Source organism: Chiloscyllium punctatum, chromosome 1, assembly GCF_047496795.1.
Source record: "Chiloscyllium punctatum isolate Juve2018m chromosome 1, sChiPun1.3, whole genome shotgun sequence".
Taxonomy (NCBI): domain Eukaryota; kingdom Metazoa; phylum Chordata; class Chondrichthyes; order Orectolobiformes; family Hemiscylliidae; genus Chiloscyllium; species Chiloscyllium punctatum.
In genome coordinates, this window is record NC_092739.1 from 118,208,103 (window position 1) to 118,280,191 (window position 72,089).

Consider the following 72,089-nt stretch of genomic DNA (forward strand, 5'->3'; position numbering starts at 1 on the left):
ATGGGGAGTGGGCAGGAAAGTGGATTTGTGGCTGAGATGACCATACTAAATGGTGTAGCAGTCTTGATGGACTGAATTGTCTATTTCTTCCTAGTTCTTACATCCTATTATTCTAACCTGCTCATTAACTATTCTACTTCAACAGGTGAAGGTGATGAACTGCAGCATCTCCATTGCATGCCTCATAGCTGGCACTCGTGCGACCAAATCCACCCTTTCATTGAGCTCAACTTTACTCTCCTGACAGCGGGTTTCAGAGAGGAATGAATGTTTCATATTAAAATAAATTAATGCTGTGGGGCATTGGTCAAGAGCATGATCTTGCTCCCTCACCTGACCTTGGAGGTGGTGTGAGGCTTCCTGGGAGCAGTGATCCAATGCCCTATGAAATCCAGCCTATGGGAATGCCACACAAAACCTTCGCTGATTTTGGATGCAACACCAATTACTTGCCACAGGGCATAATGTATCACTCAATACACAGTGACCCTCCAAACAAACAGCCCTTTGTCATCTAAAAGTGGATTATCTGTCACTTATTATTTTGCCAAACTAGAGAAACCAGAATGAATAGAACAACCTTCTTCAACATAAACATAGCAATTATACTTGAAAAATATCTAATAGTATCTCAATTCTGAGTGACAAACAAACATTCCTATACCACAGCATGAAATATTAATATGTTGATGCTGGAAATGTATTTTTAGGATGTTTTATGATGTTTGCCTCACACATGCCTCGAGTTCTTGCAACAATATCATTTTAACGCTGCATCATTAAATACGACAAGGCTAGAAGTCTCTTAATTTATTTGGAAACCCTGGCACTGTTTTATTCTGCAGCTTGCAGAATGCACTTTCATATTTTTCATCAATCTTTTATTTTTTCCGCATCATTCTGCTCCAGATGTGAGAGCCATGAAGAGTCAGTGCTGCAGAATCATCAAGGACTTCCAGAGTGAGTGCTGATCAGTGGTCTGGCCAGCTTCCCTGCAGCAAGATACATATATAATAGGAGGCTGTATTAAATGAAAACTTACAAAAAGCAATTTGCACATATTAGTAGGAAAACAACATTATAAACACAATTTTCAACTTCCAATTTAGATTATTAAATGCAAAAATATTTTCATTCAAAGGATAACAGTGTTGCGCATTGCTTGCAACATCTGAATATCTTTAACTATTAGAGAACTGAATTATCATTGCAGTTTTCATTCTTGTATCAATATACCTGCAAGACCAGTCCAGTGAAAGCTTCCCATTTCCTTTATTTGTGGTATGGCAGACTAAAAGACCCTTATTCACCACTGAATTTACTTAAGGTGTACTTCCCACCATGTTGGAGATTTCCAGTAAAAAATGGTGAAATTCTGCCTCCCCAACCCCAGCCACAAAGTCAATATTGAAAGATTTCCTCATACGGTTCATGATTAACCACAAATTCTGCTCTCCATCCACCAAACACCCCAAACCCCATCCTACTGACTTTCACCAAATCCTGCCCAAGTGATCTAATGATCCCCACAAAAGTACTTGCTTTCTTGGCCCTTCTCCATGTTGACTGCATCAGGACCTGCTGCAGTTCTGGTAGTGGTCACCACATAGAGCGATGTTATTAGATTAGATTAGATTACTTACAGTGTGGAAACAGGCCCTTCGGCCCAACAAGTCCACACCGACCCGCTGAAGCGCAACCCACCCATACCCCTACATCTACCCCTTACCTAACACTACGGGCAATTTAGCATGGCCAATTCACCTGACCTGCACATCTTTGGACTTATAGAACTGAAGAACCATTGATTATCCAATAGGTCTCAGAGGTGGAAATTCTGCCCTTAACAGTGCAGCAGTTCTGAATGTAGGTTGTTAATCATCTGATTGATATTGAGAATTCTATCAGTGCTTCGGAAAAATGGCTTCAGCAGATTTGCTCAAAACCCATTTGGATGGTGGACTGGTCCATTAAAACACAGGTGACATTATTTGTAATAAATTAACCCGATTTGTTGACTACAAATTGGATTACAACTGTATCATAATAGTTTGGTGACTGTTTTGTGTCTAACTCTACCACATATTTTGGCAGATTAACCACTATATTGGTGTTCAAAATGCAAGGGTATTCTTTGCAATGATATAATTAAGTGATATAAATTGTCATATTCCAGGGTGCTAGATCATTCACAGGCTGCTTTGGACCTTAGTTTATATTTTTTTGGGGCTCTATTTTCTGGCCATTCATATTCATCTGTCTTTCTTTTGTGGCCATTTAATTCCTTTTCTTAACTCAGTAATTTCCTTTTCTGTCCACAACATTATTAGAACCAGAACCCCACTGGTCCTCACCTACCACCCCACCAACCTCCAGATACATTGTATCATCCTTCGTCATTTCCGCCACCTCCAAACAGACCCCACCACCAGGGATATATTTCCCTCCCCTCCCCTATCAGCGTTCCAGAAAGACCACTCCCTCCGCGACTCCCTCGTCAGGTCCACACCCCCCACCAACCCAACCTCCACTCCCAGCACCTTCCCCTGCAACCGCTAGAAACACAAAACTTGTGCCCACACCTTCCCCCTCACTTCCCTCCAAGGCCCCAAGGGATCATTCCATATCCGTTACAAATTCACCTGCACCACCACACACATCATTTACTGCATCCGCTGCACACGATGTGGCGTCCTCTAAATTGGGGAGACAGGCCGCCTACTTGCAGAACGTTTCAGAGAACACCTCTGGGACACCCGCACTAAATCAACCCAACCGCTCTGTGGCTGGACACTTTAACTCCCCCTCCCACTATGCCAAGGACATGCAGGTCCTTGGCCTCCTCCATCACCAGACCACGGCAACACGACACCTGGAGAAAGAGCACCTCATCTTCCGCCTAGGAACCCCCCAACCACAAAGGATGAATGCAGGTTTCTCCAGCTTCCTCATTTCCCCTCCCTCCACCTTATCTCAGTCCCAACCCTCGGACTCAGCACCGCCTTCTTGACCTGCAATCTTCCTCCCGACCTCTCCGCCCCTACCCCCTCTCCGGCCTATCACCCTCACCTTAACCTCCTTCCACCTATCGCATTCCCAATGCCCCTCCCCCAAGTCCCTCCTCCCTACCTTTTATCTTAGCCTGCTTGGCACACCCTCCTCATTTTTGAAGAAGGGCTTAAGACCGGAACGTCGATTCTCCTGCTCCTTGGATGCTGCCTGACTTGCTGCGCTTTTCCAGCAACACATTTTTCAGCTCTGATCTCCAGCATCTGCAGTCCTCAATTTCTCCCACAACATTATTATATCAAGAAAAGAGAGATCAAGTGGAGTGACCAAAATCTCACGAAGTACGGGAAGTTTGTAGGTTTTTAAAGGAAGCAAGAAAGCTGGTGAAATGGATGAAGGGCATGGTCAGGTGAATGAAGACACTACAGAAAGAGAAATAGAGAGTTTTTAAAAGATATAGGATGGAAAGGTAAAGCTGGGATATAACAAACAAAGAAATAGAGTAGGCTATTCAGCTCCTTGTGCATGTGCTATCATTCATTTAGATCACAATTGATTTGCCCCTTAACTCCTTTCCTTGTTGTGTGTCCTTTGTAAATATAAGCTGCACTTACTTAACAAAAGTCAAGCAATCATAGTCTTGAAAATGCTTATGGAATTAACATTTGTGACCTTGAAAGAGCCATTTCTAGGCTTACACTTTCCTCAGTGAATAGTGTGTTTCTTCTGAAATAGTCCCGCTTTAATTTTAAGATTATGCCTTCTTATATTGTCTTCTTCCATAAGCAGAATTAACTTTTCTGTATGTGCACTTTTCAGCTCTTGAATCATTCAAACTAAAATTATCTGAAAAATTCTTCAATCTCGTGTGTTCAAAATGAATTCATGTCAAATAACTGCAAACTGATAACTTGACCCTTTAATCAATCTTGGTATAATTCTGATGGATTTATGTTGTTCTGTTTCTGAGATAAGAAAAGATCATAGAATCCCTAGAGTAATGGAAGCAGGCCATTCAGCCCATCAGGTCCACACTAACCCTCTGAAGGGCATATCATCCAGACCTATTCCCCTACATTATCCCTGAAACCCTACATTTCCTATGGCTAATCTACTTAGCCTGCACACCTTTAGACTGTGGGAGGAAACTGGAGTACCAAGACAAAACCCACTCAGACACAAGACAATGGGCAAACTCCACACAGACAGTCGCTTGAGGGTGGAATTGAACTGGGTCCCTGGTATTATGAGGCAGCAGTGCTGACCACTGAGCCACCATGCCATCCCTAGATATATTATTTTCAGATATATGCAGAAAATACTGGATCATGCAAAAGGTCAGGCAACATTATGCAGAGAGAAAGAGAGTTGAATTTTAGTTTGATGACCTGTCCTTTTTTTTAGGATTTAGTGTCCCAAACTAAATGCAGTATTCCAGGTGGGAATCTGGCAAAGATGCTGTATAACTGAAGCATCACTTCCTCATTTTTTGCATTTCATTAGCCCTTTTGATTACTGTTTCTTTCTAACATTAGCTTTTAGAGATTTGTACATGGCCACTTCAATCCCTATGCAACTCCCCAGTGCTTAATCATTTGTCATTAAGAAAATATTCTGATCAGTCTTGCTCAGAATCAATTGTTTACACTTATCTACAATGAATTGCATCAGTTATGGCCATCTGCTACAGTTTGTAGTATCCTGTTCCCATTCAGGCATTGTGTGTCCTAAATAAATCTTATTTCCAACTCCATATCCTTTCTCACAAATCACTAACATTTATGATGTACAAAGTTAAAAATCACACAACACCTGATGAAGGAGCGTCGCTCTGAAAGCTAGTGTGCTTCCAATTAAACCTGTTGGACTATAACCTGGTGTTGTGTGATTTTTAACTTTGTACACCCCAGTCCAACACCAGCATCTCCAATTTATGATGTAAAGCAGCACATAACTTCATGGAATGCCATTTGTCAACTCAAGAACAAAATTTTAAACTGCGACCTGCCAATTTATCTGCCAATTAATTCCCAACTAATTACCAACCAATGTTGCAAGCTCTGTCCAATTCTTCACATTCTCATTTTTGCTGTTACCTCTTCAATGAAACGTTATCAAAACCTTCCTGGAAGCCCATATCAGCAATACATCCATAAACACTTTCCTCTCTTCAATGGGAATTATAAGGAAACATTTAAATAAGAGAATGAAAAGGTTTAACTTCAGGCATCCTTACCTTGTCTTACCTGGCCTTTGTGCATTTTGTCCCCTCAACAGAGCTTAAAGGCTCACAGCAGCACTGACTTACTTTGCTGATATGCGCAACGCAAAGCTGGGCAGATTGGCACAGCTGTCATCATTGATCAGTCAAGGAGATGAACATCTTGCTGTATGGGACTGTGCTATGTCAATGTTACACTTTTGCCATACGCCAGCAGATTACCTTGTAAACGTCCTGCATGTGCTTCAATCAAATGACCATGCCTCAAAATCTACTGGGAGTATTCTTTAACTTAATTGAGACATTATTGGCATAATGGTCAAGGGCAGCATCCAAAACAGTCCAGGAGATTGGGCATTATCTGTTGGCCGCTTTGGTTTATCCGGGGTCAGTGGGTCTGTATGGATTCCATTGGATTCTGAAGAAAAGTCATATATTGACTCAAAAAGTTAACTCTTTCTCTCTCCACAGATGTTGTCAGACCTACTGAGTTTCTCCAGTATTTTCTGTTTTTGCCTTTCAAAGAAGGTTACTGGGAGAAAGGGGCTACATTAAGCAACCATGACTGATCACTCAGTTATGTAACCCCATGGTTGAAGCTAAGTGTAGATGCAATGATGTGTATTCTTTGATCAGAGCTAACATGCAGCAGTCAATAGTTCTGCTGATGATGAGGGTGAATGTTTGGATCACTCAGGGATCTCCTTGCAGGACACACCAAAGGAGTGACCCACGTAGTTCGAGCATACAGAGCTCTGCACAACTAAAGCAGGGAAAGAGGGGATGCCATGGGCTCTGAAGAACTGGGATAATAGTAGCAGGCTTCCATGGAGGAAGATGAGAGCATTGATCAGGAGGAACATTGTCTTCAGTGCAGCAGCACCAAGCGCAATGAGCCAGGCAAGAGTGGGTGCCCAGTTCTAATCAATGTGAACTGGATGTTGTGATGATGCATTGACTTCCAACTTGGTCCTGCTCGAAAGGCAAGCAGTCCTTGCTTGTTCCCAAAGCAAATGAAGAGGTTGTTTGTTTTTTCTCTTTAGTTTTACTGTCATTGCATAAAAGTGATAGATTTCAACTGCTGTCCAGCAAATGATGCTCCCACATTGAACAGTGAGACAGTGCTCAGTTACACTGGGCAATGGAAAAAAAACACTTCCTTGGAGATATTTCTACCGTGGGATGATGCTAACAGTATGAAATCTGTATTGTTTGAATCATAAGTAGGTAAATATATTTTTGAACATACACTTGCGTTTGCAATGGTGTGCCCTCTATGTGCCCTCAGAAGATTTTTTTTGGTTCTGTCCCACCACAGGCACTGTGAAGGGCAGCTCTTCAGTGGCAGTTCTTGACTGGGTACAAGGCTTGGCTTTAAAAATGGCCAGGAAGGGCTTCTACCTCTGGTGGATGGAAACACTTCATGAGCTGTGTGACGCAGAGGCAGCATGCATAGCATGAGCTGAGGTGTAGAGAATAGTCTGAGAAAAACCATTAGGACTCACAGAGAGAAACCCTCTATAAAACTCACTAAAATTAACACTTAGCCAATTTCTATCAAAATTCAGCTAGAGCTGTGAAATGAAGTGATTCTTTATCTTTCTTTCCCAAACTTCCTCAGTTCAAACATGTTAAGGACGAGCTTGACAGATTTCCCTGAAAATGGAATAGCTGGATGTATCCTGGTGAATTTTATTAATGATCATGGCAGGATACATGGAATTTAGGCAGGTACCGTTATCTCCAGAATTTCATTTTAGGAATCATCAAAATGCAAGAAGCAGGGAATATTGGTATTGATGCTCAGAATGGAAATCTTCTGACCATTTTCAAAGACGCCCCTTGGAAAAGAGTAGACTCCAACCATTTTCCTTACCATTGAATTATAGAATTTCCACAATGTGTTAAGAGGTCATTCAGGCTATTGAGTCTTACCCAACTTTTTGAAGAGCATCTCACCCAGACCCAGCCTCCCAACCATAGTCCAGGGACCCTGCATTAACCATCACTAACCCACCTAACTTACACGCCTTTGGACTTAAGAAAATACTAGCCTTTGAGCTCAGGCAAGGTTTCCAGACTTCTTGATTAGACAGTTCCAGTTCCTACCTTATCAAATGTTTGTTCTGCAGGATGGCACTATCATACTAAATGTTCTAAGACAAAGTGAGTAAAGCTTTCTCTGGAAAAAAATTGTAACCTATATCTTATCCAGATCAAAGCCTAGTTTGCAGCCTTCTAAGTCACTCTTTCTCAGTGTGGACTAGAAATGCATCAGACAATTTAAAAGATTGTTTTTAACCCCCTTTTGACTATAACATCTGAAATTTGTTCACTGGCATTTCTTCAAATAATTTAACAAGATGAAAAAGATACTCCGTATGATGGACTAGCAAAACAATAACAGCTATATATTAGAAATTTATGAACAAAATACCTGCTGAAATTGTAGAATTTTCTTCCATTTAATACATAATTATAATAGAAACTTGGAGCACAGATAGGTCATAAAGTCCCTCAAGCCATGCTCCAAGTTTTGGCAAATCAAAAGACAGAAAATTGAAGTCTTTGAAATTAGTTTTAATTCAGTTATTGTGAAATGCATTTTACTGCCCTATATTGTATATGTTACTTTACTACATTGATCATTTTCTAACCAGATTCCCTGACTTTGACTTGCATATCCCTCAATTTATCAATTTACATTTTCTGCTGCTTTAACTTGAATGAATAAGAAGTGTCATGGCTATACACTATCAAGAAATAAATGTGATGTCAAAATGTTATTTGCAAGAGTTTAAATATAGTACAGATAAATCTAATTCCATATTAAATGGATGATATGAACTGGAGTGAATTAGAGAAAAAAAAATTGCTGGACCATTCAGTAATAAAAGTGTAGTTCTATAATTGAGTCATCATGGGCGATGGAGGGTATTGCAGATTCCATTTAAGATTGGGTGCAATGTTCTGAATAATGGAATTACTCATTTTGGTTTTCAGTTTTATTGATCTCACATGTATTACATAAATATAATTTTAAACCCTCCAAAGTTTCTGCAGATTTCAACACCCAATCATGTAATGCATAACTTAATAGAGCAACTTATGAAGTTTATTCTGAAATATAACACTTCAACAAGAAAAAAATAGTTTGTCTTCTTCAAGCTCAGTCAAAGCTCATGAAAGGTAATGGGATTACTCATTGATATAATGTGTGAAACAAATTACTACAAAGAATAGCAAGAATAAAATGATAATGATTTGAATTTGATTTATTGTAGTCACATATTCCTAAGTGTAGTGAAAATCTTTGGATGCAAGCAGTACAGGTAGATCATAGTAAGCAAGGTCATACTGAATATAGAGTGCTTGGATAGAGTAAGGCATACAGGATACACTGCACAGGAGGTGCACGAAGAAAGGCCAACATTAACAAGATCAATATTATTTGAAGTTAGAGAGCCAATTCAGCAGTCTAACAATAGTGGGGAAAAAGCTGCTCTTGAACCTGTTGGTGCATGTGTTCAAGCTTCTGTATCTTCTGCCTAGCAGAAGGGGTTTAGGAGAGCATTACTGGGGTGGGAGGAGTCTTTACTGGTATTGACAGCCTTTCCATGGCAGAGAAAAGTGTAAATGGAACCCATGGATGAGAGGCTGGCTTCCATGCTGGTCTGGGCTGTGAACTTGTGTAGCTTCTTATGGTCCTGGGTAGAGCAGTTTCCATACCAGGCCATTATGCATGCTTTCAATGGTGCATCTGTATAAGTTGGTGAGGGTCCTTATGGCTGAATATGCTAAGCTGCCTGATGAAGAATAGGCTTTGTTCCACCTTCTTGATCGTTGCATCTTCGTAGGAAGTCCAGGATGGGCTGTTGGTTATCATCACTTCTTGGAACTTGACACTCTTAACCCTCTGAACCGTCCTTCAGTTTATGTAGATGGGGCTGTGTTCTCCAAATTTCTATCTGAAATCAATGATTAGTTCTTTTGTTTTGCAAACATTGAGAGAAGGACAAGCATCAACTTTTCAGAGCAACTAGTGATGGGTAACGCTTTGATAGCTGCATCCAGATACCAAGCATAAATGGAAAATCTTTCCAAACAAACATTTTCAATAATCTTATGTTGATCTGTTAAATACTTCTTCACATTTGTGCACAGTTTTTGCATTCTTCCTCAGAGAAGAATAATCCTTAAGTGCTTGATTTTCAGTAAAGTTATAACATTGCCATAAATCCTGAGATTATTTATTTTGTTTCTCTGACTTGAGTTACTCTCACAAATCAAGATTTCTAGAACTTTTAACAAATTCCCAATATATGATCTACAAGGTGCAATTTATGTCATTCTTTAGTTTCATTATTACTTGATTGAAATAGAGGTAAAACATAATCTCAGAATATTTATATTTTCTTCTTACATTTAGCCATATGAGTATATTTAAAATTAGTTTACATAAAATACCAATGTATAAGGGGAATTATTTTAACAAATTATCTGGGACATTAATTCAGGAGAAGGTTATCCTTTCACAGGATGTGGGCATCACTGATTAAGTGACTATTTGTTGCCAAACCATGATTGGCCATCAAGAGATAATGGTGAACCAAAACAGAAGTTGCTGGTGACCCTTAGTAGGTCTGGCAGCAGCTGTGGGAAGAAAACTGTGTTCTGATGAACCGGAGTCACCAGATTTAAAATGTTAACTCTACTTTCTTCCTACAGATGCTGCCAGACTTGGTGAGTTTTGCTCACAATTTCTGTTTTTGTTTTAGATTGCCAGTATCTGCAGTTTTATTATAGGAGAGGATGGTGAATTGCCTTCTTAAATCGCTGAAGCCTGGGAGATTGTAAACCCATAATGCTGTTCAGATGGGAGTTCCAAGAGTGTGGTTTGATGACAATGAAGGAGCAGAGGGACAGTACATGAGTTTCTTAGGAAGATGTCCTTGGCCCAACCATCTTCAGCTGCTTCATCAATGACCTTCGCTCCATCAGAAGTGGGAATGTTTGCTAATGTTTGCACTATGTTCAGCACCACTTGTGATTATGCAAATGCTGAAGCAGTCTATGCCCAAATGCAGCAGGATCTGGACAATATCCAGGTTTGGCTGACAAGTGGCAAGGAGCATTCACAACATACTAAGATCAGGCAATGACCATCTCCAATGAGGGAGAATTTAACAACTGCCTCTTGACATTTGGTGGGATGATCATCACTGAATACCTAATAACCAATATCCTGGTGGTTACCACAGCCCATAAACTCAACAGGACTAGTCACATGTGCACTGTCGCTATAAGAGCAGGTAAGAGGCTGTCCACCATCTACAAGGCACAAGTTAGGAGCGCACACAGCTAACTTCAAAACATGCTAACAAAATGTAGTTGGAAATGATACTCAGTTTTCAAAGTTGAGGAATATGACCCTGAATACAATACTAATAAGAAAAAAAATACTCTTTTTGGATTTGAATATCTATATAAATCTTTATAATAATATATAGTTTTTAAAAACTAGCTATGAAGTTCTGGGTCTTGCAGTTGAACAGCATTGTGTGTGTGTCTTACATCTTGCAATTGTTCAAGAAAGTGGCTCAGCACTGCATTTCCAAGGGCAATTAGGGATAGACAATAAATACTGCTTTTCCCAGAATATAAGCAATTAAAAGAAAATTGATAATTCTTCAAGCTACATTCCATTACCTTAATTAGAAATTTTGACAACTTCTCAGTTGGAAAAGCATGACAGAATCATGGGCCAACAGGTACAAAAATTACATTAGAATGGAACATAATGCTCATCATCAAGGAGATCTAGTTGCCTATATACTTCACTAGCTATAGCCTGATAAAAACAGAGAGAAACTAATGTATTGAATAGGCTGGTGAGATTATTAACCTGTTCAGATAACTGTGTCATTCTTCTTCCCTTTCCTTTCCAGTTAACCTCCCATCACTACACAATGTAGAGCTGAGAAACCAAGGTACTTCACTTTGCAAACATTATAATGGGAATTGTCAGCAGTCTTTACTTAACCCATCTATCGGTACGCATTACTGATCAGCACAGAATTACTTTTCTTTCAGTTTGAGCCCTCTTCAAGGTAACTTGGTCCAGGCTTACCACACATCAGTGAAGAAAGTTTATGTTGCGATACTAGCCATTGTCCGAATTCAAATATAGGCCAGAATATTAGTGTTGTGAATCCTGGGCTGTCTCAACATAATATTATTCTGAAGTAACACATACAGCTTATGCTTATTATTTCAAAAATAAATATAATTGGAAGTTTACTGTCAAGAAAGTGCAATGGATTATGTGAAATTCCAAAAATGCCAAACCTTGCTTGCTGCATTTAATTGGATTATTCAAACCATGACCTTGTTAGATTTACACAGAGTCGCCTGCTTTCTTATGCGCGACAATATATTAATATGTGCAGATAAAATGGGGCTGCACCGGACATGGAGTGCAAATCTGTTCTCTTAATAAAATTCTGATACAGCAGAAAGCACAATAGTGAGAATAAACAATTTATTATCTCAACAGGACTTCTATACTGCAAATCCAGACATGTGTGTTTGCTTTAGCAATTATATCTGTCAGATTGCAGGTTCATTGTAAACTGAAATACCTTGGATTCAATTCAAGTCCAAGTATTGGGTTCACAATGTAATTTCTATAATCCAAAGAAACTGTTTAACCTCCTCTTCTTCACCGTAATGCCATCTCTTCTTTTAATATCTGACACAAAGGTGATTGTGTGGGTCTCAAAGGGGAAATGATTAAAGCTAGGCTGAAATCAAAACCATAGTTGTATGAGTGTAGATGCTCAGGTGAAAACAAATATTAATGCCAAACACATTCCTTTCTCAGTATGTTTTCTTAATTGAGAAATTAAATGCTGCACACAGCCAATGCCAAAAAATAGGCAGTGAGAGTGGGCATAGAACACAAATGCAGGCAGAGGCAGTTGGAGATGAGCAAGGACATGGAGGTGAACTACCACAAGCAGACTTGGTGAAAGACTCAGCCTGGGTAATGCTCAATAAATAAGCATTAAAGGTAAAAATGCAACTCAAAACTGCAGTTAAAAACATCCTGCACTGCTTGGAACCCAGTTAATTGGTAAAAATTAACAGCTTGGTCACTTTACTTAGTAAAATATATGGAAAATGTGAATAATTGAATACTTTGTCATTCATTCATGGGGTGTGAGAATCACAAGTTAGGCACACATTTAGTGTAATTTCAACATTTAGGGTAATGCTGTTCCAGATAGGAACATTATTCAACTTCTTCGCGACATGCAACGTGGATTCTTGATTGTTGTGACATGTCTCGCCTAAGAAGGGGTGAAAAGAACAAGTTATGAAAATATTCAGCCTGATGAGTATGCTAAAATTCACAAATAATGCTGTGCTCTTTGTGAATATGACAAATATCTTTTCAACGGGCAGTTGGTATAATTTCCAAATAACCTCTACAGAAGAACAACCTTACAGTATATTGTCAGTGTGATGTCAATGAGGTCAGTAAATCTAATAATATAAACATACATTGGTCAATTTCAAATTGCGTCACTGATTCCTTACCTTTATTCACTTCACTCTTGTTTCTTCCATATTAACATTATGAATAAGACACAAAATAAAATTCAGTTCATAACATCTTGCTCCAGGTTTGGTAAGTTTTTTTTTAAACTGCAACTGCTGAAATACTCTTCTTCTTTTAAGAACTGACAATCTTTCAGTAATTCTTCATACAATCGTGGAGATGTACAGCAGAGAAACAGTCCAACTCATCCTTGTCGACCAGATATCCTAATTGAATCTAGTCCCATTTGCCAGCACTTGACCCATATCCCTATAAACCCTTCCTATTCATATGCCCATTCAGATGCCTTGAGATGTTGCAAATGTACCAGCCTCCACCACTTCCTCTGGCAGCTCATTGCATACACGCACCACCCTCTGTGTGAAAAGGTTGTCCCTTCAGACCCTTTAAAATGTTTCCACTCCCAATAAACCTATGCTCTCTAGTTCTGGACTTGCCTAGTCCAGGGAAAATACCTTGTGTATTTATCCTATCCATGCCTCTCATGATTTTATAAGCCTCTATACGGTCACCCCTCAGCCTCTGACGCTCCAGGGAAAATAGCCCCAGCCTGTTCAGCCTATTCTCACTATAGCTCAAATACTCCAACCCTGGCAATGTCCTTGTAAATCTTTTCTGAACTCTTTCAAGTTTTCCAACCTCCTTCCAGTAGGAGGGAGACCAGAATTGCAACAATATTCCAAAAGTGGCCTAACTAATGTCCTCTACAGCTGCAATATGACCTCACAACTCCTATAAAAAATGTGCTGACCAATAAAAGAAAGCATACCAAACACCTTCTTCACAATCCTATCTGCCTGCAACTCCACTTTCAAGGAGCTATTAACCTGCACTCCAAGGTCTCTTTGTTCAGCAACACTCCCTAGGACCTTACCATTAAGTGTATAAGCCCTGCTCCGATTTGCCTTTCCAAAATGCAGCATCTCACACTTATCTAAATTAAACTCCTTCTGCCACTCCTCAGCCCATTGGCCCATCTGATCAAGGTGCTGTTGTAATCTGAGGTAACCTTCTTTGCTGTCCACCACACCTCCAATTTTGGTGTCATCTGCAAACTTACTAACTTTACCTCCTATGTCCACATTTATATAATTCTTCTACTTACTTGTTTTGTCATTCTTCCTTTCCAAAAACATATTATTGAATTTGCTTCTTTTTTTTTGTTTTATGCTCAGCCTCAAAAAGTACTGAAGACAACTTATTCCATGCTGGAGACAGTAACAAAGTGTTAATGTCACTGGTCTTGAAATCCAGAGGCTCAAGCTAATATTCTGGAGATTTGGTAAAATCCCATCATAGATAGCCTAAAGGTGACTTTATAACAATTGATGATTGTTGGAAAAACATCTGGTTCACTAATGTCCTTTTGGTAAAGTAATCTTCCATCATTATCTGGTGGCTTACATGTGACTCGCGACCCACAGCACTCTGGCCAAATCTTAACTGATTAATTAGGTATGGACAATAAATGCCAGCAATGCTCACGTACCATGAACAACCATTTAAAATAAAAAGACAGTAACTACTTCATAAAAAAAAGATTGCTCCCCATTCATTGTAATGATCTGAATTGATGTCAGACTTTTGCTTTATCATAACCATTAAAATGTAATTATCATACATATATGATTAAAGTATTAATTCTCTTTTATTGTGCATGCAGGTTCTAACTCTGTTTAGGTTCCAAGTGTAATACTTTGGAATCATTAAGTTTTCTGCAAGAGATCTTTGTTTACAACCTGAGCACTGTATGTTCCCTCAAGACACTGAAGGAGCATTTGTTCCCTTCTAGTTCTTTCTACGTGCTTGTGACACTGACACCATCATTACATCGTTATATATAATTGTCAATGTACATGGTGCTGATATTAATTCCAACACTCCACAATTTGTCTCATTGGTAAGCAACTTAGAGCAAACATTAGGATTTGGAGATGCTTTATCTATATCGTTTTATTTGTTGATGATGTTATGCGAGTATTTAGAATATTTAATTGCATCCTTGTTGTAGAGCACTTTATGAGAATTGATGAGCCAATATTTTAATTTCAATTACTTCTCATATTAAAAAAAATCAATTTTTAACATTTCTGTACATTTAAAAAAATATTATTTATCGAGATCTAACTGCTATTACACAGAACAAAATATCTATTTATAGAAATGTTGAATTTTTTCAGACAACACTTCCCAGTTTGTCTCTTTTACTGCACATTATTGTTATGACACACTTGCTACTGTTTCCTATTGAATCACAGCAACATAATACTGAAAATCACCAGATTGTTGAATGATGGATTAATTGGCTGAAATAGCCAACCCCGACTGCTATTTGATTCAAAAGCAGGAAGTACTGGAGAAACTTAGGGCAGCATCAGTGGAGCAAAAACAGAGTTAACTTTTCACGTTTTTCCAGAAATTTCTGTTTTTCTTTAAGATTTCCAGCATCCGCAGTTCTTTGTTTTATTTTGCTGTTCAGTTCAGTGTCACATCACTGCTACCTAGCTCCTATTTCTTATGTTCCTATGTTTACTGTTTAGCACCAGTCTAAGGACCAATGCTGCAACACCGATGATGGGAAACATTACCCTTAGCAGTGATGAATCTAACTGCACTAGAAACACAGTTGTTTTCAATTCATTGTGAGCTGCTCAGTGCTTATTTTCAAGATTTTATTTTGAAAAATATGACTGAAGTGAAAGAAGGCTATTCCTCAGACTTTCTTGAGAATAACATTTTTACTGGGAGAATGTGAGGACTGCAAATGCTGGTGATCAAAATTGAAAAGTGTGGTGCTGGAAAAGCACAGCTGGTCAGGCAACATCTGAGGAGCAGGAAAGTTGACATTTTGAGCATGAGCTCTTCATCAGGAAGGTGGAGAACTCATGCTCGGAATGTCGACTCTCCTCTTCCTCAGATGCTGCCTTACTGGCAGTGCTTTTCCAGAATAGCATTTTTACCAATGACTCTGAAGCACGTTAAGCTCATTTAAGTTCCTTTGCATAGTACCACATCATCATTTACACGATTCGGTTATTTAATCACTTATATACATGTTCATAAGGCGCAAGTCAACAGGGTTGGAAAATTACTTTAGCCTGTTGCAGCTAGTGACAATGAAGAACATACCCAGATTCAGCACTACCTTGGTACACAATTAGGAATAGCCAATAAATAATAACCTTGCCAGCACCAATCCTACCCCTTTATAGAATAAGGAAACAATATTAAGTACTCCAGCATAGTACTGACTTCAGCTCAAGCCTTTTAAGAGCTGCAGTGACTAATGATAATCCATGATTGCTATTTTTTGACCATTAAGAATTATAGAGAATCACAGTATAGTGCATAATTGGTTATGCAACAAAATGTTCTATTCATTGTTTTCTATTTTAAGTACATTGCATAGTTTTAGATATATTTCTACTTTGTGAAAATGGCTTTTGGAAATCAAAAGACTTTCACTCTTGCATCAACAAGTTACTACTGAAGTACTGAGCAATGATAACTGAGTATGGGTCAACTGAACAATCAACCACCCTCTGACATTCAGGTTTGCCAATGTCACTGGTGATATTTGTAACTGTTTGTCAGCCTTATTACTCCATTACAAGTTTTTCTTTCATATCTATAACCTCTCCACTATAGTTGTGCTTTGTTACCATACAGAACTCTACACATATGTTCAAATGCTGCTGAGATCAGTTAGTTTTACAGAGTAGAAATAGCCTTTTAGTGGTCCTGAGAAGATAGTATTGGTAGAATATAGAGCAAGGAAAGAAAAGGAAAACATTTGTGGATAAGAGAAAAAAAGCCTTCTCAGGAACCTGTCCCTGCAAAGACACAAAATCATTTAAAGGCACTAAGTTAAATCAAGGAACTAGAAAAAAAACAGATGAATGAAAGTTCTCTTCAACAAAAGCATAAAATGGCCAACATCAAACCAACAGTCCATTTTAAACCATGTCCAATTTTCTTTTCCATTGCCTCCAAGCAGGGTAGGAAGCAGGTGGCCTATTTATTATAATCTGTTTTGCACTATTACAAAGATCATTTTCACTCTTGTAGGGATTTTCAGGCATTAAGAGACTTTTCATGTCTATGTTGCACATTTGGAATAATTTCCTGTTGCTTTCTGATGCTGATCCTATCTTCATGAAGCTGAGAAAAATCCATATCCAGTATTTAAAGATTTTCTTGCCTCTCAACCCCTCAACCCCTCTAAATCCCACCCACTTCTTGTGTTGTTTTCCCAGGAAACTTTAAGGCAGCCCATTAATTGCATGTACACACAGTTAAATTCAGAATCCTGGATTAAAGTCAGCTAATGAGCAGCTTACATATTTGAATTGCTGATCCGCCTCTCCCACAGGGGCTCCCATGTGTGGCAGAACACAGTCATTTTGAAGGTGGAAGTCAACAGCTCCTGACTGGCTTCCTGAAACGGCAGCAGTTTCAGCTGTTTTAACCTAAGCACCTAGCCAGAAACTCTGACATATTAAAATTCTCTCTATGAATTGTCATGCCCAACTGATCAGTAAAATTAGTCCTCAGTTTAAGGTCTCATTCAACAGATAGTTTTCTCAAGGATCAGTTCCTGAGTACCTCAGGAGTTGCATTTCTGATTGGAACCAACACTTAAAGAATAAATTATGTATTCCACACCTTTACTCTTTTATTAACGTTTCTGCACATGGACATACATTTTACCAATGCAATCTTGTAAGCAATTTTACACTTGATTTTACTGTAATAGTTTCTCCAGCTAAGCTGCCACTTGATGATTTGCATTCCTATTGCTTTGTCTGGGGAGGTATGTTTTGGTTGGGTTGTCTCTTGAAACCATGTTACTGTCGCTGCAACCAGAGTTAAAAAGCTGGCTTTTCAATCTTCAAAATAATATACTTTTTTTTAGAAGACTGCAACATAGTAATAAGGTATGATGTTGACATTATTTGATTTTGACATTTATGGAACTACATCTTCAGTGAACCAAGAGAAAGGGATTCTGCCTCACTAACAGCAAGAAAGCAAAGAAGTATGGTCTTAAATGAAAGGTGAAACATTTGATTCACAGCCTGCTGAGAATTCTGTAATGTTACATCTAGTGTGTTCATTTACCCTGATTTGGACATTTTTTTCCGGACATGCTGATATCGTGCTTATTTCTGATTTTAAAATAGTAAATTTTAAATAGCAGTACATATTAAAATTTCATTCAGCACAAAATAAATCCATTCAGCCCATCTTATCCATGCCAGATCAATTCACTGAGTCTCAATCCCATGGCTAATCCTCACAGCCATTTTGTTTCAGATAATTGTCTCATTCAGATAATTGTCTCAAATAACCTTGCCTCCACCAAACCTTTCGTATGTGTTTTACAAATTTTATTAACCCATTTAGTGGTGGAATGACATAGATTGAGTTTCCGGGTGTTCAAACAACTTTGAAAAGTTTGTGTTTTTCTAGACTTCTCATGAGAAAATGTGCTTAATCTAATTGATAGAACACAGAAATATGATGTAACTATTTCCATAATATATGCTTACTTCATTTACATGATGTAGGGCATCACTGGCCAGGACAGTATTTGTGTCCCTAACTGTTCAAAGGCAGTTAGCAGTCAAACAGTTTGCGGAAGATTTGGAGTCACATGTGGACCAGATCAATTAAGGAAAACAGATTTCTTTCCTCAAAGGACATTTGTGAATCACCAACAGGGCAGTTCCTTATTCTTGATGCTACTGAATTCAAATTTCACCATCGGCTCATTCAAATTTAAATGCATGCCCCGAGCATGCTGGTCTGTGGGTCTAGATTGCTAGTCCAGCGACATTGCCACAATACCACAATACCCTTTGAACTTGTGTGATGAAAGATGAACAGTTGGACTTTTATTTATTATTCTACATTGCAGCAAATAATGGCAAATTTATTTGTAACTCCATAGTTTGCAGGTTATATTTAATAGTAATTTTTCTGTGCATTTATTTTACAAATGGGTGGTTGCCTCACCGGCCTAATTTTGGAAGTATCACTGAGGATAACAGACAAAATAGGGAACAGGGATAAGGAAATGAGGGAAGGCTGAAATGTTGACAGTAACCAAAGAAATGGTTACCTTCCAATGGGCAAGAAAGAGATGGGGTAGGGGTTAAATGTATGCTTGTAACTGCAAGGGGTATAGTGATCAAAGTAGGGAAATTGGAAACAAATTCTTCTGACATAGTAGCATTGATAGAAATGTGGGTCAAAACAGAACAGGACTGGATATTTAACATCATAAGTTATAAGGCTTTTGGTGGAAATAAGATAGGTAATAGTGGAGGATGTGTAGCAATCTAGGTCAAAGAGAGTACACAGTTCCTGAATTGGAATCTGTATGGTTGGAGGTGAGAAACAGGAAGGAAGTGGTGACCTTATTCTAGACCTCCAAATAGTGGGGAGGAAGTAGAAGAAAGTATTTGCTGGCAGATTATGAAAATCTGCAGGACAAGAAGAGTTGTGATAGTTTATCATTTCAATTAACTTTCAATTATTAATTAGACTGGGACAAAGCTAGAATGAGGGGCACAGAAGAGGAGGAATTCCTGCACTGAGTGCAGAAGAACATTCTGGAGCAGTAATTTCCAGTCCTAACCAGGGAAGGGGCTGTGCTGGGTCTGGTCCTAAGAAATGATACAGGCCAAGTAGAGGATATCAGAGTGGGGGTGCATTTGGGAAATAGATATCAGAATACAATAAGGTTCAATATTTAAGTTGTAAAAGGACTTAAGTAAAGCATTCTGATACCAGACTGGAAAAGGAGAGATTTTAGGGCTCTTAAAATTGAACTGGAGCCAGTTGATTCAAAACACATTTTGCTAGATAAAATAATGGATGACAAGTGGGAAATTTTCAAAAGAGAGATAAATAGGATTCAAGTTAGGTACATAACCAGTAGAAATGAATCAAGAGTACTCAGAGCTAGTGTACCATGGATACAGATGAGAAAATAAAGCAGAGGAAGGAGGCTTATGATACATATTAGAATATTAATAGCATTAGAAATCAGGAAGAACTTCTCAAATGCAAGAGGAGAGTTAAGGTTTGAATAAGTAAGGCTAAGAGGAAGAATGAGGAAAGGATGGTAGGTCATAATAAAACAAATAGCGAAATGTTCGTCAAAGGTATTAATACCAATAAAAATTACTGAAGGATAGAGTGGGGCCCATAAAGAACAAACAAGATAAGCTATAAAAAAAACTGAAAGAACAACAGATGTATAAATCTGAAACAATAACAGAAATTGCTGGGAAAGCTCAGCAGGTCTGGCAGCTTCTGTGGAGAGAAATCACAGTTAACATTTTGGGTCTGGTCACCCTCCCTCAGAACCAAAAACACAGTTCTGAGGAAGGAATAGGATAAGCTGTTCACTGAAGCATAAGGCATGGCAGAGTACTAAATGATTACTTCTGTCTTTACGTAAATTAGGAAATAGTGGTTCCCACACTAAATGTCACTCTCTGAAGTAAATTGTTTCTTTCACTTAGCAGAGTCTTGTGTCCAGCACTGGTGTTCTGGATGTCATTTCATCCTCCCTCCCAGGTTCAGGAAGGTGACATTTAATCTGGTGTGGAGTTTTCTCCCCATTAGCAACTCTGCTAGCACTACTCCTGCAGTTGCGTGTGGGGTGAACCTGTCATTTAATCGGGACTGAGACAGTTTTGTATCGAGTGAAGCTGTAGGCTGTCTCTTTAAGCCGTCTTCAAAGTTTGGACTGCTCTTTCTGCCAAACCATTGGTTAATGGATGGCATGGAGCTATCCTTATACGTCAAATACAATAAGGACAGCTCCATACCATCCATTAACCAATGGTTTGGCAGAACTACTCAAATTTCCTGCTGGCAAATGATGATCCATCATCTGTATCTAACACTTCCAGGACTCTGTGTATTGCAAAAGATGTGAGAAGTTTTTCTATCATCATCCCTGTATTTGATGAAAGAACTCGATACAAATCCAGTCAGTTTGGGTGGGCATCCACAATGACTAAGAACATTGAGCCTATGAAAAGAATGGCATAGTTGATGTGTAACCTAGCCCAAGGTTTACCTGGCCATTCTCATGAATGTGGGGGAACTGTTGTTGGCAATTCTTGTCCTTGGCACTCTCGGCCAATTTGGCTATTTCTGCATCCAATTCTGGCCACCAGACATAACTTAGAGTCATAGATTCCCACCTGATGAAGGAGTGGTGCTCTGAAAGCTAGTGCTTCCAATTAAACCTCTTGGACTATAACCTGGTGTTGTGTGATTTTTAACTAGAGTCATAGAGTTGTACAGCAAGGTCTAACTTGTTCGTGCTGACCAGAGAAAGAAAGGACTACCATGCAATGGCCAGGCACACCATGACATAAATATAACACAACCAGCATGTGCTAACTGCCTGTGCAGCAAACACAGCAGCTAGCTTTCATTTCAGTGAAAGTGGGGGCCACTGTTGGTCAGGGAATTCTGGTTCCATCAGTCAGAGTTAGACAGTCCAGCAGCTTGTGCATGGTTAGAGGTCTGAGGGTTCATAAGATTGATATTAGGTGAAGGTCCAACAGGGCGGTCAGAGTGGGGAAGGACTATGGGGGCATCGATGTCAAAAGGGGTAGGGGGGTCAAGGCTGGCAGAAGGGAAGCAGAGGCATGTGCTGAGTGGAAGACAAGGACAGTGGCAGGAAACTCAAACCGCATGAGGGAGTAGATGGAACAGCCTCAGAGTGCTTGGTGGGCTGTGGAAGATGGAATCATTGGCAGTGAACCTTACTGTGGCCTTTGCAGAGGGAGAGTAAAGGAGTAGAGAGGGCATCAATAAGGTGTAATGTTAAGGTTCAAGGGCAGGAAGAAAAGTTGAATGTATCTTCAATGTGGAAGGCCCCACATGTGGCAATGGGAGGAAATATGCTGTCAGGTTAGTGCGAGGTAAAAAATGTCATGGAGGTTCAGTGTTACCTAGCGACCAAGTGGGTGTTGGTGCTGACGGTGTCTACAACAAGCTCCATACCATGCTGTCACTTGGAACTGAAAAATGTCCGGAAAATATTTTCAGTGGACAGAGTCAGTATCAGTTTAAAATACAGTAACCATGTCTGTTGAACAATGGGACATTGAAAAGGTAAATATATGATGTATGCATTGTCAAGCTCCAATAACATTTCTTTTCCAAAACTATTTTCATCCATTTGCAATGCATGCAGAGTGAATGTTCTCACAGTTCAAATGATAATCAAATGAGTTTTGTGCTTGCAAACATGACATGGTTAGCAGCAGTTACTGAAAAAAAGGAAGCAAATGTTAAGAAAAGTATGTCCCATCACTTTTGAAAATTCCAAAGGTGCTTTAGAAGGAAGGGAACATGGCTTCATCATGCATCATGTACATATCCACTTGGATTTTACTGAATACAATGAAAAGTTGAATGATTAATGTGGGTCTGAGATGTGAAGGGAGTTGGAGCACAATAGACATTCCTTTTTTGATGTAATAAGTTGGTGACTCAGCTAGTGTGGAACCTTCACCACGTTGGTGCATTTGATGTAACTGGGACTGAGTGGAGGAGGTGATAGGGCATCCGAAGATATGCTTTCAAAGCTTGGAGTTGTGTGAAGAGAGCCTTCAGTATAATGTGGACAGGGTGTTCTGTGTCATACTGGAGTGTTATGATTTAAACAATTGAAGCAGGCACAGGGACATGTGAGAAATCCTGAGGCTTTGTGACAATGGGATCAACCTTCCAGGGAAGTGGGAGAGACAGAGAAGCTCTCCCTTTGCATGACAGAGCTCAGTTGCATCAGGTGCTGCATCAGGCAGGACCCTGATCAAGATCCAGTTCCAGTAAATGAGAGCTGGCTACAGCAGATCATCATGCAATGGTATTTTTACCAATACATGGCTGTGGGTCAAACTGTAGAATGTATCCAACTTGTTTGTGTTCCCTTTTGCTGGCTGCAAATAAAAGCTCATGTTTGAATTGTCTAATTGTTTGCCTTTATGGAATCATCCGCTACCATAGAATAATAAGTTGTGGGGTCTCCAATGGGCACTGGCTACAGAGTAGTGGTGAATTACAGAAGGCCTGAAGATGGGATGCACCTAAGAATGGGTAAAATATGTGGCCTGCTGGCTAAAGAACAATGAAGCTGAGAGAATGGGGTTGTATGTATGAGCAAGGGTCAGCCATGCTGATTATGGATGTGTGCAGTGTGGTTTTGTAATTAATGTGACATTACATTGCCAGTGAGGGTCAATGCCAGATTGCTAAAGCTTATCTGGGTGCAAAGTGATGAGTTGTTCTGGGAACAGCACATGATAAGGTGGGGCTAGCATTAGCCAAGAGGGATACCACAGAGGCAAGGTAGGTCGTTAACAAGAAGAGTCTGGTAAGAGACAGAGAGAGAGCTTGCTAGACCTCATGTCGAGATATCCTCCAAAAACTTCGATGCAACTGACATCCAGCCAAAAAAAAACAATTAAGGTTCAGCCTTCAGATGCTGCTCCCATTAAATTTCTCATCAAAGGAAATCTCCAGGATGTTCATGGAGCTGAATTCTTCTACGATTGAACGTCAAAGGGAATGATTCTCTCAGGTTAGAGACAGTCATGTCTGACAGTTGCATGTCACAAATTTTATTTTCCCTTTATTAGCCAGAGCTTGAATTTTACAAAGGTCTTTCAGCATGTACGCTGCATGGACTGTTTCATTATTTAGGGAATTAGGGAAACTGAGCACCGTGCAATCCTAACCAAACATTCCCACTTCTGTCCTTATGATGGAGAAAAGGTAATTGAAAAAGCTGAAGATGGTTGGGTCTAAGACTCTGTCCTGAGAAAATCTAGCTCTGATATCCTATCAGCAACGCTGCAGTAATGTTTCCTAAAGTTAGGGATCAGGATTGCTGCTTATTTAAATATAAATTAATAACATGTGGTTGGATATACTGGTATAATTTCAAAGTTTGCCAATGACTTGAAACTAATGAAATGTAGAAACATAAAAATATATAGGTGGATTGGCCATAGTAAATTGCTTATAGAGTCCAGGGATGTGTAGGTTAGGTGGATTAGCCATTGAGAATGCAGGGTTATAGGAATAGTGTAGGGGTGAGTCTGGGAAGGTCGATGTGGACTTGAAGGGTTGAATGGCCTGCTTTCTCCACTGTAGGGATTCGATGATTTTATAAACAATTGGTGGAAAGTAACGGAAGTGAGGAGGAAATAATTTGCACTAACACACAGTTGGAATTTAACAAGAAGGAGCATGTAAAGATATACTTTGGTAAAAAGAATGAAAATGGCAATGTAAACTAAAAAGAACATTTTTACAATTTGAAGGTGGCAAGGCATGTTGAGAATGCTTTTGACATGCTATTTTGAGTCCTTCATTTTATGGCTAGGCTAGAGGCAAACTATACTAACTATTAAAATTATGTTGAACCTTGACAAAATAATATTGTGACCTCACCTAATAGTGAGTGTCCTGTACATTTTTATGCTACACACTTTAGAAAGGTTTCAATGCCCGAAAGACAATGCAAATGAGATTAACTAGACTGGTGCCAAGAATGAAGGGCATTGTTAAGTGGAATTATGGGCGATTCTTTAGCTGTTCTCCTTAGAGCGAAGAATGTTCAGAGAAAGTTTGATAGATGTGCTCAACGTCATGAATAAGTAAGGAGCAAAAGCATCTTGTGGCAGTTTGGTTATTAACTGAAATTCCAGACTTAAGGTGATTGGTAAAAGAACAGGAGGTGACCTGAGGAAACATGTTTTACACAGCAAGTTTTAGTGATCTGGATCATTGCTTGAAAGAATGCTGGAAGCAGATTCACTCATGACTTCCAAAGGGAATTAGATACGTTTTAACAGGAAAACATTTGCAGGGCAATGGGCATGTCACAGGGGAACCTAAGTAATTGGATAGTTCTACCATAGAACTAACAAGGGCATGATTAGCCAAATAGCCTCTTCTGTGTTATATGTTTCTATGATTCTGTGAACTTATGATCTAACTGATACTGGGATGACTTGGGTGAAGAGTTTGGCCTTGTAAATTGTAGCAGTCAATCGTGGATGCAATGTCTGCTGTTTTTTGCCATTTCTGGATAGGAAATTGTACAGTTGTGTTCCTGCAGTTTCTAATAAATCACTCGTTCCAACAGTAACATGAGGCTTCAATCAGTTTTGCCTTTCTGTTCAGTATGATGAAAGAGGTGGAAGTCATTGGATCTACAGGCAACTCAGTGTTTTGGCAGAGAAATTGACTTTACAGGCAGTCAGAATGCAGCTGAAAAACAGTGGCTCAAAATTGAATATGGAGAAGGCATCTTGGCGTCCTATTAATGTGCAAGGCTCACCTGATGCCACATTCTTGAGGCACTGTAAATAGTTGAACAGTCTGTCTACTGAAACAAGAGCAAGCATGCTCTACTGGGCAAATTGTGCTCTGAATTGATTGTTGGATACTGGTCTGCATGGGCAGATACATGAGGGGTGCTGTGTGATTCTGGATCTATTTAATTAGTGCCCACATCTTGAACAACCTTATCAGCAGTCCTTAAAAAAAAGGTATCGCTGAAAAATTATGGGTTATAGCCAATTTGCTACCTATACCACATATTCCTTTCTATTTAGTTTTATCGCAATTTTTCAGCTAATAATTGTAACCTCAGATGCCTCTTTAAGGCCAGAAGATGGAATTTATGTCCCTTCCTGAGTTCAATCAACAACTTATTGTCCAAATTAATTGAAATCCAAACTAGCTTTCATTTCTCTGTATATTGGATATGATTGTTCATTTTTTCATTTTTTGAAAAATGCCTCCTTAACTGATATCTCAAGCATTGCCAGGTCATATGGCACAGATGTTTAATTCAACATTAAGAAAGCTTTTGATAATATGTAAGCCAATAGATTACTTGGGTTTTGGCTTAAGTATGGGTCAAGCATTGGTTTGGAACTGGTGGCTTTCTTGCTGGAAGTGAGTTTCTATAATGGAAGTGCTTTTGTGAGGAGACCAGTACTGTTCAAAGCCTCTGTTGGCAGCTCCTCGGAAACGATAAGGAACAAGGAGATGAACGCTTCTGAAATTTGTACCCTTTTGTCATATTTCAATTCACCATATTGGCAGAATTGAGAGATTGAGCTTTTCGATGCGGTTTTGTTTCCCTATTTATTTAACTGACTTGCTTTGATAAAATGTCCATTATACAATTTTCACCTTGTGCTGTCACATGAGATTTATACCTGGATTATATTGAATAAAGGATTTTTTATTGCACTTTTACCAAGCAACCATAAATAACAAAATAAAAACTAGTACATTGGAAGCCTGTTATGAACAGTAAGATTGTTTCAACAAAACATTACACATCACAGTGGAGTTTTATTATATCAGAAGCAGGGTAAAAGAAAAGTACTGAAAAGATGTGATTGTACTGTGCTAACTGATTGGCAAAGATTTGGAAATGTTCAATATTAAAAATTTCTCATTGCTGCCAGTCTGAGTGGGTCTCATATTTCCTAAATGAAATTATCTATACTGCTCTGTGAGTGTAAATTATCCATACTGCATTGTGAGTGTAACTTCTGGGAACATGGGGACCAGCACCATTGGCTCTCAATAAATCTGATTCAAATTACTTCTGTGCGAACTCAGGAACTTAACCAACCTACCATAGTCCCAAAGTTTTGAAGTAGAGAAACTGCTACTCCAATTTCAGAGAGAGAGGAAGAAAATTATTTGTTTTGATTTAAACCTGCTGCAAATGTAGGAAATGCCAAGGAATGTTAAATCCCTCACATTTGATTTTCACAAACATCTTCACAGCAAGATTCTACATATGTATTAATTTGATCTCGATATTTGCTTTCCCGATGAGGGATAAATGAGAAACATTTTCAGTGATACGAAATATTTGTTCACGTCTGCAAATGGAAAAATAAGCACATTGGTATCTGAAATGATTGATTCCCCACACCGTTCCCCCCCCAACCCCTGCGACCCCCACCCGCCCAAAACTATTGTGGGATCATGATATATGATTAAACTACATCTGTTCAATATAACACAGCGCACTAACTTGGTACTGTCCAATCATTTGAATTCTTCCTGCACGCAACCAACACTGACCATACCGTTTGTTGGTTACATGTATCAGCTGGGGGCCCAAAATGTTGAATGTGGCTTGAAGCTGATCTACAATTCTTAAAGGGGAGGTGTACTGTGGTTAGAACAGTTGCTGACAGCTGTGCTCTTTGTTCTGAGGAAAGGTCACCAACCTGAAATGTTAACTCTGGGTCTCTCTCCAGAGATATTGTCTTTTCTGTTTGTATTTCAGATTTCCAGGATCTATGATATTTGCTTTGTTTTTGAAGGAGTGAAACTGACCTTGTAAACAGTGAAAAATAGCACAGATTTTTGGATGCTGTGTTGGAGTTCTGGTGTAGGAATTGAAACGATAGAAATGTCTGATATCTGTGGAAGGCCAGGAAGCCAGACAAATTTGTGCTGAAAAGGCAGTGGCACCAAAGAAGTGTGGAGGTCAATGCAAGGATTGCAAGCCTTAAAATCTACATGCAGTGCCACAAGAAGTTCAATAACTTCACACAAGTGGTCAAGTCTTTGACTGTCACATCAGATTAACTGTACCACCAGCCACAGACACCACTCAATTCAACACCATTCATCCATCAACAATATGTATCAATCAGGATAAGACCATAAAATCATAAGGAATAGCAGCAGGAGTAGGCTGTTCAGCCTCTCAAGCCTGCTTCACTATTCAATAGGATCATGGTTGATCCAATATTCCACACAAACAATTTCTTGCCCATTCCCCAAAACCCTTAATTCCCTGTTGATCAAAAATCAATCTATCTCAGCCTTAATTATATAGGAGGAATCGGCTCTCTATCAAGAACTTCCAAAGATTTAGAACCCTTTGATAGAAGAAATTGCTGTTCATCTCAGTCTGAAATTGGCACCTGTATTTTGAGGTCCTCTGGTCCCAGACTCTCCCTTGTGCGGAGGCATCCTCTCAGTATTTACTATGTAGAGCCCCTGAAGAATCCTAGTTGTTTCCATAAGATCACCTCTCAATCTGCTATGTTCCAATGCTGGAGTCCCAAACCTGCTTAACTTTTGCTCATAAGACAATTCCTCCATGCTGGGATCATTTTAGTGAACTTTCTCTGGACTGAGAAAAATGAAATAATATATTTCCTTAAATAAGAATGCATACCTATCCATATGCTTTGCCTCATCCTTACACACTTAGTACTGCTGTAGGCCTCACACACGCACAACTGCCAGCCATTCCGCCATGTTAGCTACATCAGTCAGATTGTTTACATCATAATGACTGACACATTTCACACTATGCAGCACAATTGAAGAAGACAGGAACTAAATACAAGTTGCCAAGTGCACCTGTGAGGCGATAATGCTGGCCAGGATGTGCAAGGCCAACCAGAAAGCCAATGACACCAGTCAATGTCAAAAAGATTAAAAGTATCCAGGACTTGATTGGCACAGGATTCAGGGCTCATCCTTTCCAGCACAGAACAGGACCCAACTATAAAGCAGTGTCTATAAATTCAGTAATGGCTGAATTTGCAACTTGAATTGCAGCAAAAGCAGCAACAAGCTAATGTTTTTGAGTTGCAGGAGAAGTTCAGACAAAGATCATCATGGTTGTGGATGACAAGCCTGAATGTTCCGATAAGCAGTCATTAGGAGGACTGAGAGGACAGTCATCCTCCTGGCTTACAAATGAAAACTGATGTGTGAGACCCACTACAGAAGTAATGCAGTTTTGGCCTGAGGCTTCGACTGGACTGCTTTGAGTCGATGGACTCATATTCAGGGACTCAGTGGCCAAACTAAATATGAATGTCACTACCATTACTGACTTCATCAGTAAGTATGTAGAAATGAATATGAATGTCCCCACCCAGAAACCATGGATGAATTTGGAGATACATTCCTACTGAAGTCCAGGTTCTAGGTGTGCAAGGCAGACAACCCTGACCCTCTACAGGAAATCCAGGTTATAACATCTACAAGGTCATCAGAGACACCAAAGGGCAAAACCAAACTAAGCTTGAGACTTCGACCAACCACATGGACACTCATTGTTTGTGGCAAGACTTACATGACATAACGGGCTGCGAGATGAAGTCGAACAGAATCATGGAAAACAGTACATCCCTACCCGATGACCTCAATGCATTCTACGTTTATTTTGAAAAAAAGGCTGATGAAATGATCTCACCTATCCTGACAGCCTCCGGTGCACCTGTACCCATAGTCAACACAGCAGATGTTGGATTGGCCTTCTTTAGAGTAAACCCACGGAAAGTGACTGGCCCAGATGGAACCCCTTGCCAAGTACTCAGATTCTATGGACCAGCTGATGGGAACATTCACAGACATCTTCAACTTCTCCTCACTACAATGTGAGGCCTCCACCTGCTTCATCCCGGTGCCAAAGAAAAATCATGCAGCTTAACACAATGACTACCACCAGTGGCTCTCATCTCTGTAATTTGAAATGCTTCAAGAGGTTGGTCATGGCTAACATCAACTCCAGCCTACTGGATTACCTTGATTCCTTGCGATTCACCTACTGGTGCAACAGGTAGATGCCAATTCCCTGACCCTTAGCTGATCCCTGGAACATCGGATAACAAGGATGCTTTCATAAGGCTCCTACTTATTGACTACAATTCCACCTTCAACAGCATAATTCCAAACAAACTCACCTCCAAGCTCCAAGTCCTCAGTCTCAGCACCTCCTCGTGTAATTGGATCTTCAACTTCCTGACCCATCAACTGCAATCAGTAAGAGTATGTCCCTATCCTTCTTTCTACCTATGTCATTGGTAACCACATGGACCATGACTTGGGACTGGTTACCCTCTCCCTTCAGGACCTCAAAGACACGATCCGACACATCACACCTGGGAGGCAACACACCAACTGTGAGTCTCGTTCGTTCCCAATAAATCTTTGTCTGATCCTCTAACTATTGAGTCCCCAGTGACTAACATGCTCCTTCTTTCCCTCCTTCCCTTCTGTGCAACAGGAACAGGCTCTGTGCCAGAGACCTGGGCCCCACTGCATGTCCCTGGTAAGTCATTCCCCAACAGTATCCAAAGTGGTATGCTTGTTTTTCAGGGGAACAATCACAGGGGATCCCTCCACTGACTGTTTTTTCCCCTTTGAACAGTTACCCAGCTTTCTTTGTCCCTGTAACTCTTATCTATCAACAGCCTCTGCATCCTGAATATGATCCAGTTCCCTAACATGGTCTTGGAGGAGCGATAGTTGGGTGCACTTCCTGCAGATGTACTTGGATGGGACACTAATGGCATCCCTTACCTCAAACATCATGCAGGAGGAACATTGCTCTGCCTGCATTGCCATACCTGCTCGTTCGTTTATCAGAAAGTAAAATAAAAGAGAAGCTTACCTGATGTGTCCCCGGTGTTTAAGGTTTAAGGAGGTGGTTGGGTGGGAGGCCGTACAAGGGTCAGCTCTCGGGTTTAGAAAACACTCATTTACATAGCTGGACTGAAATAAAAAAGTCCCTCCTTTCCCAGAAACCTCTGCTCTCTGATTCAGATGTAAAAGCTCAGATCAGTGACTCACCAACAGGCCCTGGTCCAAGCTCCTCCCCTTCGAGCTGCTGCTGCTGCCGACAAACAGAAAAAAAGAGAGTTGATGTTTCAGGCATAAGCCCTTCATCAGTAATGTGGGGGGGAAAGGAGGCTGAGAGATAAATAGGAGGGTATAGAGGGTCGGTGTGGACTTGTTGGACCGAATGGCCTGTTTCCACACTGAAGGGAATCTAATCAAATCTAATCTAAAAAAAAACACCTCCTCCACCATAATCCTCAACACTGATGCCCTTCAAGGTTGTGTACTCAGCCCCCCCCCCCCCACTACACTCCTTATGCACTGTGCAACTGCATTCCACCCCAACCTCTTTTATAAGTTTGCTGATGACACTACTGTTGTAAGTCAGATCTCAAATAACAACGAGACAGAGAATAAGAAAGAGACTGTATCGTGGCATGAGGTAAAGACAACAATCTCTCCATCAATATCAGCAAAATGATGAAGCTGGTCATTGACTTCAGGCAATGGAGTGGAGGGTGCACCCCTAGCTGTATAAATGGTGCAGAGGTGGAGATGATCGAGGACATCAAGTTCCTGGGAGTGATGATCACCAACAACCTGACCTGTTCCACCTACATTGACACGGCAGTAAAGAAAGCTCAAAAACGTCTCTACTTCCTCAGGAAGTGAAGGACATTGGGCGTATCCACAAACACTCTTAACAATTTTTATGGATGTACCATAGAAAGCATCCTACCTAGGTGTATCACAGTGTCATCCATCAACTGCTCTTACTGAGACAGCAAGAAACTACAGAGTCGTGAACACAGCCCAGTTCATTACACAAACCAGCCTTCCATTCATTGACTCCATCTATAAACTTCCTGCTGCCTTGGGAAAACAACCAACATTATCAAAGACCCATGCCATCTTAGTTATACTCTCTTCTGCCCTCTTACATCTGGCAGAAGATAGAAACGTTTGAACACACGTACAAAGAGATTCAAGAACAGCTTCTTCCCTCATGCTGAATGGACCTCTGAAATGCTGGTTCTGATCTCTCTGTCTCTCCACCTTCTCTGTGGCTCTAACACCATACTCTACACCCTGTTCTGCAATCCTGATGCACTTTGAATGGTACAATCTGCCTGTAGAGCATGCAAACCAATACTTTTCACAGTATCTCAGTACATGTAACCATTATCAATCAAACCAAATCATTGGAACGGCACAGGCTGAATAGTCATGTTAGACCCAAACAGAATCCCAAATGCAACCTAATTCCAGATGTGGCAGACTTTGTGGGAGTTGCCAAAGAAATTGAAGATTCTTATAGACAATTTCCTGCATCTAGAACTCACTGAAACAGTCCACTAAAGATGGAGAGCTCAGAGGGTACCACTGTGGTTAAGTTAATGGTTACCCAGGGAAGGGTAGATGATTAAACATCTACTTTAACTCCTGGATAAAGCTGACCATCTCCAAATTACCACCCACTCCAACGTGCATGTCCAACGACACCTTACATCCCCAAACCCCTGACAACCACCACAACTTGACCACAACCAAACTCCTCATCCTGTCTCCGTCCTGAATCCCCAGACACCACCCCACTGCTGGCCTTATCTCCCTGTGGATCTGGCACTGTCCCCTTGCCGTCCTAACATCCTCCCATCTCCCCTTCCTCTCCTGATGCTGGACCTGGCATGTACCCGTTGATATTGCTGACACACAATCCATCCCTGACCCTGGCCTCAACAATCCCCAAACCTGACACCCGTTCCTATTAGCTTGTCATTTTCCCCTGTCACCCAGAGCATGCAGCCACCCCCTTCTTCACCAATCTTCACCCACCATCAGACCCGACACAATAAGCCAACCAACTTCAGTCTGAACTCCATCACTTATGTAGCACCCAAACCCAACCTGCACCCTACTTACCTAGTACTTTACCAACCTGACACACTACCTTCCTGGCACCTTCGACCCAAAAAACAACTTCCACTGAACCTCACATCTACCTTACATACTTATCCTTTCATAGCTGCTGTCAAAATGGTTAAGTGTGCTGCTGAATAGTTAAATCACCGAATCTGACTGTAGCAAAAGGGGACATGGCTTGATTTGCCATGACAATCCTGCACTACAAGAGAACTTTTGATTCCAGGTATGGTTCAAATTTCTGAAGAAACGGGGACCGGAATTCCCAAATAGATAACAGAGCTCAGTACAAACAGAAAAAATAGAAGTGTAGTGGCAGTCTGATTCTGATTCCCGGTCCTCAGTATTTCTAGGTGACAATGTCTATAGATATCACGGGAGTACCCGCTGTCCTCCAACAAATTACTGAGATTGCTGAGCTGTCAGCCAAGGTGAATGACAGTAGCTTACAAAAGCAGAACCTATTCTTCTCTCTCAGGATGTCAATGTTCATTCATCCATTCCTCCAGGTCTAAGAGTTTGCTTGCTATTGGCTATCAGTCAACCAGCCAAACTGCTGCCTTTCTTACTCAGAAGGTGAAATCTGTAGTTAAGCATTCCAGATTCAGAGGCATTCAAATCATTCTTTAATGCCATATAATTCTGCCATTCATATCACTTGCTGTCATAGTTTCTGTTACTTTGCCTGTTCCATTATGCCTCCATTTGGCTTTTCACCATCAATCCTTTTGTCATTCAACCTCTCTATTGCTGACCTTCCCTTTTGACCTTTATCCAACAGCCTCCCACCACCAGGCCTTTCACACACTTAGGAGCTTTCTAATTTCTTACTTTTCTGATAAAAGAATATCAGTCTGAATGGAAGTGAAGGGGAGGTGATGGCCAGTAGTATCATTGCTCATCTGTTAATCCAGAGGCCCAGGTAATGTTCCGGGGGCCTGTGTTTGAATCCTGCCAGGGCAGATGGTAGAACTTGAATTGAATAAATATCTGGAATTAAGAGTCTGATGATGACCATGAGTCGATTGTCAGGAAAAACCCATCTGGTTTACTAATGTCTTTTAGGGAAGGAAACTGCCATCCTTACCTGGTCTGGTTGACATGTGACTCCAGACCCACAGCAATGTGGTTGACCCTTAACTGCCCTCTGGCCAATAAGGAATGGGCAGTAAATGGTGGAGAAGCCAGAGAAGCCTTCAACCTATGAAAGAATAAAAAAAAACTGCTTCTCACTTTAAAGATGCTGCCTAACTTGAAGAGCATTTCCAGCACTTTCTGTTATTATTTCAGGTTTACAGCATCTGGAGATTTTTTTAAAATCTAAGAATGAAGTATGGTTAGCTGTGCTTGAATGGAAAGCCTCTGAGACCTTACTCACTTATGTAAGCAACATTAGGCAGCAAACTGTGAGATGTTGTCATTATCTCCAGCTCCAGCCGGGAAGGAATCAGATGCATAAATATTCATTGCAGCGGTCACCTTCACACCCACAAGCAAAACAGTGCTTGACCGGCTCTCAGGTTGCAGCTACAAGCTTGGGCCACCTACAAACTTTGTACAAAGATGGGCTACACAAATTCATTGTTTTGACTGCAAGCAGCTGGGTCACTATGCCGGTGGTTGCCATTGTAAGCAGGAGAGAGAGGGGAGAGCCCTATGCAGAATGATGGAGAAAGATAGAGGTATGGGCCTGGGGAGAGGTGAGGCTGAGTAAATGTTGAAGGGGAGGCATCCGGTGGTGGCAGTAACAACGCCACAAAGAGGTGGAAGCAGCTCAAGGTCTCCTGGTGAGCAAGGAGCAGGTCCCAGGTTTAATCTTTCCAGTCCAGACCCACAGGCTGAACTGAGACTTCAAAGCTGTGGCTAGGCCTGGGTGCCTGACAGCGGAGGATCCTGCAGCAGCTGTAATGGCGAGGTCAGCCCAACATGATCTCATGGTGGCCATGGCGTTGGGACGTGCGAGATGGCACCGGACAGTGGCGACTCTTTGCTCCAGCCTCTCCAACGCGGTGAAGCACAGATACAGCAGGACCTTCAGTTTAGCAGTAGGGGCTCGAGGATCAGGGTTCAGGAGCTGAGCTAGAAGTGGGAGCTGTTCCAAACACCACCTTACTTTATTGAGATATGACTATAGGATTAACTTCACTGTTTTATTTTCCTGGCTTTATATTCTGTGTTTTGTTTTTTCTGTGTTTTCAGATAATGCCAGAGAATGGCAACACCAAACAAAATTTTCACTGTATTTGTCATAAATACATGTGAAAATAAATTAAATCAAATCAAATAAAAGCAAATGCCTGACAAGGAGAGTTACACCTGCTTTCCAACTTCTCCTCCTGTACAAATAGTCCTTGATAAGTCGAACAGCATCTTGAGAGAATGGAGGCAGTAGTAGTCACTGTCTCAGTGACCCAAAGTCTTAGGCTAACAACTCAGAGTTTGTTATGATTCCTATCAGCCTCCCAGGGAGCTATGGTAGTTGCTCCAGTATGATGATTGTAGGAGACAAGTTATCCATATTGTTGATGGTATTAGCATTTAATGTTAGTTAAATCCAGCTCTCTGCCACAGTTCTGAAGAGTCATAACAGAGTTGAACGTTAAGTGTTTTTCTTTCCCTACTCAGACCGTCTAAGTTTCTCCAGCATTCTGTGTGTACTGATGTTAGGTGCAGTTCAGAGAAGGTACACTAGGTTGGAACTGAGTATGGAAGGGTTTCCTAATGAAGAGAGGTTGAATAAGTTGGGCTTGTACTCATGAGAGTTTAGAAGAATGAGAGGGGACCTTATTGATACATTTACAATTCTTTGGGGCTCGACAGGATTGATGCAGAAGGATTGTTTCTGTATCTTTTTTCTTTATTACTTATGGGACATAGGCATTGTTGACTGGCTAGCGTTTATTGTCCATTCCTATTTACCCTTGAGAAGGTGGTAGTGAGCTGCCTTCTTCAAGTGCTGCTGTACATAGACACAAATTGCCATTCTAAGGGAATTCCTAGACTTTGACGCAGTGACAGTGAAGGAACAGTAATATATTTCCAAGTTAAGATGGGAATGACTTGGAGGGAAACTTGTGGTGGTGATGTTCCCTTACACGTGCTACCTTTCTCCTTCTGGATGGCAGGGGTTTGGGATTTGGAAGGTGCTGTCTAAGAAACTTTGGTGAACTCTGCAGTACATTGTTAAGGTGTTACTGATTGTCAGGGATGGAGGGAGTGGATGTGTGTGGGAATGGTACCTTGTGAGATAGTTTAGTACCAGGTGGCATAAGCTGAGAATAAGCAGTTGCCTATTTAAGACAGAGATGGGCAGTTTTGCTTTCTCTGAGAGGCGGATAAATCTGTGTTATCCTTTACTGCAGACAGTGTCAAGGCTAGTTCATTAAATATATTCAAGGCTGAGATGGACAGATTTCTAACATGAAGGGAATCAAGGATTGTGCAGATAAGACAGGAATTTGGAGTTGAGAATGATCAGATCAGCCATGATGTCATCAAATGGCAGAGCATATTCAATGGGCTAACTGACCTACTTCTGCTTCAATGGCTCATGGTCTTATGGTCTAATAGTGCGCAAGATGTATATATCCAGATCTGGACTGACTGTGACATGACTAATGTCAAGACAACATAAAATGGAAAAATGCTTGCTCATTTGAAAAACTGCTTTTGCTTTTAATCACTTTTAGTCAGTTCCTAGTTCCCATATCCAGACATAACATCATAGTACAGGGAATACTTATATACATTTGAAATCTTTTAGTCTGGTCATCAAATCCTACCATTATTCATAAACCTCAAACGAATGCTAGAGAGGACCAGTAACTCAGAAAAATATCTGGTTAAATTGGCCTAGCAGAACAAAGAATTAGAGGAAGAAATTTAATTGCAAGGATAGTGCACCTGGTATAATCTAGTCCTAATTTCAGTCAACCCGCAGCTAGGAAATTAGCTTTATGTGTAGCAGCAATGCAAATTTGATATAAACAGCTCAAACAATGTTAATACTTTTGGTATGCAATCTGCATTATAGTGAACCATATTTGTACTTTAGAAATAGCTAGTTCAAAAATAGTTCTAAGAATTCTATAGGCCATTTCCTTCTCAAAGAGTGAATGTTTGAAATTGGGTCCTGTTAAAACTCAATTTTCCTAATACTTCCTTTTCCTTTATAAAATTGTCAATTAGATCATATTTCAATCTTTGAAATTCAAAGGAATTTGACCAAATTTATGCATGCCGTCCTCATATTATGTTTTATTTATTCTTTCATGGGATTGCGGCTGTCCAAGCCATCATCTATTGGCTAAATCTAACTGTCCAATCGATAGTGGCGGTTAGCTGCCTTTTTCAGAGTCATCATTGCAGTTCATCATGGATAGGTACACCCTAAATTTTGTAAGGAAAACAGTTCCAGAATTTTCACGCAGCAGCAGTGATGAATGGGGATATATTTCCAAGACAGGATGATGTATGATTGGTGGGGAATTTGCAGGTTCCCTTCCCTTCCATTTGCTACCCTTGTCCTTCTAGGTCATGGGTTTAGAAAGCACGATTGAATGAACAGTGGTGAGTTTCTGTGATGCAACATGGAACTGTACATTAGAGGTGGAGGGAGTGAATGTTGAAGGTGTTAGATCGGGTGCCAGTCAAATTGCCTGCTTTGTGCTAGATGGTATTGAATTGCTTGTGTGCTCAAAGTTTGTGAAAAGATTTATAGCTCGAGTGCTCGTTGTTGTGGTTCAGTTCGCCGAGCTGGGAATTTGTGTTACAGATGTTTCATCCCCTGTCTAGGTGACATCTTCAGTGCTAGGGAACCTCCTGTGAAGTGCTTCTGTGATGTTTCCTCTGGCATTTATGGTGGTTTGTCTCTGCCGCTTCCGGTTGTCAGTTCCAGCTGTCCGCTGCAGTGGCCGGTATATTGGGTCCAGGTCGATGCGCTTATTGATTGAATCTGTGGCTGAGTGCCATGCCTCTAGGAATTCCCTGGCTGTTCTCTGTTTGGCTTGACCTATGATAGTAGTGTTGTCCCAGTCGAACTCATGTTGCTTGTCAACCTCGTGTGTGCCTTCTAGTTGGTGCTCATGGATGCGGACCGTTAGCTGTCTTCCTGTTTGTCCTATGTAGTGTTTGTGCAGTCCTTGCATGGGATTTTGTACACTACATTGGTTTTGCTCATGCTGGATATAGGGTCCTTTGTTCCGGTGAGTTGTTGTCTGAGAGTGGCTGTTGGTTTGTGTGCTGTTATGAGTCCTTTGGTCATAGTAGTCTGGCTGTCAGTTCAGAAATGTTCTTGATGTATGGTAATGTGGCTAGTCCTTTGGGTTATGGCATGTCCTCATTCCGTTGTCTTTCCCTTAGGCATCTCTTGATGAAATTGCGGGGGTATCCGTTTTTGGTGAATGCATTGTAGAGGTGTTCTTCTTCCTCTTATTGCAGTTCAGGTGTGCTGCAGTGTGTTGTGGCCCTTTTGAACAGTGTCTTAATGCAACTTCTTTTGTGTGTGTTGGGGTGGTTGCTTTCATAGTTCAGGACTTGGTCTGTGGGTGTGGCTTTCCTGTATACCTTTGTGGTGAATTCTCCGTTCGGTGTTCTCTGTACCATCACGTCTAGGAATGGGAGTTGGTTGTCCTTTTCTTCCTCTCTAGTGAATCGGATTCCTGTGAGTGTGGTGTTGATGATCCGGTGTGTGTTCTCTATTTCTGTGTTTTTAATAATTACAAAGGTGTCATCCACATATCTGACCCAGAGTTTGAAATTGCGGTAAGACTGTTTGTTCTAGTCTTTGCATTGCAGCTTCTGCAATGAGTCCAGAGATGGGTGAGCCCATGGGTGTGCTGTTGTTCATATATTTGGTTGTTGAATGTGAAGTGTGTTATGTGGCACAGGTCCACTAGTTTGAGTATGCAGTCTTTGTTGATAGGTTCCCCGTCTTGTTGTCTGTTCTGTATGTCCAGCAGATTGGCGATTGTTTCTCTGGCTAGGGTTCTGTCGATAGAGGTGAACAGTGCCGTTACATCGAATTAGACCATTGTTTCTTCCTTGCCTATGTGTATATTTCTGATAATGTCCAAGAATTGCTGTGTTAACTGTATAGAATATCTGGATCCGCTGATCAGGTGTTTCAGTTTCTGTACATTGTGCAATCACTGTGAAAGACTAAGTGAGTTCAGGAGTGGTGGCCCTGACAGAAGCAGCACTGGGCATCATTGACCAGGTTATTGCTGAGTGAGTAGACACTTAGTAACACTGTCAATAATCCGTTCTATCAATTTGCTAATGGTTACATGTAGACTAAGAAAGTGATAACTGGTTGGTTAGATTTTTCCTGTTGTTGTGTACTGAGCATACTTGGGCAAGTTTTCACATTCTTGGATAGATGACAGTATTATAGCATTGCTGGAACACCTTTGTTATGGGTGCAGATCATTCTGGAACACAAGTATTCAGCCATTTCTTGTTTGGAGTAAATCAAATTGACTGAAAATTGGCATCCATCATCCTGGGGACTTCAAGCTGAGGCCAAGATAGATCATCTAAATAGTACCCTGGCTGACGATGGTTGCAACTGATTCAACCTTTCCTTTTACTCTGATGTGCTGGGCTCTTCTGTCACTGATGACTGGGATTTTTAAGGAGGTTCTTCCTGTTGCTGGTTTAATCATGTACTACCATTCATGGCTGGATGTGGCTGGAATTTAGCCCTAATCGATTGTAGACCAGCCTAGCTTTGCATTTCACTTGCTGCTTTCATTTTTAGCATGAAGGTCGGGCTGAGTACCACCTTCACTCGGCTGACACCTCATTTTTAGGTCTGCCTGTGTTGCTCCTGGCATGAATTTTAGGATTCTTCATTGATCTCTTGGCTTAATAGCAATGGTAGACCAAAGAATGTACCACAGTGTGAGTTTAAGATTTTGGTAAAATACAACTTCGCTGCTGTTGAAGTGTCAAAGCAACTCACAAAGCCTAGTATTGAGTTGCTAAATTTGTTCGAAATCTATCTCATTCAGCATGGTGATGGTGCCACACAATGTGATGGAGGGTTACCACAATGTGAAGACATGACTCTGTCTCCACAGGAACTGTCTGGTTGTTACTCCTACCAATGCTGTCATGGGCGAATTCACCTGCCACAGGTAGATTGTTGAGAATGAGTTTAAGTAGTTTTATATTTCATCTTGTCTCCCTCACAAACTGCTACATAAAGGTAGAGCTGAGTACCACATTCACCAAAAGGTCATCCCCTTTAGGACTCAGCTAGCTCAGTCAGCCTTGGTGCAACCATGCTAATCTTGGTGCAAGACATGGAAGACCCATCTCAGAGCATATTTTGTGCCATTGCCGCCTGCAGTGCTTCTTCTAACTGGTGTTTAACATGGAGGAGTACTGGTCATCAGCAAAGGGGTAGTGTAAGTGACAATTAGCAGGAGGTTTCTTTGCCTATGTTTCACTTGGTGTCCTGAGACTTCATGGAATCCAGAGTCTATATTGAGGATTTCCAGGCTAACTCCCTCCCAACATTGCTGCTACGTCTTATGGATTTATCCTGCTGTTAGGAAAGTACATATCCATGTAAGGAGATTTGGGACATTCTGTTTGTAAGGTATGATTCAGTGAGCATGCCTTTCTCAGTTTGGTGTGACAGCTCTCTCAATCTTACCGAGACATGGTGGCTCAGTGGTTAGCACTGCTGCCTCATAGCACCAGGGACCCGGGTTTTATTATTGCCTCGGGCGACTGTCTGTGTGGAGTTTGCACATTCTCCCTGTGTCTGCGTGGGTTTCCTCTGGGTGCTCCGGTTTCCTCCCACAATCCAAAGATGTGCAGGTTAGATGAATTGGCCATGCTAAATTGTGCATAGTGGTAGGTACATTAGTCAGGGGTAAATATAGGGTAGGCAAATGGGTCTGGGTGGGTTACTCTTCAAAGGGTCAGTGTGGACTTGTTGGGCCAAAGGGCCTTTTTCCATAATGTAGGGATTCCAATCTTAACACAAGACATGAGATAAAGAGTTGCCAGGGTCACCAAGGCTGATTTTGCCGTTGTTGTTTCCAATTGCTCAGCTGATGTCAGGTAGCCTATCTAGTTTAATGTCAAAATTTAGAATTGTGAGCAGTTTGATATAATTCAGTGTCAACTATACTGCTGCAGGTCTAGAGTCACATGTAGTCCAGACCAGATCTGAATGACAGATTTCCTTCCCTTAAGGGCAATGTTAATTGCTACATCAGCAAGAGTTTCATGGTATCCACTAAAATAGCTTTTAATTTCTAATTTATTAATTGAAATCAAAATCCATCAACTCCTGGACGTGAACTGATATGCCCTCCTTAATTTGAGCCTCTGGAATGCTAGTCTGGAGACATTGCAACAATGTCATCATCTCTACCTTAATGCTGTGAGCTCTGATGTAATCCTTGTGAATCTGTCTTTCAATGCAAATGTAACTTTCCTGAAGATTATTGTACCAAGCTTTTGCAATTCATCAAGGTCGATGTAACCACGGCATTGTGTAAGTGAAATATTGTATTGTCACTTTTAAATTTAAATCCCCAACATTCCATTAGCCCTGCTGATAATGCTTTTTGCATGCACACTAGGTTTTAATGACTTCAATAAAAGGACACCCAAATCCCATTGTTTCTCACTCTATTCCCTTTCTAACACCATGAAGAATATGTTCCAATTTGTTTTTCCAAGATCCAAAGTGGATTAGCTCATTCCTTTTCACATTTATCTCAATCCATTACCATGATACCAGTTCACTTTGTATGCCTTTGTGCCTGATATTCACTTGTTTGCTGTATTTTGTTTTAATAAAATGCATTTTGCTCTGCAACTGCACTCTTTATCATCTTTAAAAGAAAGGTGATTAGCAGCAACCTGTGTATACTGTGGATCAAACATAAGTTTAGGTGATTAATTTTCTGCCTCACAATTAGATTGGAGAAAAAAAATATTTCAGCGCTTTTTTCTTTTTTGGCTGGGCATTCTTCACGAGCTATAAATCTTTTATGCAGCTTCCAAACCTTTTTCTATGTCTTCAACATCAAGCTCACTCTAATGTTCAAAACAATTAAGCAAAACCTCAAACACTTCCTATGTTTCATGCAGGGACATTGGCAGGAGAATGGGATTTATCATAATCCCACAAGCTGTCATCTTCCACACCGTCAGAAGCTACTTCTGCTTCGCTGACAATGCTGCGATTTCTGTGTTTATTTGATTACCTCAATCCATCTCCTCAGTTTCTCTATTTTCATGTACCTCATAGTAGTCAGGAGCAGTGTCTAGAAACTGGAAATTCATTTGGTTTATTAATCTCTGCAGTTCTCCTGTCATTGTTTGATTCCACTGGTCAGGAGAGTAGTGCTCTCTGCAGTATCAGATAGCATTCTAACACACCAATAACGGTTGTATATGGTTGTGTTTTTTTACAATGTTCCAAGCAGCCTGTACAAAGTAAATTGCTTGCTTCAGGTTGATACATGTATTCCTTTATTCTTGTCCATCATCTCAAGTTGATGTTGAAGAAGAAGCTTCATATATGGTACTTAACAGAACCATTTTCACGCAACTCATAGAGGGCAGAGCCTACATTCAAACCTATTTCTAATTTGCTCTTAACTGAAGTAGAGACACCAAACTGATATTACTGGAGAGAGTACGGAGGAGATTTACCAAGATATTACTGGGGCTGGACAGTTTTAGTTATGAAGAGAAATTGGACAGACTGGAATGGTTTTTCTTAGAGAAGAGGAGATTGAAAAGGGGACATGATTGAAGTGCATAAAATTATGAGGGGCATAGACAGGAAGAATCTTTTCCCCTTGATGGAACAATTAATAAACAGGATCAGAGATGTAAGGCAAAGTGCAGTAAATTTCCAGGAGATGTGAGGAAAAACATTTTTACCCAGACAGTGATGGGAATCTGGAACTCTGTGACTGTGAGGATGTTAGAGACAGAAATCCTCATAAAATTTAAGAAGTATTTAGATGTGCACTTGTGATGCCAAGATGTGCAAGGCACTAGACCAAATGCTGGAGAATGGTCTTTGAATATTTAGTCAATTATTTTTGACTGTGGGGATGCGATCGGCTGAAGGGTCAATTTCTGTGCTGTAGATCTCTGTGACTCTGACAAACTATTTCTCATCTACCATAAGCTGGATCATGAGAGAACACAATTTCAAATGTTAGCTGTGGAGTACTAGTTGAATAGTGTGAGCCTATAGGATCCTGATGCTGTCGCATGCAACGTTACGTGACGCAGAGAGAACTGGAGAAAAGTGCATCCTCATGAAGGAGACCATTTGAGCTACTGTAAATCAAAATTTGCCAGTGTTGTTCATATGTAAATGAAGGTTGTGTTAAAATACAACAAGAGTCCTGCAGAGTAATTTAACAGAAAACAAGATTTCCCCACCCACCCTGCCACACAAACCCCATCCTCACTCCCCCTCCATTCCCACACCCCACCCCACACTTACCTGAGGATGAAATTTAGTACAAGCAAATTGGTAATATTTGGAACTGCAGTGTTGTAGAGAAGAAACAGTAAACAAGATCATCTATAATGGTGGAAAACCATGGTAAAATTTCAAATATGGTTCAAGGGTAAAGCAGAGGGCATTTGTTTCACCAACAAGCAACCATAACGGTAATGTGAATACTCTAGTAATTCAGAACCTTAGGCTGATATTTAACATTGATCCATATGTCCTGTGAATCAAATGTAATTTTTACATGATTAATTTTCTGCCCCACAATTAGGTTAGTGAAAAAAATTCAGTACGCTTTACTCATCAGACTGGATATTCTTCATAGGCTAGAAATCTTTTATTCAGCTTCCAAACCCCTTATTGTGTCTTCAGCATCAAGCTCACTCTAATGATCAAATACTTAAACAAAATCTCATTTTGGAAAAGCAAATCAGAGCAGGATTTATACACTTAATTGTAAGATCATGGGGAGTGTTACTGAACAAAGAGACCTTGTAGTGCAGGTTTGTAGTACCTTGACAGTAGAGTCACAGGTAGATAGAATAGTGAAGAAGGTGTTTGCTGTGCTTTTTAAAAAATTGGTCAGAACATTGAATTTAAGCATTGGGAGGTCATGTTGTGGCTGTACAGGACATTGGTTAGGCCAATTTTGTAATATTGCATGCAATTCTGGTCTCCCTCCTATCGGAAGCAAGTTGTAAAACTTGAGAGGGTTCAGAAAAGATTTACAAGGATGTTGCCAGAATTGGAGGGTTTGAGCTATACGGAGAGGCTGAACAGGCTGGGGTTGTTTTCCATGGAGCATCGGAGGCTGAGGGGTGACTTTGTAGAAGTTTATAAAATCATGAGGAGCATGGATGAGTTAAATAGGCAAGGCCTTTTCCCTGGAGTCCAGAACTAGAGGGCATAGGTTTAGGGTGAGAGGGTAAAAATATAAAAGTGACCTAAGGGGAACCTTTTCACACAGAGGGTGGTGTGTGTATCGAATGAGTTGTCAGAGGAAGTGGTGGAGGCTAGTGTAATTACAGCATTTAAAGGACATCTGGATGGGTATATAAATAGAAAGAGTTTAGAGGGATATGGACCAAATACTGGCAAATGGGGCTAGATTAGGTGAGGATGGATGAGTTGGACCAAAGGGTCTGTTTCTGTGCTGTACATCTCTATGACTCAAACACTTCCTCTGCTTCATGCAGAGACAGTTGCAGAAGGATGGGATTTATCGTGATCTGCAATGGGTTTGAATTCTACCATGACAGGTGGTAGTATTTGAATTCAATTAAAAATTTGGGAATTAAAAAGCTAAGCTAATTATAACCATTGTGGATTGTTGTAAAAATGCATCTGGATCATAAATGAAAATCTGCTATCTTACTTGGTCTGGCTTACATGTAATTCTTAGCCATAGTAACTATGTTCACTCTTTATGGCACTCTGGACATTTAGAGATGGGGAATAAATGCTGACCTAGCCAGTTATGCCCACGTTCCATGCACTAATAGCATATAAAAATGTGTGCTACTCTGATATATTGTAACTGGGCTGTGTGAATAAACTTTGAGACATCTGTTTCATCAAGAAACCACCTCTCAGTGATATACTGGATATAAAGCACACAGAAAACCATAACGGACATCACACTGGCAGTGATGGTAGAAGTTAATGTTATTACTACAAATAAATTATGGAAGTAAGTGGGTCCCAAAAGGCTGAAAAGATGAGTGACAGTTTGAACAGTCATTTTCTTAGCAGTCATCTCATAACCTGTTTGAGTTAAAGCAGAAGTTCCAGTTAAAATCAAGATACAACCAAGACTGAAGGCTACACACCTGTACCAAAGCACAGCAAGTAGTCAATCACTCTTTCAAAGTTGCCAATGTTTCAGAGGCCCAATGTAACTATTTGAAATTAAAATACTGAAGGACAATTTTTTGATCCTGGAACAAAAGACAGAAAGCAATCACAGAAGAAATGTTCTCTAGACTAACAAAAGCCTTATACGTGTTCAGACATCAATTATCATAGCAATTACAGAAACATGGCTCAGGGATGGGCAGGACTGGCAGCTGAATGTTCCAGGATACAAATGCTACAGGAAGGATAGAAAGGGAGGCAAGAGAGGAGGGGGAGTGGCATTTTTGATAAGGGATGGCATTACAGATGTGCTGAGGGAGGATATTCCCGGAAATACATCCAGAGAAGTTATTTGGGTGGAACTGAGAAATAAGAAAGGGATGATCACCTTATTGGGATTGTATTATAGATCCCGCAATAGTCAGAGGGAAATTGAGAAACAAACTTGTAAGGAGATCTCAGCTATCTGTAAGAATAATAGGATGGTTATGTAGGGGATTTTAACTTCCCAAACATCAACTGGGACTGCCATAGTGTTAAAGGTTTAGATGGAGAGGAATTTGTTAAGTGTGTACAGGACAATTTTCTGATTCAGTATGTGGATGTACCTACTAGAGAAGGTGCAAAACTTGACCTACTCTTGGGAAATAAGGCAGGGCAGGTGACTGAGGTGTCAGTGGGGAGCACTTTGAGGCCAGCGACCATAATTCTATTTGTTTTAAAATAATGGAAAAGGATAGACCAGATTTAAAAGTTGAAGTTCTAAATTGGAGAAAGGCCAATTTTGACGGTATTAGGCAAGAACTTTCAAAAGCTGATTGGAGGCAGATGTTCGCAGGTAAAGGGACGGTTAGAAAATGGGAACCCTTCAGAAATGCGACAACAAGAATCCAGAGAAAGTATATTCCTGTCAGGGTGAAAGGGAAGGCTGGTAACTATAGGGAATGCTGGATGACTAAAGAAATTGAAAGTTTGGTTGAGAAAAAGAAGGAAGCATATGTCAGGTACAGACAGGATAGAACGAGTGAATACTTAGAAGAGTATAAAGAAAGTAGGAGTATACTTAAGAGGGAAATCAGGAGGGCAAAATGGGGACATGAGATAGCTTTGGCAAATAGAATTAAGGAGAATCCAAAGGATTTTTACAAAGATATTAAGGACAAAAGGGTAACTAGGATTCGAATAGGACCCCTCAACGATCAGCAAGGTTGCCTTTGTGTGGACCCACAGAAAATGGGGGAGATACTAAACAAATATTTTGCATCAGTATTTACCTGTGGAACGGGATATGGAAGATATAGACTGTATGGAAATAGATGGTGACATCTTGCAATATGTCCAGATTACAGAGGAGGAAGTGCTGGATGTCTTGAAACGGTTAAAGGTAGATAAATCCCCAGGAACTGATCAGGTGTACCCGAGAACTCTGTGGGAAGCTAGAGAAGTGATTGCTGGGCCTCTTGCTGAGATATTTGTATCATCGATAGTCACAGGTGAGGTGCCGGAAGACTCGATGTAGGCAAACATGGTGCCACTGTTTAAGAAGGGTGGTAAGGACAAGCCAGGGAACTATAGACCAGTGAGCCAGACCTTGGTGGTGGGCACGTTGTTGGAGAGAATCCTGAGGGACAGGATGTACATGTATTTGGAAAGGCAAAGACTGATTCGGGATAGTCAACATGGCTTTGTGCATGGGCAATCACATTTCACAAACTTGATTGAGTTTTTTGAAGAAGTAACAAAGAAGATGGATGAGGGCAGAGCAGTAGATGTGATCTATATGGACTTCAGTAAGGCGTTGGACAAGGTTCACCATGGGAGACCGATTAGCAAGGTTAGATCTCATGGAATACAGGGAGAACTAGCCATTTGGATACAGAACTGGCTCAAAGGTGGTGGTGGAGGGTTGTTTTTCAGACTGGAGGCCTGTGACCAGTGGAGTGCCACAAGGATCGGTGGTGGGCCCTCTACTTTTTGTCATTTACAGAAATTATTCGGATGCGAGCATAAGAGGTACAGTTAGTAAGTTTGCAGATTACACCAAAATTGGAGGTGTAGTGGACAACGAAGAGGGTTACCTCAGATTACAACAGGATCTGGACCAGATGGGCCAATGGGCTGAGAAGTGGCAGATGGAGTTTAATTCAGATAAATGCGAGGTGCTGTATTTTGGGAAAGCAAATCTTAGCAGGACGTATACACTTAATGGTAAGGTCCTAGAGAGTGTTGCTGAACAAAGAGACCTTGGAGTGCAGGTTCATAGCTCCTTGAAAGTGGAGTTGCAGGTAGATAGGATAGTAAAGAAGGCGTTTGGTATGCTTTCCTTTATTGGTCAGAGTGTTGAGTACAGGAGTTGGGAGGTCATGTTGCAGCTGTACAGGACATTGGTTAGGCCACTGTTGGAATATTGCATGCAATTCTGGTCTCCTTCCCTATCGGAAAGATGTTGTGAAACTTGAAAGGGTTCAAAAAGATTTACAAGGATGTTGCCAGGGTTGGAGGATCTGAGCTATAGAGAGAGGCTGAACAGACTGGGGCTGTTTTCCCTTGAGCGTCGGAGGCTAAGGGGTGACCTCATCGAGGTTTACAAAATTATGAGGGGCATGTATAGGATAAATAGACAAAGTCTTTTTCCCTGGGGTTGGGGAGTCGAGAACTAAAGGGTATAGGTTTAGGGTGAGAGGGGAAAGATATAAAAGAGACCAAGGGGCAACTTTTTCACGCAGAGGGTGGTACGTGTATGGAATGAGCTACCAGAGGATGTGGTGGAGGCTGGTACAATTGCAACATTTAAGAGGCATTTGGATGGGTATATGAATAGGAAGGGTTTGGAGGGATATGGGCCGGGTGCTGGCAGGTGGGACTAGATTGGGTTGGGATATCTGGTCAGCATGGACGGGTTGGACTGAAGGGTCTGTTTCCATGCTGTACATCTCTATGACTCTATGACTCTAATTGGTTCTTTCAGTCTTATTTCCCCTGAACCAACTCAAAGTAAGATTTCAACTTACAACTTCATCTGAGGTACTAACACTTAAAATAAAAGAGCAGACAGGTCAATAAAAAAGCATTACATTGTAACGTTGTTGTTTTTGTCCAAGTATTTCAGAGTGCAAATGAAACATTGGAAACAAGTATTTCACCATGGAATGGTAATTCATTGACATTCTGTCAGAACCTTAATTGTTTAAACAAATAATCATTTTTTACTTCATTGATCAGCAAGTAACTGACAAAGAGCAACAAACTTTCAATCTTACAATGAAGAAGTAAGAAAAATTCCTCTGGTATTTCTGAGATTGACCACAAGGTTCCTGAAAACGTATTCAAATTGTAGGCTATTAATTAAAATTTAAGTTAATTTCAAGATTCACAGGCTTAAGAGTATTTCATACTAACAGCAACCAGGAGACACAAATGAGCTATTTTTAGAATGACATCACAAGGTATGATTTTGCTGAAGCTAATTTAGTTGAATAACTTATGGAACTGGGGATCTTTTCTGCACCCAGCAATTCATTCAGAAAAAACACCTCTGGACAAACCATTAACAGTCCATTGGAAGAAAAAATTGCAGGTTTGAAATAATCATTGCAGGCCAACAGCATCTGCAAATATTCCACTCTGCAAGAATCATTGCAACAGTCAATAGGCTTCAGTGGAACATAAAATCTTGCAACAGATGTCCCTTGTCTCACCCACCAACACAGTATCCAGCATTCTGTGACATATATAAGCTCTGTTCTACAAGAGGATATTGAGCTATTATGTGTAATAAATCAATCACCCAGAGAAACCCAATATGAAACATAATGCTTCACAGGAACATGTTAAGAAGAGCCAACTAAGGATGCCACAGAAGCTTCGGAAGTTCCATCATTTGCAAATATGTTAACAAAGTTGAAGAGGTAACTACAACTTACAGTTCGCATATTTCAATCAGACAGTACTTTCAAAATACCTGAAATCCACATGGATGCTATCAACTGAAGCCTGTGTTTCCATCCAAGGGATATATTCCAAAAGGAATAGACAACATGCACAATATGCCAATATTGATTCTGGTGCAAGAACAAATGTCATCATTTTTTATATCTTACATGGGATGCAGCAGGAACAAGACATAGAATTGAGATAATTGGCCAGCAGGGGAGTTGAAGGCAAGAGTGTGGAAAATGTAACTTTAAGAAATGGAATTGTTTTGAACCTGAAAGTAATGGAAGCAAACAGCAACTGAATTTAAAAACAATCAGATTCAAAAAGTACAAGAATCATCAGATATGTTAGACATCTATGATAGATCAATGATCCAGACAGTAACTACTGGGCTGTAATTCTTGTTGAAGAGGGACATCCCTACTGAGCGACAGACATTGGTCTATTGTCTGATAAGTTCAAAATGCTAAAACAAAGTTCCAACTTTCTTCAATCAAAAGGCAAGTGCCATGAGGAATCAGCTTGAAAGTCAAAGGTTAGATTGTGGTAAGATTGAAGAAATGAAACTGCACCTTATAGGATCACGAAGGTTCACTCCTCAGAAAGTCAGCATAGCTGGGATTAAAAACAATAACAGACATTGCTGGAGAAACTCAACAGGTTTAGCAGCATCAAGCTGAATTGTCCATAGAATACAGGGTAGGCTGGTTAGCCATGGGAAATGCAGGGTTACAGTGAGGGGTGGATCTGAGTTGGAGTTCTTTTGAGGGTCGGTGTGGATTTAATTGGCCAAATGGCCTGCTTCCACACTGTAGAGATTCTATAATTCTATGATCTGTGGCAAGGAAAACAGATTTAGTGTTTTGAATTCAATGACATTTTGTAAGAACTGAAAACAGGTGGAAGACGGTTCCACTTATGCTGATAACTTGGTGGGGGTGGTTGGGTGTCAGCTTAGGGGAGGTAAACGAGTGAGTGAAACAGATGGAGATGTTGCCCAGAAAGAGAGAGAGAGAGAGAGTTCTAAATGCTTCAGATTAAAGCTGATTATCAAAGTTGCTAAGGAAGTTAACAATATTAAATTTAGAGAAGAACTTTCAAAAATGTTTTCAGGACTGTGTAAATTGAAAAATGAAAACCACATCACATTGCAGCTGAATGCAATGCCAGTTTTTCTCTTTAGTCAAGGAAGACAGCACATACACTATTGGATAAGCAATTGAAAAAAGGCAGGAGCAGGAGGTAATTTCACCAGTCATGGTTGCCTCTTTGCAATAGTACACACAGGAATCAAGCTCCAACAATCCTGAAGTGGTCACAAATATTAAAGATTTATAAAAGTATTCAAAATTTCCCAATTTCCTTATCTTTTAGACCCAGGTTGACACAAAGCATGGACTGGATATGTGCTTAACAAGAATGACTTTTATTATATCAATAGATTTTAAAATATATAATAAAATATATACAGGTAAACATTCAGAACTGAGGACATATAACTCTACTCATTAGAGTAGATCTCTAAACATTTTATAAAGCTAATACACACACACATACAGAGAGACAAAAAAGAATGCTGTTGTGTGTGGAGGGGAAAACTGGGAAGGCAGTTCAATGGTCTGTTCCCATTGGTTTCAGTAAGATGATCATTTTGACCTGCCAGGGCTTACACTTTTATAGTGGTACTGGAAAAGCACAACAGGTCAGGCAGCATCCGTGGAGCAGGAAAATCGACGTTTTGGGCAGAAGTCCTTCATCAGGAAATCATTCATAAAGTGCAACAATATTTTTCCACCATCTGTGCTTTGATTTAAAAAATAATTCCAATTTTAATCACAGTCAAAAAAATGAAAAGACAGAGAATTAAAAAATGGTCTTTATACAGTACCCAATAAATGATGCTTAAGCATGCTCACTATTCCTAAACTAAATGAATATATCAGAATCTGTGTAGCTCTGGCACAAGTTAACAAGTTGGTACAGAAAGAAATTCAGCTAATTTCATTGTTGATGAATGTTTTGCAGACTTGGTGAAGAGCACATTTGTTACTCAACTCCACACAAATAATGGATTCTGCCAAGTTCTATAGTACTACAGTATATGGCTATGATCAGTGCTTGATAACATACAAAGATGACTTGGATGAGGGAACAAAATGCAATGCTGATGAAGCAAAACTAAACGTGATTATGCGTTATGCAGAGGGTGCTGGGATGCAAGATGGTTTAGATAAGCTGAGTGAACGGACAAATGTATGGCATTTCCAGGACATGAATAAATATGAGGTTATATACTTAGGTGTGAAAAACAATAACAGGGTATTATTTAAATGTTGATATATTGGGAAATGTGACATACAAAGGGATCTGGGTGTCCTTCAATAAAACTAGATATTAAAATAAAACAAGGAACTGCAGATGGTGATATGAAAAAAAATCAAAAACAGAAATTGCTGGAGAAAGCAATAATTCTGGCAGCATCTGTGAAGACAAAACAGAGTTCTTGTTTCAAGTCCAGTGATGTTTGTTTAGAACGTGGAGGAGCTGGTGTTGGACTAGGGTGGACAAAGTTAAAAATCACACAGCACCAGGAAGTCCATGCTTTTGGAGCGTCGCTCCTTCATCAGGTAGCTAGTGAAGGAGCTACCTGATGATGAAGCAGCATTCTAAAATCCAAATAAACCTGTTGGACTATAACCTGGTGTTGTGTGATTATAAATGTTCAGAACAGCACTGGTTCCAGCAATACACCACTATGGTACTTTGCAGAATCCACAGTTTGCATTGAATTGAGAGAAAATTAAGCTCTTGACCAATTTTGCAAAACTTTCACCAATTAATGATAGTAGATGAATTTTCTTCTAAATCAACATGTTAAGGTGTGTTAGATCTACACTAATTGGGAAAGTTGACAGGTAAGTGTAGCAGACAGGCAGGAGGCTGGAAGAACATAGAAGCCGGACAGCATCAGAAGGTGGAGAAGTCGATGTTTCGAGTCTAACCCTTCTTCAGGACTGGAGGTGGGTTTTAAGGGGAGCTGCACACAAAGGGGGTGACAGGGGCAGGGTGATGAAGTGAGGATAGGTGAAGACAGGTAGAGAGTATGACCTGGTTGGTCAATGGGAGGGATGAATCTGGTAGGTGACAGGGAGGAGTGGAAGCAGTGGGGTGGTGGGGTGAAGGGGGTTAGCGTGGGGGTGGGAAGGGAGTCAAAGGGAGGGTAGGGATGTTATTCGAAATTGGAGACCTATATGAGGAGTTGGCATATTGGCAGGTTTTGCATCATTTCCGGTTGCAGGGGAAGGTACCTGGGGTTCAGGCAGTTTGGTGGGGAGAGTGGCACAAACCAAGGATTGTCAAAGGGAACGGTCCTTGCAGAAGGCAGAGAGTGGTGGGGGTGGGTAGATGCTCTTGGTGGTGGGGTCTAATGGTCTAATGGTAATAGAAATGATGTAAGTGTTTCAGGATGTAGCATTCAATGTGGAGACTTATTGGGTGGTAGGTGAGGACATGGGAGGTTGTCTTATTGGGGTTGGGAGGAACAGGGTTTCGAGCAGTAGAATGGAGAATGGAGGTGGTGCAGTGGAGAGCTGTCTGGATGACAGAGGGAGGAAAAGCACGTTGTTCAAAATAAGTGGACATTTGGGATGCTCGCGAGTAGAATGTCTCCTTATCCAGGCAGATGTGGTGGAGGCAGAGGAATTGGGAGAATGTGAAGGAGTTCTTGCAGGATACTGGGTGGGTAGAGGTGTAGTCCCGGTAGTTGTGAGAGTCTGTTGGTTTGTAGTAAACTTCCATCTGGAGACTATCACCATGGATGAAAATGGGAAGGTCAAGAAAGGGGAGGAAAATGCTTCAGTTCAGCCTGGGTGTAGGACACAGCACCGATGCAGTCATCGACTTCGTCCACAATTTCCACCTCATCCTCAAGTTCACTCAGTCCATCTCGGACACTTTCCTCCACTTTCTTGACCTCTCCATTTCCATCGCCAGTGACTGTCTCCAGACGGACGTTTACTACAAACCCACCGACTCCCATAACTACCTGGACTACACCTCCTCCCACCCAGTATTCTACTGCTCTAAACCACCCTCCAAATGCAATTAAGACAGGTGCCCTTGATGTAGTCTTCTCTATACCAGGGAGACCAAACGTAAACTTAGGGATTGGTTTGACGAGCATCTCAGCTGGGCCCACAGGAGCCGACCGGACCTCCCAGTCACTGCCCATTTTAATTCCCCTTCCCATTCCCTTTCCGACATGGTCATCCTTGGTCTTCTCCAATGAATCACAATGAACCAAACTGCAAATTGGAGGAATAACACCTCATCTTCCACCTGGGCAGCCTACAGCCCGGAGGACTCAACATTGAGCTCTCCAATTTCAAATAATCTCTCTTCCCATCCCTTGACTCCCTTTCCAGCCTGTCCCTCCTCCCTTCCACTTCTCTCTGCCACCAACTGGATTCATTCCTCCCATTGACCAACCAGGTCATACCCTCTACCTGTCTTCACCTATCCCTACTTCACCATCCTGCCACTGTCACCGTTTTTATCTGCAGCTCCTCCTGTACCCAGCCCCAGTCCTGAAGAAGGGTTACACCCAAAACGTCGATGTCTCCACCTCCTGATGCTGCCTGGCTTGCTGTGTTCTTCCAGCCTCCTGCCTGTCTACTTTGGATTCCAGCATCTATAGCTTTTTTCGTCTCGGGGTAAGTGCAGCAAGTGGTAAAGACAAGTGGTATATTGGCCCTCTCTGGAGGAGGATTTGAGTTCAAAACTAGGAATGTCTTACTGCACTTATACAAGGCTGGGTGAGACTGCACCTGGACTATTGCATGCAGGCTCAGTGTGCCCACCTAAGATAGGAGATATTTCCCACTGAGGGAGCACAGTGGACATTTACTAGGCTGATACTGAGGATGACAGGACTATCCTATGAAGAGGGTTTACCTGGACCTGGATTTACCAAAGTTTAAAAGCCTGAGATGGATTCTGATTGAAATGTATAAAATTCTATTAGACTGGACAGATGCAGGGAGGTTGCTTTTCCTGTTTGGGGAATCCAGAACCAGGAGTCACAGTCTGAAGATGTCAACAGGACTATTTAAATCTAGGAAGAACTTGCACAATTTGGATGGAGAGATCCCATCCAGAGGGACGTTCTGTTTATATAGCTCTGGGATTTTGAAACCGAATGGGAGTAGAACTGGTGAATATTATTTTTCTTTCTCCTTTTTAGGGGTTTACAATTCAGTGGTCTCTAGTTGAAAGGTTAATAGGGTAGCTGACTCACCTGACTGAGGGACAGTTATCAGTCAATTACTTGAAACCTGAATAGGACCTCAATTATGTTGATTACTATTGAAGCATAACTAGTGTGAGTTATCTCAGATCACCTCAGCTCTATTTAAAAGAGGCTTTATTAAAAGCACACTAAGCTTTTTGCAATCAGGAAGGAGAGATGACATTTGAAGTAAGGCAAAATATGAATGATTATATATCTCTGGGATTTTGGAGGAGCATAGGAATTCAGCGCAGAGGGGAAGAGGTGCTTCTAGTCTTTTTTTTGGCTCATAGTTTGAAAAGTATTTTTACAAGGATAAATTGAAGGCCAGCACAAAATAAAGTGTAATGTCACAGTAAAATCATCAACTCATTTGTTGGTAATAGCCACTAACCTGATGATCTATTATAAGTTGCTTTCAGATCAGAGGTAAATAGGAGAAACATGTTATAGATTAAAAATGAAAAAGACCAAGAGGCAATTGCAAGAAAATATTAAGAACTAAGTGAATAAAACAGAGATGCAAGAGTCAGACAATTTGTTAAACCTGCATGGTGGATCCCATTGTGGTTCATAGAGGCCACATCTGTAGCAAGTTGGTTGCTTGAGGAACTCTGGTTCAGAGTTGATGAGCTGGAGTCTAAGCTTTGCAAACTGCAACACATCCGGGAGGGGGAGAGTCACCTGGATGCTATGTTTCAGGAGACAGACTCACCCCTTAGATTAACAAACATCACCAAATTTGATCAGTAGTCAGGGGCAGGAGTAAGGCAGGCAGAGGGATCCAGGAGGCAGTGCTGAAAGGACCTCACCTTTTTGAGCTTGTCTAACAGGTTTAGATTCTTGCTCCCAGTGTGGATGAGAGCTGTAGGAAGGATGATCAAACTGACCCTGGTACATTCAAGATGGGGAGATAACAAATGTAGTTGTATTTGGGGATAATATATTCAGGGAATAGATACTGCTCTCTCTGGCCAGGATTGAGAGCCCCAGTGGCTATGGTGCCTGCCTTGTGCCTGGGTTCAAGATATCTCATCTGGTCTGCAGAAGAATGTGGAATAGGAGGGGAAAGATTCAGTTGTTATGGTCCATGTGGGTATGAACTATGTAGGTAGAAGAGGAACATGGTTCTGCTGAGGAAATATGAACTGCTAGGGGCTAAATAAAACAGCAGGACCAAAAATGTAATAATCTCTGGATTAGTACTTGAGCAACAAGCAAGAGCAACAGGTCAAAATTGGGGCCTCCCAAACAGCTCAGTTGTACAGCAGAGAAATAAGAAAGAAGGAACAACACAATGAGACAATTCCTTATTTAAGGGAACAGATAGACCTTTATGTGGTCACAGATGTGACTCCATGATGGTACGTTGCTTCTTTGGTGCCATGGTCAAGAATGCCATATTAAAGTTGGAAGGTATTCTTCTTGGTGACAGTGAAAAATCAAAGGTTGTGGCCCATGTTGGTACCAATGACTTGGTGAGGAAAACAGATGTGATCCTACAACCAGAATTTAGGAAGCTATTTAGAAAATAAGTAAGTAGAACCTCAAGTATATTAAACTCTGAATTACACCCAGGGCTATGTGCAACTGAATATGAATGAAGAATTATAGAATATTTGAATCATCAAATTTTACAGTATTGTGGAGGCTATTTGATCTATTGTGTATGTACTAGCTTCCAAAAGAGATACCTATCGAGTTCCATTCCCGCCCTAACTCTGCAGCCCTCTAAATTAATAGCTTTCAACTATATATTCAGTTCTATTTTGAACCCTCCTATGAAATCCACCTCCACTATTTTCCCAGGCAGCACATTGCAAATCCTAACAACTCTCTGAGCAAAGAAGTTTCACCTCACATCGCTTACAGCTGTCTTGCTGACAATCTCAAATTTGTGACCTCTACTTACTGACATATCAACAAATGTACAGAAACTAATAAAGAATATTAGAAAGGAAACCAGGGTGCACAAAATAATCAGAGAGAGATTGCACAAGTATTGGGAATAAAATATCAACCAGAGAAGTCGGCATAGGGAAGAAAATGGTGAACCCTAAAACAGGGTTACAAGGCGCATTTGTGAATCCACAGGATGGAGTAGATAAGATTGGGGAGATGCAGGGGCATATTCCATGTGGAAACATGATGTTGTGGTGAAAACAAGGAGCTGACTCCAGGAAGGGCAGGACTGGGTGTTAAATATTCATGAGTACAAGGTGTTCATAAGAGATACGAAAAGGATGAAAGGTGAAGGAATGGTTAATGATGCAATGCTGATGAAAGAGAAACTCCTGGAAGGATAAAGGACAGAATCAATCCAACAAGCTAATGAATAAAAAAAGGTGCAATTGCATTGCTTGGTGTAGTCTATAGTTCACCAAGCAGCTGGAAGAAACAAATTTACAAAGAAATTATACAGTTGCTGATATTATAGAGTGGGTATAACTGGGGGTCTGAATGTAGACTGGTTCAATGGTAGGACTGAGGGCAAAGAGGGACTAAATCTCCTAGACTGTGTTCAGAAACTCTACCGACAGCACCATGTGTCCAGTCAAACTAGAAAAGACACACAGTTTAACTTGATTCTTGGGAATAAGATGGGCCCAATAGATTAAGTATCAGAGGGGAAAAATTCAGGAAATCATTGATAATAAATACAACAACCATTATATCACAAGGTTTAGGATGAAATGGCCAAAAATCAATCCAGAGTAATAATATTAACCTGGGAGGGCCAACTGCTATGTGCAAAAACGGAGCCAAGCCAGACAGACTGGAACAAGAGGTTGATGGATAAAAACTAACTGAACAATGGGCTATCACCAAAGTGGAGATGGCTTGGATACAGTCAATTTATATTCCCTCAAAATGGAAAGGAAAGACTATAAAATACAGAGCTGGCTAGGTGAGAAAGGCACTTCAAATTAAAATAAAGAAGAAAATAGAAACTCGAACAGTACAGCACAGTACAGGCCATTTGGCCTTCGATTTTGTGCCAACCTTTTATCCTACTCTAAGATCAGCTAACCTACATACCCTTCATTGTACTAACTTCAATATACCTAGCCAAGAGTCACTTAAATGTCCCTAATGTACCTGGTTCTACTACCACTGCTGGCAGTGCATTCCACACATCCACCACTCTCTGTGTAAAGAATAGTGTATTTAGTGTAGATGTCAGGTAAAATTCAGAATTGAAAATGAAGAGGAATACAGAATGTTCAGAAGGGAGGAGAAAAGGTATATCAATGAAGATTAGCTGAGTGATTGCAAACAAAAGGTATTGACAATGGCTTTTTTTGGGTTGGAGGAAGATTTATAGTGGAGTTCCTCAGGAGTTGTGATTTGAACCCATGCTTTTCCTGATCTGTGTTAATGATCCAGATCTTGATATGCTGGGGATAATTTCAAAGTTGGAAGATGACACAAAACTTGGAAAAATTGTAATCTGTGAGAAGAACAGTGTACTGTCAGGGATAGAGAATTGGCTGACTGGCAGTAGGATAAAGAGGTCTTTTTCAGGTTGGCAGCTGGTGACTAGTGGAATTCCATCGGGCTTCATGATGGGACCACAACTGTCCACATCATATGTTCACAGTCTGGATGAAGGAACTGACAGCATTGTTGCTAAGTTTTGGATGACACAAACATAGGTGGAGGGACAGGTAATGTTGAGGAAGTGGGGAGGCTGCAGAAGCACTTGGACAAGCTAGGAGTGTGGACAAAGAAGTGACAGATGGAAGACAATGTGCAAATGTTTGAGGTTATGCACCTTGGTAGGAAGAATAAAGGTGTAGACTATTTTCTAAGTAGGGAAAGGTTTCAGAAAAGCAGCACAGTGGCTCAGTGGTTAGCACTACTGCCTCACAGTGCAAGGAACCCAGGTTCAATTCCCACCTTGGGCGACTGTCTGTGTGGAGTTTGCACATTCTTGCCGTGTTTGTGTGGGTGCCCTCCCACAATCCGAAGATGTGTAGGTCAGGTGAATTGGCCATGCTAAATTGCCCATAGTATTAGATGCATTAGTTAGGAGTGAATATAGGGTAGGGGAGTGAGTTACTCTTCGGAGAATCAGTGTGGACTTGTTGAGCCGAAGTATCTGTTTCCACTCTGTAGGGAATTTAATCTAACCTAAACTCTGAAGCACACAGCGATTTTGGAGTCCTAGTTCTCTTAAGGTTAACATGCAGGTTCGGTTAACAGTTAGGAACATATGCAATATTAGCATTCATTTCCAGAGGGCTAGCACCGAAGAACAGAAATGTACTGATGAGGCTATATACGACTCTGGTCAGACTGAATTTGAAGTGTTGTGACTAGTATTGGGCTCCATATCTAAGGAAGGATATGCTGGCTTTGGAGGGGATTCAGAGGACGCTTACAAGAACGATCTTGGGGATGAAGGGCTTGTCCTATAGGGAGTAGTTCAGGATTCTGGGTCGATACTCGGTGGAGTTTAGAAGAATGAGGGAAACCTAATTGAAACTTACAGATTATTGAGATACTGGTAGCAGACACCAGGATCTGAGGACACAGCCTCAGAGTGAAGATGACCCTTTAGAAGTGAGATAGACAGGGAGTTCTTCAGCTAGAGGGTGGTAAATCTGTGGAACTCATTGCAGCAGAAGGCTGTGGAGGCCAAGACAGAGAGAAAGAGAGAGAGAGAGAGAGAGAGAGACAGAGAGAGAGGTTGTTGATTGGTAAAAGGATCAAGGGTTACCAGGAGAAAGCAGGAGAATGAGTTTGAGAAACATACCTGATTACAAAATCAAGAAGGGTATAAACAGCTTTTTATAGAGACAAGCTTTTTCCCAGGGTGAAGGATTCAATAACGAGAAGTCATGCTTTCAAAGTGAGAGGTGGAAAGTTTAAGGGGGATACACGCGGCAAGTACTTCACACAGAGGGTGGTGGGCATTTGGAACACGTTGCCAGCAGACCTGGTAGAGGCAGGCACGGTAGATTAATTTAAGATCTTTCTGGACAGATGCATGAGTAGGTGGGGAGCAAAGGGATACAGATGCTTAGGAATTGACTGACAAGTTTAGACAGTACATTTGGATCGGTTCAGGCTTGGAGGGCCAAAGGGCCTGTTCCTGAGCTGTAAATTTTCTTTGTTCTTTGTTCTAACATATCCACCATGATCCAATGGTGGAGCAGACTCAATGGGCTGAATGGCCTGATTCTGCTCCTATATCTTATGGTCTTCTAGAACTCCAAGAGGCAGAGGCAAGGTGAGTTGAGTGGATAGGTGGGAGCTGGTGGTCAATGCAGAGAGATGTGAGGTGATGCATTTTATTCAGAAAAAGAAATCTGAAGAAAACATAAAATAAGGGTTACTGTAAAGGGTGTAAAAGTGATTTGCAAGACTTACTCCAGGATGAGAAATTTCAGTTATGAGGATTGATTGAAATGGTTCAGACTGTTTTCTCTGGGCAGGAGAATGCCAAGAGGACACCTGATAGTGGTTTTTGAAATCATGAGTGGGCTGTATAGAAGGAATAAGAGGGAACAGTTCTGTTCACAAAAGAAATGAAAATAAGAGGGCTTAGATTTAAAGTGATTTTATCACACAGCAAGTAGTTACAGTGAGGGATGCACTGCCTGTGGTGGAGGTAGTACAATGCAGATATTCAAAAGGGCACTGGACAATTATTTGAATAGGTGAATATGTGAGGATGGGGAAAAGGAAGAGATTAGCACTTGGCAATGACATTCAGTTGAAGAGTCAGACATGATGAACTGAATAGCCTCCTTAAGCACCATAACACATACATAGAGTCATAGAGTCACAGAGATGTACAGCATGGAAACAGACCCTTCAGTCTCTTAAATGTTGCAATTGTACCAGCCTCCACCACTTCCTTTGGCAGCTCATTCCATACCCATACCACCCTCTCTGTGAAAAAGTTGCCCCTTAGGTTTCTTTTATATCTTTCCCCTCTCACCCTAAACCTATGCCCTCTAGTTCTGGATTCCCCAACCACAGGGAAAAGACATTGCCTATTTACTCTATCCATGCCCCTCATAATTTTGTAAACCTCTGTAAGGTCAGTCCAAAGCCTCTGACAGCCCCAGCCTGTTCAGCCTCTCCCTTTAGCTCAAATCCTCCAACCCTGGCAACGCCCTTGTAAATCTTTTCTGAATCCTTTCAAGTTTCACAACATCTTTCCAATAGGAAGGAGACCAGAATTGCACACATAATTCAGTGATTCTCAAGATTTAAATGCTTTTGAAGCAGTTTAGCAGATGTTTACTCAGCTGATACCTATGGTGGGGGAATGTTGTGTTATGAGGAAATGTGGAACTGGCTTGTCTGTAATCATTGAAATTTTGAAAATGAGCACTGATCTTATTGAACCATGAAAGATCCTGATGGGGTTTGATAGGCTGAATGTTGAAGTGATAAGAAAGACTGGAACTAGGAAGCAATTTAACAATAAGGGTCATTTAAGATTGAGATGAGGACAACATATTTTACTGAGTACCATGAACTCTCTTTTGCAAAGAATGATAAAGGTAGGATCAATGAATATTTTTAAGGTGGAGGTAGATAAATTCTTATCAAGAAAATGAAAGTATCTCAGTGATCCAGATGCCACAACTGGAACTGCCATCTCTTATTGACTGGTAGACCAAGCTCTAGGGGCTGAATGGTCTATTCCTTCTTCTAATTCAAATATTTCGATGTTTATATAATAGCATCTATCACCACACAGAATCTTCTCCTGAGTCTTCTTCAACAGTTGGAAATAAAAATCATCTCTACCTGGGGTTAGTTCTATTGAGGCCTTTTAATTTCACTAAAAACTGCTTTCTCATGTACACAGAAGTTATGATTTTGCTTCCATTATCTCCACTGGGGAAAACATGATGCTATGTCTTCCCTTGCGAAGCCTTGGAAGAACAAATTATTCTGAATTTTTATTATATTTCCCTTCCTCAGTTTCAAGCCTGTCTGCATCTTTTATATTTGTTTCATTTCTCATAGGGTACTTAGTATAGCAATACTGAAAGAATTTTCTTTGCTGTTATCCTCAGTGTCTATAGCTTTGCACTTTTTCTGGATCTCCCTTGGCCACTCTGATCACTCTTGTTTCTTAATTTTGTTATATTCATCACAGTGAGTCTGTTCACCTCTTGTCCTCTAGGATTTGGAGAGGTTGTTTTCCTGTCTTTGTTAATCCATTTAGTGTTATGTTTGTTTAGGCTGAGCTGGTTGATTTTCTGTACATGTTCATTCTGCGTGCTCAGCATAATACCTCCGAGAATCTGTAAAAGGGCAGCCAGCAACTCGCAGGTAGATCAATTTAATGAATTCTTCAGAGCAGGAAGACTGCTCCATATGAGGAATAGCAATTTGGCTGCTGTTTCTGACATCAGCCAGAAGCAGAAGATGATGCCTCCACTCTGTGATGCCTCAAGTCTTTAATGAGCAAAAAAAATCAAGCAGTTTCCCTCCTTCACTTGAGTTGGTGGAACCGCCAATGCATTTAAATTGGAGGGATTAAGAAAAGCACTCATTCTCCAGAAAAACAGATGGACACCTCATTTATATTGCAGCAGGGCAGGGATTAAAATTGACCCCAGTAACCCGAACTTTGCAAACAACATTACAAGCAAAGTGTACTAATTTTTAATTTGGGAATTTCATGAAATACTTTGTTTTCACAAGTTTCTGGTGAGTGTTTAACAAGTGAGGGAAATGCCTTATTTCAAAACAGTTAGGAACATAACTTGAACATGTTAGTGAAGTCATTGTAAGTTTGTCTAACCATTTCAGACTAACCAACATCTAGTACCTCAAGGAATCTGTTGCACTCATCCCCACAATCTCCCGCTTCTGCACTCACAGGCATCTGATAGCCCTCAGTTTTTCAGGACCAACATGGTCCCTTTTGATTCACTCACAGGACACTTCTGTACTTTAAGGTTGCACTTTGGGCAACTAACCTTGGAATTTGCTGCTTACAGAGTGGTCTGTGCTGTATCTCAGTACTGTTCATTTGCTCTCATAGCTCCTCACCTAAAGTTATCCTGCAAGCTCATTGTATCCCGTTTTTATTTTCTCCCAGAAAAACCAGACTCACATTATTTCCTGTCTTTCCTTGCCATAGAGCAGACATAAAACCAGGAAGCTTGGCTTGATTGTCAACAACTCTCAGTCACATCAAGGGAGGCTGCCTTTATTAAAGGGGCCGCAACACAATAAATCTTGGCCTCTAGTCCAGAAAATGAAACACAGTCAGCCAGTCATTCAGGGCAGTCAGGGTCAGCACCACTCCTCATTGGGGCTGAAGAATTGAATGTAGGACAGCCCACCACCCATTTTGGCTCCTTCTGTCCTATTGTAGGCTGTTTTTCAGGCTATGAGTGAAAGGGAAGGATTTTTCAGGCTATGAGAGAAAGGGAAGGATTGCGAGAGATCAAAGTGGCTGGCACAGCTTTCAGCACTCCTGTAAGTTGAAGAGAAGTGGTGAGGTGCCCTAAGTGAGTGCTGAGGCAATGCAGGAGGAATGTAGGATGTTAGGACAGATGAGTGAGGAACGATGTTGCATGCAGTAGTGAGAGTGCTAGATCATAGAGCTAGGTGGGCAGCAGGTGGAGTATCTCAGGGAGAGGTAGAGTGAGTGCGAGATATTGGATAAGTAGCATTTATGCTGGTGGGTGGTAAATGTACAGGACATTGAAGATGCCACTTTTGGAATATTATAGTCCACCAATTTCTCTGGCAGCTCATGCCATACACACACCACCCTCTGCGTGAAAGCATTGCCCCTTAGGTCCCTTTTAAATCTCTCCCCCCTCACCTTAAACCTATGTCCTCCAGTTCTGGACTCCCCCAACCCAGGGAAAATAGCTTGTCTATTTACCCTATCCATGGCCCTCATGATTTTACAAACTTCTAGAAGGTCATCCCTCAGCCTCCAATGCTCCAGGGAAAATGGCCCCAGCCTATTCAGCCTCTCCCTATAGCTCAAACCCTGGAACCCTGGCAACATCCTTGTAAATCTTTTCTGAACTCTTCCAAGTTTCACAACATCCTTCCAATAGGATAGAGACTAGAACATTGTAAAAGTGGCCTAACCAATGTCCCCTACAGCTGCTACATGACCTCCCAACTCCTACGCTCATTGCTCAGGTTGGACCATTGCTGTAGGGGCAGGGCAGTTGGTTAGTGAGGATAAGGCAAGAAATCTCACCAGACGTCCGCAGAGAAACCCTCTGTAAAACTTGACAAAATTGACACAGCCAAAATCTGATAAGATTTGGATCCTACTTTGGGTTTCAGAGGTTCCAGTACACCAGAAAAGTCTTGTCACTGACAGGCTTCTGCAGCAAATATTTGTCCCTATGTGAATGATCTCTATTGGATACCAGTTAGGGGTAGAGATGGGAGGGGCCCAGAACTCAGAATGAATTACAGCAGTCAGATGGGTAATAGATTATATTGGCAGGACTGTTGACTTATGTTTTTATCATGAAAATAACTTGGACATCAATGATAATTTTTTTAGTTAGCAAATTTGTTTTTTTAAAACCAATTAGTTCATAAAAATAGCCCTGTTTAGTATCTTGGAAATACACAGAGATGACGTTAGGTAGAAGGTAGAATTTGAACTCAAATTCTCAGAATACAAGCCTGGATTTCTGGATTATTAAACTGATAACAACCACAATTACATCACTGTCTCCCCCACAGAGATTTTACAATCTCTGCAGACAGATTAAGGAGGATTTTTGAATAAAACAGATCACAAGGAAGTGTCATTGTTATGATATTTGAAAATAAAGAAAAATATGGCTTACTTCAGATTCATGTGGTACCAAGGGCCTAAGTCTGCTGAGGAGGCTGGATCCTACTACTGCACTAGATACAGGGCAGAAAGATCGATAGGTAATGTCATAGATTGATCAAGGGAACAATTGCTTCTATACAGCATCAAAAAATATCCATACTATTCACAGATTTGGAACACTTTTTAAAGATCCAGCCAAATCCTTACAGGAAGAAAGCCTTTCTGTTACATTTCATTGTTGATGGACAAATTATCGGCCTTGACATTCTTAAACTATATGAATCATGCTTTCTCCATTTCCTTCTACTTCAGGCTGTAACTTCTCTTTGAAGCCTTGTCATTTCGTTCAAATGCTCGGCGCTTTTTAACTTCAAAATATCACTTAGCATTGATCTTCCAATCATTCTTCTATGTTTCCCACCATTATCTTGTGGACAACATTTTGCTGTTGCCTGAGGGTGCTCAGATTTGTAACAGCAGATGAGGTAGCTCACAGCTGCTGAAAAATCACTTCTTCACCAATTAGCCATTTCAGAAGCTATTTCTAAATTGTGAAGAGTTGCAGTACACTGCACTCAGTACTTTCCCTTTCAATTTTATTGTTAAACTATCTGACAGATCGAAACATGATTCAGTGGTTGATGGCCGTTCTGTGCGTCCACCAAAAACATTCTTTTTTTCACTGAAGTCGACAATATTTTTTGCTCTTAGGGAATGCTTTCAAGCAGTCAGGTTATCAAAGTCAGAAGTGAAAGTAGAAATTGCTGGAAAAGCTTAGCATGTCTGGCAACATCTGCGGAGAGAAATCAGAGTGAATGTTTCAGGTTGAATGACCCTTCCTCAGAACTGATGGCAACTAGGAAAATGTCGGTTTATATGCAGAAGATAGGGTAGGAGGAGGGGGTAAGGAGTAAATGATAGGTGGGATAGAGCCCAGAGAGAGAAGAACAGTTGGCTAGACAAAGGAGTGGATGACGATCTGGTTAGGAGGATGAATAGCTGTTAATGGGGACTGTTCATGGCTGACAATGGGTAGTGTGTAATAGCAGGCTATGTGATAACAAGGCCTGATTTTGGGGATTGGGGTAAGGACATGAGAGACCTCAAACCCTAAGTGCGAAAAATAAACATTTTCTTTTCCTTTCAGGCATCAAGGCCCACAAGATGCAACAACCTAGAAATGCCCACAGCCCCCCAGAGCCTTCATTCCCTCCCCTCCCCCATTCCCTCCAACCCCTTTTCAACCTCACCATTTCTCGTTATTCACCATTTCTCCTAGCCTTCTGCTGTCGGATGCTGGATGTTCTGTACTCAGCAAAGGTCTCAGTTTTATCCCTCTGTGACCCCACCTAAATGAATTTAGGGCACAACATGACAAAGAACATTTCCTCCATTACCTTCGCCTCTGTGCTCATTCCTTTGGATCAGAGTCCTCTTCCTGTCCCACAGAGCCCTTTGCCCAGCTCCAGCATTCTTCCCCCACCTGGACCCTTCCCTTTAGCTTTTTACCGGCACTTGATCTGTTCATTCAGAACTGTCGTGTCCTGTTGGTCGCCTCAATTTCTTTGCCATCCCCCCACCCTCCACCCAATCCAAACTATCTTCCCGGGAAATGACTGCATTCCATGCTCTCAGATCCAACCCTGACTTTGATATTAAGTCTGTTGAAAAAGGTGTTACTGTTGTGGTTTTGCGTGCTGAGTGCCAGCTCCCAGGTATCTCCTCCTATCACCTCCTGAACCATGACCCACAGTGGAACATCAGGCCACTGTGCCAATCACGATTACCAACCTCATTTCATCTGATAATCTGCACCCCCCACCCACACTGTCTCCAAAATAATAGTCCCCTGACCCCACACAGCTAACTTCTACATCTTTTTGAAAATGCACAAACAGGACTGCACGGGCAGACCCATTATTTCTGCCTGCTCCTGCCCCTCATCTCTTCCTACCTTGACTCAATCATATCTTCCCAGTCCAGTCCCTGCTCACTTATATCCGTGATTCCTCTGATGCTTTTTGCCAGTTTCAGAATTTCCAGTTGCCACCTCTTTGCTATAGGCGTGCAATCCCTTTACACACCTATACCCTACCAGGATGTTCTCAGGGCTCTCCACTTCTCCTGAGAGCAAAGGCCTGAACCATCCCCACCCACCTCCAGCCTCTTCCACCTGTCCGAACTCGTCCTCACCTGCAACAACTTCACTTTTAACTCCTTTCATTTCCTTCAGGTCAGAGGGGTGGCCATGGGTACTCACACAGGCCCCAGTTAAGCCTGTCTCTTCATGAGTTATGTGGAACATTCCTTGTTCCAGTCCGATTCAGGCCCCCAACCGACATATCAATGATATATCAATGATGTCTTCGATGCTGCCTCCATCTCTTATACATCCTGGCGTCCTGCCTCCTGTAAAGTCTATATGCTATTTTCCCAGTTCCTCTGTCTCCTTTACATTGGTCTGATGTTGCCAACTTTGACAAAGGGGCCTCTGAAATGTCCATCTTGTTCCTCAACCGAGGATTCCTGAGCACCATTGTCGACAGGGCCGGGTCAACCCAATTCGAACCATCTCCCACACTTCCACTCTCACCCCATTTGTTCCTTCCCACAACAGCAATTGGGTTTGCCTTGTTCTTACCTACCATCCCACCAGCATCCACATCCAGAAGATCATCAGCTGCCTTTCATGTTGCAGCTGTATAGAACTCTGGTGCAGCCGCACTTGGTGTATTGTGTTCAGTTCTGGTCACCGCATTATAGGAAGGATGTGGAAACATTGGAAAGCGTACAGAGGAGATTTACCAGGATGATGCCTGGTATGGAGGTTGGTCTTATGAGGAAAGGCTGAGGGACTTGAAGCTGTTTTCATTAGAGAGAAAAAGGTTAAGGGGTGATTTAATAGAGGCATACAAAATGAGCAGAGGATTAGATAGGGTGGATAGTGGGAGCTTTTTCCTCGACTGATGATGGCTAACACGAGGAGACATAATTCTAAATTGAAGGGTGATTGATATAGGACAGATGTCAGAGGTAGGTTCTTTATTTAGAGAATAGTAAGGGCATGGAATGCCCTGCCTGCTGAAGTAGTGGAGTCGCCAACACTGGGGGCATTTAAATGGTCATTGGATAAACATAGGAATGACAATGGAATAGTCTAGGATAGATAGGCTTTAGATTGGTTTCACTGGTTGTGCAACATTGAGGACCGAAGGGCCTGTACTGAGCTCTATGGTTCTATGTCCTGTGTTCTATTTCCGCTACCTCGAGCACGATGTCACCATAGGACACATATTCCCCTCCCCTCACCTGTCAGCCTTCTGCAAGGACTGTTCCCTTGGGACACCCTGGTCCACTCTGCATTCTCTCCCAACATCCCCCCCCAAGGCACCTTCCACTGCAACATTTTTATGTTCACTTCCTCCGTCCTCAGTATTCAAGGGCCCAAACATACCTTCCAGGTGCACTCCGCACAATCCAGTCTACTGCATTGTCTGCTCACAATGTGGTCTCCTCTATGTTTGGCAAACAAACACTTATGTTCTGTTCACAAATCAAGACCCTGAAATTCCAATGGCCTACCACTTCAACACACCACCCTGTTCCCTGGCCAACATCTCTGTCAGACTTGCTGTTGTGCTCCAGCGAAGCTCAGTGCATTTCTACCTCTTTTTCTACTTGAGGACCCTGCAACCTTCCAGATTCAATATCAAGTTCAATAACTTTAGAGCTTGAGCTCTCCCAAGTCCTTACTCCAACCCTAACATCCAGGCCTGGTTATCCCATAGCCTGCTATTACACATCATCCATTGTTCGCCAGTAAAAGTCCCCATTAACAGCTATTCACCCTCCCAGCCAGATTGTTATGGATAATTTTGTCTGTCTAACTGCCTTGCTCTTTCTCTGGGCTCTATCCCACCTATTGTTTACTCCTTAGCACCTCCCCCCCCCCCCACCCCTTAGCCTATTTTCTGCATATAAACCAACATTTTCCATCAATTCTGAGGAAGGGTCACTTGATGCGAAGTATTAACTCTGATTTGTCTCGACAGATGCTGCCAGACCTGCAGAACTTTTCCAGTAATTTCTATTTTTGTTTCGATTTACAGTACCCACTATTCTTTCTGTTTATATCGAAAGCAGATTTCACTTAAAAAATATTGCTGCACTGTTGCTCCTATTTCCTGAGACAAAAGCTGATGAAGTCCTAGGTAAACATGAGCAGTAGGTTGCAAAACACTTTACAACGCTGAAGCACATTCCATTGAGTTATTTGTAATTTACTACTGAGCAACTTACATATCTGTTTTGTTTACAAACCTGTTTGGTCTAGGGAGAGTCTGGCCGTGCAATTCCTGATGGAGATATGCAGTGCATTTGATTTTTATTGACGTTGTGAAGTGTACAAACCTTTAGAGATAGAGATCAATGACTGGCTTTTTCAATGGAGAAAGAATATTTTCCAGCTCCCCCATTCCAAATTTATTGGTTGGAAATTCCCAAGGTTATGTCTCTGAAATCTCTTATCAATGTTTTCAAGTATTTTAATAGAGGAAAAGCCTGGCAGTCACAGAAATATTTCTCTCTTGTCCAGGAGGACTGTATCTAATGTGTGTACTTGCTATGAGAAGCAGTCAAACTCTCCTCATCAGAGGCGAACTTTCAGGGGATGCTTGATTATTGCTGAAAATGTGTTGCTGGAAAAGCACAGCAGGTGAGGCAGCATCCAAGGAGCAGAAGAATCGACGTTTCGGGCATGAGCCCTTCTTGAGGAAAGTGTGCCAAGCAGGCACACAGGTTTCAGAGAACACCTCTGGGACACCCGCAACAACCGACCCAACCGCCCCGTGGCTCAACACTTCAACTCCCCCTCCCACTCCACCAAGGACATGCAGATCCTTGGACTCCTCCCTCGCCAGACCATAGCAATATGACGGCTGGAGGAAGAGCGCCTCATCTTCCGCCTAGGAACCCTCCAACCACAAGGGATGAACTCAGATTTCTCCAGTTTCCTCATTTCCCCTCTCCCCACCTTGTCTCAGTCCCAACCCTTAAACTCAGCAACACCTTCCTAACCTGCAATCTTCTTCCTGACCTCTCCACCCCCACCCCCACTCCAGCCTATCACCCTCACTTTAACCTCCTTCCACCTATTGCATTTCCAACGCCCATCCCCCAAGTCCCTCCTCCCTACCTTTTATCTTAGCCTGCTTAGCACACTTTCCTCATTCTTGAAGAAGGGCTCATGCCCGAAACATCGATTCTCCTGCTCCTTGGATGCTGCCTGACCTGCTGCGCTTTTCCAGCAACACATTTTCAGCTCTGATCTCCAGCATCTGCAGTCCTCACTTTCTCCTAGAAGATGTTTGATTATTGCCTGGTGACTTTTTGTTACCTAAAATAGCTATTCAAAACCATAATAAAAGAGTTACTGGTTGGATTTAATACAGATCTGACATCCCACGCCCCACCTTGGTGCAAAGGTCAGGATGAGGAGGAGTTGGGGGAAGACAGATCCATTCCCACACTTGTGGCTCACCCCACGGGCATCCAACACTCAAAGGAACATTCATTGGTTCTTCCATCGCTCCTGTGCAGGAAGGAAAACCTCTGAAAGCTGCCAGTCAAGTTGACCAGCAAATCTCTGGTCTTTGTAGTGACCGTTGCTAGGTTGATAACTGTGCTCATCGTCAAGTAGTCAGAGCCAGAATGAATGCTTAGCTGGGTGGTGGATGAGGGATGGATGGGGAGAGAGATGGTACAGCTGGGGGCCAGGCCAGGAGACCCTAGCATGATTAGGAAATGCAGACAGAGATGGAGATTGACTTGGGAGCAAGGGAAAAACAACCTGGGGCTCTCCTGATTAGATTGATGTAGATAGATATAGAGAGAAAGAGAATTTTGTGAGTGGTGGCATTCCAATGCATCTGTAGCCCCTGCCCTTCTAGGTGGTAACGGTCAGGGATTTGTAAAGTTCTGATGAATAAGTGTCAGATGACTCCTGTGAAAATAAAAAGTCAACAAGAATCACAGGGACATCAGAGTTACAACTGAGCAGGGTTATCTGGAAGCTAAAGATAGGATTCAGTTGCATGGATTGACTTGCACGATTTCTACAATGGTAGTGATCTATTGCTCTTCCACAGCAATGAGCTCTGGCACTCCAGCAGATGAAACTAAGAATTGTTTTACATCTTAACATGAGGAGGAAAACTGGACACAGGGAGAATGTGCAAACTCCACACAAACAGTCACCCAAGGCTGGAATTGAACCTGGGTCTCTGTCACTGTGAAACAGTAGTGCTAACCACTGAGCCACACCCAAGATTAAAATGTTTTAAATCATTCACAGGATGAGGATATTGCTGTTTAGGCCAGCATTCATTGCCTATCCTTCATTGCCCAAAGAGCAGTTAAGAATTAACCATGTTGCTGTGGATCTGGAGTCACATGTGTGTCGATTCCTGATGAAGGGCTTTTGCCCGAAACATCGATTTCGAAGCTCCTTGGATGCTGCCTGAACTGCTGTGCTCTTCCAGCACCACTAATCCAGAATCTGGTTTCCGGCATCTGCAGTCATTGTTTTTACCTGGTAAGGATAACGGCTTTTTTCCTAAAGGACATTCATGAACCAGATGGGTTTGCCCAACAATTGCCAACAATTATCCCGACAACCTTAATTCCAGGTTTTTTAAATGGTAACTGTTTTGATTTCCTTGCTCTTCACCCATTTTGTTGATTTATTGGTTAAAGTTATTTTTGAATCTTTGTTATTGTAAAGATGGTTGTTGTAGTAATACCACTGAAAGCTGTTGAAGTTTCTGTTGTTTTAAGTGTTGTTTTCAATGTCAAGTTTGGACTACTTTTACCAACATGGCATCCTGAGAGAGATGAATGAAGACCTTACATTTCCAAGTTGGTTAACAAATTTCTAAAAGATATTTGTGTAGACAGTTTCTCAAAATGATTTCACTCAATAAGATTCATAGATTTCTTTGACCTCCTCAGAATGGCAGCCATGATGTCTCCTTATATCCAAGGATTTTTTGGCTAAATGTAATGCCATGAGATCAGATTGACACATTTTCTTTATCCAATTTCCTGTATATGAATAAATTGATTTGACAACACTTCTTAGTTGCCAAACAAAACTTTGCATTAGTTGTTCAAACTGTAATAGTGAAAACTTCACTAACATGGCTCTGGTATTTTGAATTGCAATAACATTTTTTCCTGCTTTTGAAGGTTAAAATCCACTTTTAAGTGTCTAGCAATGTGACTGTTTTCACCAGCATTCAATTTGGATTTCTTCTCATATCTGCTTGTAGGCATTTTATGATCACACTGTTTATTTTAATTTATTAATTCTTGTGATGTGGACATCACTGGCTTGGTGAGTAATTATTGCCCAACAGAAATTGGAGAAGGTGGTTTGAATTCTTGTCCCTTTGTAAACCTTGGCATGTAGGGATAGTGACAATACTGTTAGGAAGAGAGTTCCAGGCTATGGATGCAGTGACTGAGAATGAAATAAGTTAAGTCAGAGCATCTGTGATTTAGAGGGGTTGTTGCAGATAATTCCTCTGCATCTGTTGCCCTTGTCTATCTCAGTGATAGAGGTGCTGTCAGAGAAACCTTGGTGACAAGGTTAAGGGGTTGACATTATCATTGTGCATGGTACTATCCCTTTTAGAAATTGGTCTCAAAGACAGTGCAACATGTTATTATTATACTTGCTTGTATTAGATAATTAGATTCTCTACAGTGTGGAAACAGGCCCTTCAGCCCAACAAGTCCACACCAACCCTCCGAAGAGGAACCCACCCACACCCAACCCCCTCAGACTAATACACCTGTCATTATGGGCAATTTAGCATGGCCAATTCACCTGATCTGCACATCTTTGGATTGTGGGAGGAAACTGGAGCATTTGGAGGAAACCCACGCGGACACGGGAAGAACATACAAACTCCACAGAGGCAGTCGCCCAAGGCTGGAATCGAACCTCGGTTCCTGGCGCTGTGAGGCAGCAGTGCTAACCACTGAGCCACCTTGCTGCCCCTGATTAGCTGATTAGGAAACCTGAAATTCTGATGCAAGTATGCACTGTTGAAGTTTCTAGGTTTCTAATATGTTGCCAGCTTCATCTGTTACCAATGGATATGAACAAAGAACAAAGAAAATTTACAGCCCAGAAACAGGCCTTTCAGCACTCCAAGCCTGTGCTGATCCAAATCCACTGTCTAAACCTATTAC